This window comes from Lynx rufus, unplaced genomic scaffold (assembly GCF_022079265.1).
Source record: "Lynx rufus isolate CCGP_SWC_20201006 ecotype Redwood Valley unplaced genomic scaffold, mLynRuf1.p SCAF_1, whole genome shotgun sequence".
Classification (NCBI taxonomy): domain Eukaryota; kingdom Metazoa; phylum Chordata; class Mammalia; order Carnivora; family Felidae; genus Lynx; species Lynx rufus.
Genome location: NW_025814823.1, coordinates 109,855,472 through 109,906,351, shown reverse-complemented (window position 1 = coordinate 109,906,351; position 50,880 = coordinate 109,855,472). Strand labels below are relative to the sequence as shown.

Genomic DNA, 50,880 nt, shown 5'->3' with positions numbered 1-50,880 from the left:
CCATAGGCTGAAGTGATTTTCTACCTAAACTATCACTAGGTCTGGGTTATGGACTCTGTCTCTGACTTCCTTCCTGTGGGAGACCTCCCCGGGCTTTAACTAAACTGGCAAAAAAGTACTACATCCATAACTTTTTATGTTCCACCTTCATATCTATCTACCTTATTTGCCTTGGCCCTGCTTTCAGTTTAAAATACCATGGGCCCTATCTATCTTTTTAATGATTTGTCCTTCTCAAAATAAAACATAACATCAGTCACAGAGAGTACTCATCCTGCTATAAATAGTTTCCTGGATCATCTAACTTATAGTTCAAGAGGCTATTCTGGGATATTTAAGTAAATGAAGTCAGAAAAAAGGTATTTAAGAATTCCAAGCAATCTAAAATGACAAGTTTCCAAGAATCACAATTGTGAAGCAATGAAGTTGCCAAAACATTTCTTGTTGAAGGCATTGTGGTTGAAGCACAAGTTACTTTGATTCAGCAAAGCATCTTGAGAATTTTAAAAGAAGGAACTTGTTGCATTCTTTTCTTTGGTACGATGATCAAATTTGTTTCTAAGCAATCAAGAAGATGTTTGTTTTAAATATACAGTGTTCATTAACTGCCCACCATGAGACAAGAAGTTCTCAGTTGGGAATTCATCATCTCCCCTGCCAAGTGTCTAATGGAATCCTGTCCTACACTCTGGGGGAGCTTCTGGAATTCTTTCCTTCAGGAGGAACCTACAAGCTCTGATAATGGTATTTTCCAGCCCCCTTTATATCACAGTGAGTGGACCAGTGCCTTAACCAAACCAGTACTCCTTTCTTAAACTCTAAAATTCTAGTAACTCCCTAATAGTGGTAACTACATCATTTCTAGATCCTACACCATGTGCCAGACATTGTGCTGAGTGATTTGGATATCATAATTCAATTAATCTTCATAGTAGATGAATAGAGGCTATTCTGGGATATTAGGTAGATGTTACTTTCCTGTTTAATAGATGAGAAAACTGAGACCTGAGACCAGGTTAAGGAACTGGTGACACAGCTTTCAAAACTCCTGACATCAACATTGGTCTCCTACAACTATATCACTCTTTTCTTTCAGTACATGTTCTTTGTAAAGTCTTTTTAAAGTCAACATGGAAACACAAAAGAGTAAGAAAAAAAGAAAAAAGAGTAAGAGAAATGATTCAACAAGTATCATTCACTGTTTACACTTTAGAACACATTTCTTTCTTTCAGTATTTTTGTTACATATGATGGTTGAATTGGGTTGTGCCTTTTTAACATTAGGTTAACCAGCCTCTCCCAAACTGTGTTCCATGGGATAGTGTTCCATCAGATAATAATAGATTAATATTGATGGGGTTTTGGGGTGGTGGGGGTTCAGGGCTGATGGCCAAGAAAGAATTCTTGAAGAAGTCTTTGGTGCAAAAAGGTGATTTTATCATAGCACGGGGACAGGACTCATGGGCAGAAAGAGCTGCATTGGGATGACTGGTTATATACTATGGAGTTGGGGGAGGTAAAAGGCAAAGGGAAGGCCTCCAGAAGGACTTTGATATGCTAAAGAGGACTCCTTAGATACCTGAGGCCTTGCTATTTCCGAGCTAAGGTGGTTTTTCCTCTAGTAAGGCATTAACATTAGGACAGTAGGGGTTTCCTCGAGAAATGTTATACTCTGTATTTGCCTCAAGTATTTGTCAATGGACTGCAGGTTATAAAGAAATTCAGGGGCGCCTGGGTGGCTCAGTCGGTTGAGCATCCGACTTCGGCTCAGGTCATGATCTCGCAGTCTGTGAGTTCGAGCCCCGCATCGGGCTCTGTGCTGAGAGCTTGGACCCTGGATCCTGCTTCAGATTCTGTGTCTCCCTCTCTCTCTCTGCCCCTCCCCCGCTCATGCTCTGTCTCTCTCTCTGTCAAAAATAAATAATTTAAAAAAAAAAAGAAAGAAATTCAATGTTACCTGCCATTTCCTTCTTGCCTTTGTTCTCCATATCACTATGTGGGAGGGTGATGTTGGGGATCCAGGAAACTGAGTCTATAGGTTTCTGGAGATAAGGCTATTGATAAGATTGCCTTTTTCTTGTAATTTACAGATATTTGTAAACTGATGGAGACTCATGTCCTACATGACTGTGATCTCTATCAATTAACCATTTGTTTTCTTTCCTTTCTTTGTTCTTGGGGAGCCAGGAGTGCCTGAGGAATATCAGACACATCCCACCTGGTTATGGGGGGGTGGGGGGGGGGAGGTGGGTGAAAGTGCTAGCTTGTGCTTTGTTCTCAGCGTGCCTTATGCTCCCTCATCAAATATTACCATTTTAAAGACACTGAAAGTCCTATAGAAAATCTGTTTAACTTTGTTTAATCACAAATACAGTATAAATATAAGAAATACTATTTAAAAAATAGTAGAGCACAATTTAGTCTCCTTTTATCCTCAAGAATTTTCCCTTTTTAAAAAAATGTTTGTTATATTATATATAAATAAATTATATATAGTTATATTTTTTAGAGAAAGAAAGAGCAAGCCAGGGAGGGGCAGAGAAGGAGAGAGAAATCCCAAGCAGGCTCCATGCTGCCAGTGCAGAGCCCAACAAGGGGCTCGTGAACTGTAAATTCATGAACTCATAAACTCATGAGCTGTAAGACCATGACCTGAGCCAAAACCAAGAGTTGGACACTCAACTGACTGAGCCACCCAAGCAGCCCCTCAAGCATTTTTCTAATCTTAATGTGCTTTTGATATAAAAACTACCATTAAAATTCACTTGTAAGTCCAAATTGTCTGAAATTTTAGGGTCCTTCCTCACTCTATCAAACTGTCTGCTTATATAGTAGCACCATGATCTCATTCTGAAGTCCTTCCCCAAATCCCCACTTTTTTGCCCTTATTTGGTCTGGTTACAGTTATTATATGGCTTGCAGTGTCATTATCATTCCCAGTCCTTTCCCTCTGTATAAACTTAAAATGCTGGATGAACTTTGCACAGATTTCTGCAGGCTACACAAGCTGATATGATCATGAAAATTTAACTCCTTTATCTAGATCCCGTAATCAACAGTAATTTTTCTGGCTTGGCTCACAACTTCCTTATCCATTGACTCAAGCCTCTCCTCAACCAGTGCAGAGTCAGTCTTCTTCCACTTCTAGTAGCTGACATTCCAGCTCCACCCCAAAGTGCTCCCTCTTGAACTGGTCTGCTGAGAGCAGAAACATGACTCTGACCACACAGCCCAACTGTACGGGGCCTTCCTGTGCCTGAGCATAGAGGGACCCCCCACCCCCACCCCAGGGAGCTATCTTGCCATAGTAACAGCAACCATCTCATTTCTACAAATTACAAATCTTTCTTAACAAGATCTTTCATTTTAACAATCAAATTCATCAGGACACAGTGTATACTATGCTGGTGTCCCTTCAGCTGAATACAACCCATTTGTCAAGACAGATGCCCTTTGCTTCTTGCACTAAGACTCAGAGAAAATGATTTTTAAAGGCCCTGTGGCCTCTGATAATAATTCACTCTTCAGGTTTCCTGATTTAAGAGGAATCTGGAGCATAGAGTGTGAATACTTATAATTTGATTAAGAATCACTGTTACGGGGTGCCTGGGTGGCTCAGTCGGATAAGTGTCTGACTTGAGCTCAGGTCATAATGTCACGGTTCATGAGTTCGAGCCCCGTGTCAGGCTCTGTGCTGACAGCTGAGAGCCTGGAGCTTGCTTCAGATTCTGTGTCTCCCTCTCTCTGCCCTGCCCTCACTTGTGCTCTCTCTCTCTCTCTCTCAAAAGTAAAGAAATAAACATTCAGAAAATTGAAAACAACAACAAAAAAGGAATCACTGTTCCTATGAACACCATTAGTTACTAGGAACAAGCTCATGTGGCAGTATGCCCATACATTGCTTCATAACCAGAGGGGGACCATTTATTTTCTTGTTGACATGTAGTTAATGTTCCAATGCGATGTGAGTTCAAAATCTAAATATATCACAGGCGATTACAGTTTGACACTGAACGCCAGCAGCGCAAGCCCTAACTCAGAGGAGAATGACTAACATGTTTTCCTGGCGACAGCACAGACTTCCATCCTATGGTCAAAGGCAGCAGCAGCAGGCTAAAACAAGAGTGGAGACAATATGAGCTCACTAGAAGCATCAGAGTTTCCTTTCCAGACAAGACGAAGACAAGTCTGGGAAAGATGACCAGAAGAAGCTTCCATTATGGAGATATTATGAAATAAAAAGCATAATAAGGACAATTGTGTATTCTTGAAATACTTTGAAAGAATAAGGTACGCAGCAGAGAATAGAAATGTGATTAACCAGTCATTCTTCAAACTGGATGACCAGCCCTTTTAGAATACTATTTAGTCCTGAAATACAGCTATATTTTGTGCCATTTCCACTAAAGGCAGAAGTTTATTTTTAAAGAAAGAGCAGTGGCTTAGAGCTTCTTCTCTAAAAGTGAAATGCCCTTCCAAAGTCAAGGGAACACAGTGACAATCTGGCATCTCTACATAAATGAAGTATAACCATGCAAATGAGGGTAAGTTCATGAATGTCTTCACCACCCCCACCCTCCATCTTGGCAGGCAAGTGAGCCCATGCACATGCACCTGTGTACAGAAACACATGTGTACATGGACACACACACACACACACACACACACACACACACACAACATTCCACATTTACTCTGACTGCTTAGGTGAGAGTCTTGCCCTAGAATTTTCAATGGAATTTTCTAAAGCATGCAACACATTTTCACTGCAACATTTCAAAATGGCTGCTATGTGAGAAGCAGGGGTAGCCACATGCCCCTCATCTGTGAAGAGTAGCTCTCTTCACTAAAGGTGTGATTGCTGGATAGCAAATCCATCTTGTCAGAACTGGAATTAAAAGCAAGGACTCAAACAGATATTTGTAGAGCAACCTTTATAGCAAGAGGGAACACAATATAATGAAGCAGTAAAAACTCTGATATTTGTACCAGAAAAGACAAAGATAAACCGAAATAAAAGTCCAGAAACAAACCCATGTATGAAAATTTAGCACAAGACACATGGTATTTCAAATTAGTTGTGAGGAAGGTGATTTGCAGACATTAGCTAACCGTTTGGGACAAAATTTTATTTTATTTTATTTTTTTAAGTGTTTATTTTTGAGAGACAGAGACAGAGACAGAATGTGAGCTGGGAAGGGGCAGAGAGAGGAGGGAGACATAGAATATGAAGCAGGCTCCAGGCTCCGAACTGTCAGCACAGAGCTGGTCACGGGATCCGAACCCACAAACCGTGGGATCATGATCTGAGCCAAAGTCAGATGCTCAATTGACTGAGCCACCCATGTGCCCCCAAAATTTTAGATCCCTACCTCAAACCACATATAAGAACAAATTCCTGATAAGTCAAATATTTAAAGGTTTATAAGTTAAATTTCAAAATAAAAACATGTATTTACCAGAAAATAAAGGTGAATATATAACATATACACTTACGCAAACACAGGCGCATATAGTGAACTTTTGTAAGCAGAACACCAAAAGACAAAAACAGTGAAAGCAAAGATAGGAAACACAATGCAAAAAAGACCATAAACAAAAGTAAAGTGAATAAATACAAAATTAAGAAAGGTTACCCAGATTTAGAGATAAGGCAAAAAGATTACTGCTTGCACTTTCAGTAACATTTTAAAACAATGTTTACCGAGCCTACCTAAGGGATCTATGATTCTCTAGAGAAAATGTAACTTTGTTTGACTTGCCATTTTTTGTTGATTAGGGCCCAGACTGTAAAATGAGACATTAACTTAAAAGGAGATTGATAAAGTGCAAATGGTGTTGGGGGGGGGGAGGCAAATGATTTCTGTTTAGTGGAAAAGATATCTCCAAAGATAATGCTTTTATTTCCCTGTAGAATAATGACAAGCTTTGTATTTAATTTAGCAATGTGACCTCAGTATTTTTGCCTTCACTTCAGTCTCGTGAGTTCTTCAATGAATCAGCTTTCCGATCCTACTGGTCCCCTCATTTATGAGTTATATATCATGGACACATTTTTAAATTTTCAAAAACTATACTTTGTCCAGAAAAAGCTAAACATAAAACTGCCAAATGATCAAGCAATTCTATTCCTACTTATACACATAAAGGAATTAAAAGCAAGGATATCAAACAGATATTTGTAGAGCAATCTTTATAGCAGTATTATTTACAATAGCAAAATGTGGCAACAAGCCAAGTGTCCATCAACAGGTGAATAGATAAACAAAATATAGGCTATACATATAATGGAATATTATTCAGCCATAAACCAGGGATGAAATGCTGAGACATACTACATTATGAATAAACCTTGAAAGCTTTATGCTAAGGGAAATAACCCAGACACAAAAGAACAAATATTGTATGATTCCACATATATAGGGTACCTAAAAGAAGCAAATTCACAAAAGTAAAATAGGGACTACCATGGGCTGTGAGGAGAAGCAAATCCATAATTTTTTTAATGTTTATTTATTTTGAAAGAATGTGTGTGTATGAACAAGGGAGGGTCAGAGAGAGAAGGAGAGAGAGAATCCCAAGCAGGCTCCGTGCTGTCAGTGCAGAGCTCCCTTCAGATCCTCTCTCCCTCTCCCTCTGCCCCTCTCTGGCATGCTCTCTCTCTCAAAAATAAATAAACGTTTGTAAAGTAGAGGGAAAGAGAAGGAGTACAGTAGACTGTTTTAGATTCTGCAGCCCTACCACCTTGGCTTGAGTACCACTTACACCATAATCGCCTGAGTACATTTAGGCAAGTAGCTTAACAGTCTCTAAGCCTCAGTTTCCTCCCCTGAAAAATGGGGGAAATAATAGGCCCTACCTCATAGGGTTGATGTGATGATTAAACAAGACAGTTAATATAAAATGAGCATTTCTCGGGGCACCTGAGTGGCTCAGTTGGTTAAGAGTTCAACCCTTTTTTTTTTTTTAATGCTTTTTAAAAATTTATTTATTTTGAAAGAGGGAGAGGTAGAGAGAGTGAGTGGAGGAGGGGCAGAGAGAGAGGAAGACAGGATCCCAAGCAGGCTCTACACTGTCAGCACAGAGCCTGACACAGGGTTCAAACTCACGAACTGTGAGATCATCACCTGATCTGAAACCAAGAGAGAGATGCTGAACTGACTGAGCCACCCAGGCGCTCCAAGGGTCCAATTCTTGATTTCGACTCAGGTCATGATCTCACAGCTTCATGGGTTCAAGCCCTGCATCAGGCTACACACTGCCAAGGTGGAGCCTACTTAGGATTCTCTCTCTCTCCCTCTCTCTGCCCCTATCCCACTTGGAGCATGCGCTCACTCACTCTCTCTCAAAATAAATAAACTTTATAAATAAATAAATAAATAAATAAATAAATAAATAAATAAGTAAATAAAATGTGCATTACCTGACACATAGCAATTTATCAAGAAATGTTAGAGGGGTTCCTGGCTTGCTCAGTCCCTATAGCATGCAGCTCTTGATCTCAGAGTTGTAAGTTTGAGCCGCACATTGGGTGTAGAGATTACTTAAAAGTAAAATCTTTAAGGGGCACCTGGGTGGCCCTAGCCACCTAGCTGGAGCTAGGATCTCTCTCACTGGGGAACTTTGGAGTAGGAGGTGCCTCTGAGGTCACCCATACTGGACACCTGCCACCCACTGGGCATTAACACAGACACTTATCAACATATGCTAGAGAAGCAGAGACAATGAACAAAGAGCATGTAAGTTAAACATCGAGTCTTCATCTCAGGGTCTTGATGTCAGCAGGGTTGTGAGTTCAAGTCCCATGTTGGGCTCCACAGTGGGTGTGGAACCTCCTTTAAAAAAAATGTGGGGGGGGGGTTCCTGGGTGGCTCAGCTGGTTAAGCAACCAACTTTGGCTCAGGTCATGATCTCACAGTGTGTGGGTTTGAGCCCCATGTGGGGCTCTATGCTCACAGCTCAGAGCCTGGAGCCTGCTTGGGATTCTGTGTCTCCCTCTCTCTCTCTGACTCTCCCCCTACTTGAGCACTGTCTCTCTCTCTCTCTCAAAAATAAAGCATTAAAAAAATTAAAAAGAACACTAACTTTAACAAAAACTTTAAGAAATAAAAAAGAAATGTTAGGGATTGTTGTTATGATAGTTATTCTAACAGGATATTGCATGAGATTTTTCTCACTTGTCCCAGAAATGGTGATTAGGGCCCACAGATGAAAACCAAAGCACTCACTAATCCACACCCTTAAGAAAATTGCCAGCCAAGACATTGGAGCCAGTCAATTCCCCCAAGAGAGTAGGCAGAAACAGCCAGCCTGCTTCCCATTCCAACCACCCCAACCCTCCAGTCTCTGTAGGAGAAGTGGGGAGGAGTGAAAGGGAGATGAGGAATTTGCTTTGTGGAGAGTACAGAATCACTTCAAGGTGAGAAGAGATTTCCTGCCAATAGGAGAGAAGTGGAATGTGCTGTCTCTCAGGAAAAGACAAGTGAGACAGAGAAGTGCATGTGAAGAAGGGAGATCTCCATTCTATGCCTCTGTCGGCCATCTGCCAACACAGTGCACTAGCCAATTTCCTTCTGTGAACAAGGGAGGGACAAATAGAACAAAAGAGAAGAAAACTGGGGAGAGCTAGCTACCAGAAGGTACCAGGAGAGTAAAGCAGTGTGTCATGATAAGGGAATGTATATTTTCCCTGGATCCACTGCACAATGGAATAGGTGGCTGAACCTGACCTATCTCATTAGACCCCACCCAAGAAGACCGCTAGCTACAAGAGGGGACCCGTGAAGCAAGAGGCAACAGTTGAGAAGGAATGGTCAGGCTGGAGCTAGGATCTCTCTCACTGGGGAATTTTGGAGTTGGAGGTGCCTCTGAGGACACCCATACTGGACACCTGCCACCCACTGGGCATTAACACAGACACTTATCAGCATACGCTAGAGAAGCAGAGACAATGAACAAAGAGCATTACATACTCAGGCAAGTATGAAAGCTTTTGAGAAGAGACTTCTATGACTTTCAGCTAAACGTATCTTGATATACTTCTTCCTCTGCAGAGCATGTACTGGCTGCCCTCAACTTGCAACTTACATATTTCAAGCTCAGCCCTACACAAGGATGAAAACTGTAGACCTTCAATTCTTTTTTTTTTTTTAATGTTTATTTATTTATTTAATTTACTTATTTGAAAGACAGAGAGAGACAGACTGTGAGCAAAGGAGGGGCAGAGAAAGAGGAAAATACAGAATCCAAAGCTGGCTCCAGGCTATAAGCTGTCAGCACAGAGCCCGACGCAGGGCTCAAACCCACAATCTGTGAGATCATGACCTAAGCTGAAGATGAACGCGTAACCGACTGAGCCACGCCAGTGCCCCAGTTCTTTTTATTTTTGTTTTAAGTTTATTTATTTATTTTGAGAGAAAGCAAGTGGGGGAGGGGTAGAGAGCGAGGATGACTTAGGATCTGAAGCAGGCTCTGTGCTGACAGCAGAGAGCCCAATGAAGGGCTTGAACTCACAAACCATGAGATCGTGACCTGAGCTGAAGTCAGATGCTTAACTCGCTGAGCCACCCAGGCGCCTATTCTTTTTTTTTTTTAAAGATTTTATTTTTTTAAGTTCATTTATTTATTTTCAGAGAGAGAGAGAGAGAGAGAGAGCAGGGGAAGGGCAGAGAGAGGGAGAGGGAGAATCCCAAGCTGACAGCACAGAGCCTGACGAGGGGCTTGAACTCAGGAACCATGAGATCATGACCTGAGCCAAAATCAAGAGTTGGACACTTAACTGACTGACCCACCCAGGCACCCCTCCAAGATTTTATTTTTAAGTAATCTCCACACCCAAAGTGGGGCTTGAACTCACAACCCTGAAATCAAGAGTGGCACGCTCCACCGACTGAGCCAGCCAGGTGCCCTGTAGACCTTCAGTTCTAATATAAAATTCCCAGGTGAGAGATCCTAATTGCTTCAGCCTGGATCAGTCCAGCTAGTTCAGTCAAGTATAACTGAGAATACAGGGTCACTAACACCTAGTCTCAGAGGACCATCATCATGAGGTAAAAAGACACCCCAAAAGATGTCTCACAGTGTCGATGTAGCGAAAGAAAATGTTGTGCCCCAGAATACTAGAGAGCTGAGGAATCCAGACAGGCTTGAGTAGGCTTTGAAACCAACATTACATTGGTGGAGAGGGGAATGGGCATTTACTATTCATCAGTTTCTGGAGTTTCACAAGGTGATGTGTACGAACTGTGGGTTTTGGAAGGGGCAGAGGCGTCTTGATCTGAGATGAAGTCAGGGAGGTCAGTGATTGCCAGAGAGAGAGAGAGTGGGGTCACCTTCCATTGAAGCCCATAAATCAACCATAAATCACGAGATGCTTGGTGTGATGGGATTTCTGGTGGGCACCTGCAACGGGAAATGCAGCTTCACACATCCAAATATGACCTGGGGTAGGAACAGAGACAGAGACGCCTAAGAGGAATCAAACCATTAAATATAGAGGGTAATCTGTGAGTTACCCCAGAGCCAGGATACTGGAGCCAAGTTTACTAAACAATCTGAGGGCACTGAAGGTTACACTTTTACTGGCAAGTAAGTAAATAAATGAAACCATGAAGATTTCACTAACAGCAGCATGATTAAATCACTTGTGACTAAATTAAATCCAACTAACTACATGCTGGGATCATGATCCTTCACACGAGGGGGTTTTTCTCTGCTAGGTTTCCCTATCTGCAATTGGTCTGGTCAAATGGAAAGGTGAGGCATTTTAAAACCCTTTCGTGTAGTTTAGACTCTAAGATTTCCGGTCCATATTTGCTTCTTTGGGCAACAGCTGGTCCAAGGAGTCAAATTTCCCTGGGACCTTGTTAGAGTGAGCTGTTTTCTCCCCATGCTCATTCATAACCCTTGAGGCCTTACAGCTCCTCAATGGTAGAAACAGAGCATTCTGTGATTCCTAAATCACATTAAGCCCAATTTGGCCTTGAAGTAGAATAGGAAAGCGGCAAGTACCTTGAAAAAAATTGGCAAAAAACGAAAATAATAAGTAGAGGCGCCTGGCTGGTTCAGTCAGTGGACCATGCCGGTACTGCTGATCTCAGGGTTGTGGGTCCGAGCCCCAAATTGGGTGCAGAATTTACTTAAAAATAAAATCTTTAAAAGGAAACACAGAATGAGTAACTTGAAATCTTACTAAAGGCTCCTTACTATTTGTGGTTTCAGTTTTAAAGCATCGATTGAAAAGAGGGAAGGGTGATTTTTCTGAGGATGGAAACATAGGATATCATTTGAGACGCCACAAACTGTTTCCAGTTCTAGAAAAAGGATTCATGGTAATTTACCAATACTATTACTATAGCGCCACTATTTAATTTTGAACAAAGGTTTGTGTTTTCTTTGGCTTTGAGGAAAAATTCTCAAATTTAGTTCCACTGGAGTTAAACTGTCACCATTTGTCCACTGTGGAGCCATTTTTTTGCTCTGCCCAGTACCCCTTCTCTTTACCACTCTGACAACAGGGGTGGGCCTAACCCAAGATGAATCATTCACAGCACTTCCTCCCACGGGGCCACAAAGACTGAACCAGAGAGAGGCAGATGAGTGTGAGACTTGGTGGGGAACTTTGTTTCTCTCCTCTCCATCTTGATAATGTTGAACTTTACCTAAGCCCTGTGTTCCTAGAAAATAGAAACGGTTAAGAAATTCCCCTGATTCATGTTCCAACTTATGGCAAAGAACCACTCTTCCTCATGTGACTTAGATAAGCCCCCCAGGTGGTCCTCCTGTTTACCTACGATAAGGCCAGACTAAAACTCTCCAAATTCCTATTCACATTGTCTCATAAACGATTATGTGAATTGTCTGTTCCCCTGAAACTAACTAGACACAAACCTTTCCTGTTGAGCTCCCTGAGACCCCTTGATTACAAAAACAATTCCAACTGTAAAATCACCCCACTGGGAAGTTGCCTACTCCTCCCTAGAAAAGTCTCCAGACAAAACTACCCTGCTGAGGCACTGATTTTCAGACCTGGGATGCTCTCCCTATTGTAATAGCCTAAATAAATCCAGTTTTTTATTGTTCGGTATTTGTCTTTGACAGCCTGTGGAATTGTAAGGAAGTTCCCAAAGTTCCAGTGGCCACATTCCCACCCATAGAGAGGGGTCTGAGGGAATGAGGCTATTACTCAGATGAAAGCAGACACTAGCTTGGGCCACCTGGGTGGCTCAGCTGGTCAAGCATCTGACTTTGGCTCAGGACATGATCTCGTGGTTCGTGGGTTCGAGCCTCACATCGGGCTCTGTGCTGACAGCTCAGAGCCTGGAACCTGCTTCAGATTCTGTGTCTCCCTCTCACTCTGCCCCTTCCCCACTCACTCTGTGTCTCTCTTTTCAAAATAAATAAAACAAACAAACAAAAAAGGTAGACACTAGCTTGCCTCATAAAAGGCATCCCATCCCTGGTTCAAGGCCTAGCTGCCTAGAGCTTCCCTGCTTTGGCATCTACCAGTATTTATTCCTTAAGTCCTCTTTTTTACAATGTTCTTTTTTTTTATTCTTGTTTCTGTCACTTCCAACCTGAATAGCCCTGATAAATCCACCACATTCAAAATTACCTTGCAAGTGCAGTAAGTATATTCATATAAGAATACTGGAGATTAAAATTCATTTGAAGATTTATCAGTGATAAAAAGCCCTTCACATGAATGTTAACTAGACTTACTGTGGTCTTTTTGCAATACCTATCTTCGTCAACTTATCATAGCGTTACGTCCCATAAGACTACATTCCCAATAAACCCATTGTAAGTTAACAATATTGTAAGTCAAACATTTACTGAATACACCTAACCTACAGAACATCATACCTTGGCCTTGCAGACCTTAGATGTGTTCAGAACACTTACATTATCCTAGAGTTGGACAAGATCATCTAATATAAAGCCTATTTTTTTTTTACTTTTTTAATGTTTATTTTTCAGAGAGAGAGAGAGAGAGACAGAGCACGAGTGGGGGAGGGGCAGAGAGAGGGAGACACAGAACCCGAAGCATATAGAGCCAATTTAAAATAAAGTATTGAATGAATCACGGAATTTATCGAATACTGTACTGAAAGTGAAAAACAACAGTTCTATGGGTACGAAAGATTGTAAGCCTATCAGTCAGTTACCCACATGATCACATGGCTGACCAGAAGCTGTGGCTCACTGTCACTGCCCAGTATTAAGACAGAATATCATAATGTACATTGCTAAAGTGGGAAAAGATCAAAATTCAAAATCTGAAATATAGTTTCTATGGAATGCATACCTCTTGCACACCATCATTAATCTGAAAAATTGTAAGTCAAACCATAGTAAGTCAGAGACATTCTGTATATATAAATATGGAATCATTATGCTGTATACCTAAAAGAAATGTCATATGTCAATCATACCTCTCCACTAAAAAAAAGTCTTGCTTGACATCTATTTTAGTTTTATTGATTGATTGATTGATTGATTGATTGAGAGAGAGAGACAGCAAGCATGCATGTGGAGGAGCAGAAGGACAGGGAGAGAAAGAATCTCAAACAGCCTCCATACCCAGTGCAGAGCCCAACTAGAGGCTCAATCTCACAACCTCATTACCGAGAGATCATGACCTGAGCCGCAATCAACAGTTGGGTGCTTAACTGACTGAGCCACCCAGGTACCCCTGATATCCATTTTTATTCTTTATTTTTATTATTATTTTTTTAAGTTTATTCATTTCTTTTGAGAGAGAGAGAGAGAGTGAGTGGAGGAAGAGGAAAGACAGGGAGAGAGAATCCCAAGCATGTTCCAACTCTTAGTGCATAGCCCTATGTGGGGCTTGAACTCACAAACCAGGAGATCATAACCTGAGCCCAAATCAAGAGTTGGCTGCTTAACCAAGTGAGCCACCCAGGCGCACCTGACATCCATTTTTAAATGGCTTCATGAAACTTCACTGAAGGAATGGAAAAGAAACAGGTTAGTACTTTTTTAAAAATTTTTTTATGTTTATTCATTTTTGAAAGACAGAGAGAGACAGAGCACAAGCAGGGGTGAGGCAGAGAGAGAGGGGGACGCAGAAGCTGAAGCAGGCTCCAGGCTCTGAGCTGTCAGCACAGAGACAACGCAGGGCTCCAACTCACCACCGCTAGGATCATGACCTGAGCTGAAGCCGGACGCTCAACCAACTGAGCCATCCAGGCGCCCCAGTTAGTATTTTTTAAATGCAGAGATAGAGCATGAATGTTTTATCACAAAAATCATCCCGGTTTAACAATGAACAGAAAGATATCTTACCTAAAATGGGCAAGACTTACAAATGGTAATACTTGGAAATTTGAAGCAAATCTTAATCTCCAAAGATCATTCACAATTTACCAAAGTCTCAAAAGGCTGATAAAAACTAGATAGTGCAAAAAGAAAGTCTTTATAGCAAATTTACTGACAGCAAGTACAAGGGTCTGCTGACAACCCCAGACTCTGCACTCAATCTAAACTGACATTATACAAAACGCTTCTCAATATTAAAAAAGGACTTTTAGGTTGTATTTGCTTTTTGAGGAGAAAAGCTATCTTACAATTCTTATTCATAGCACAAAGTATAATTACTATTTTCTTTCTGCTTGACATGCCACATAAAATGAATCTTGATTTGATATTTTTCTGATTAGCATTGGAATGAAAAGTGAATTTGAGGCATTTATTTTCAAGTATTTTTGAGAGTTTGAGTTTTTTTACTAACACTGGTAACTTGAAAAAATAAAGCTTATTTCAGAAGTTTTATCTATCACACAGAAGAGCATTTAATACAATAAAATATTACTTGCTTCACATTTTTTAAAACTTAAGATATACATTCAAAAACATTAATAAATTTTTCAAATGTTCAATCCATATATGCCTAAGGACCTGTAGGTAAATTCTGTTTTCCTATCTGTTTTGCATTCACCAAAAGTAAGCTTTGTAAAGGTAAAAAACTTAAGAAATAATTTTGTCTAGGGGCACCTGGGTGGCTCAGTTGGTTAAGCATCTGACTTCAACTCAGGCCATAATCTCACAGTTGGTGAGTTCGAGCCCCACACGGGGCTTTCTCTCTGCTGTCAGCACAGAGCCCACTTGGGATCCTCTGTCCCCCTCTCTCTCTGCCCCTCCACACTCTGTCTCTCCCCCGAAAAATAAATAAATACATTTTTTTAATTAAAAAAAATAATTTTGTCTACACTGAATAGAGAAAGTAGGTCTAATGTGAAACCCAACTTTTCAAAAAGTAAATACATTCTTCAGGGAAAGTGACACTTTTTGGAGATGCTAATGCCTGGGTGGCACAGTGGGTTAAGCATCTGACTTCAGCTCAGGTCATGATCTCCAAGTTCCTGAGTTCCACCTCACAATGGTCTTGCTGCTAATAGGTCGGAGCCCACTTCACATCCTCTATCCTCCTCTTTCTGCCCCTCCCCTGCTCATGCTCTGCCTCTCTCTCTCAAAAATAAATGAACATTAAAAAAAATTGAAATTCCCCAAACATATATTGTCTGTGACAATTTAAAATGTGTTACAGGGGCGCCTGGGTGGCTCAGTCGGTTGAGCTTCCGACTTCGGCTCAGGTCATGATCTCGCGGTCTGTGAGTTCGAGCCCCGCGTCAGGGTCTGTGAGTTCAAGCCCCGCGTCGGGCTCTGTGCTGACAGCTCGGAGCCTGGAGCCTGCTTCGGATTCTGTGTCCCTCTCTCTCTGCCCCTCCCCCACTCATGCTCTGTCTCTCTGTCTCAGAAATAAATAAACATTAAAAAAATTAAAAAAAAAATAAAATAAAATGTGTTACAATTAGTTAAGGGTCAGTTATGGATATAGGAAATAGCTATGTTTCCCAAAAGAAAACTGCAAACATCTCTTTCTGTAGATAGTGGAAGGTAATACACATTATTTTTTTTAATCTCTCTGTCCAGGTTTTTCCATAATGACAATGGATTACTTGTGTTTAAAAAGGAGTGGTGTCTGGGTGGCTCAGTCATTTAAGCATCTGACTCTTGATTTCAGATCAGGTCATGATCTCACAGTTCCTGAGTTCGAGCCTCACACTGGGCTCTGCACTGACAAGCCCCACATCGGTCTCCGCATCCACGTTGAGCATGAAGCCTGCTTGGGATTTCCTCTCTCCCTCTCTCTCTGGACCTCTCCCCAGCTCACTCTCTCTCTCAAAATAAATAAATATATATATTTTTTAAAAAGAGTGGTTTCAAGACTAGTAAATTCAAACTAGAATAAAGTCATTTTAGTCTTAGGACCCACATTGTTGGGAAGGTGCAGTGGAGGGGGTGGGAAGCCAGAGAAGTTCAGTGAATAGGGATACGTCAAGAAGAAATATTAGAGTGTCATCATTCTGAATTTCATATGAACTTTAATAAAACATTCACCATATATTTGACTTGTCAATCAAAATGACTGGATTTAGAGTACAGAAGTTTATCATCATCACCAGAAAAGGGAGACAGAAAGAGAGCTGAGATGGAGAGTTTCATTTCAGCTAATTTCCTTTCGGTTTGCTATATGCCATTTCTAAATGTTAGGTCACTGTAGGTCTTCACAAAACACTGTGACCTCTCCCACTCTATCTAGCTGTGAACAATTTACAGAAAAGATCTTGTCGAAAGGTCCTATTACAGGATGGAAAGTACATCTTTTGTTTTTTTTCTGCTCAGGATTCATTCCTTAAGGTGTTCCTCTGATCTTCTTCCTTCTGGTGGGCTGCTAATTGTGGGACCCCACCCCTGACTAGAAGGATGGACACATGTCAGTAAGAAGCCAGGCAACCTCTTACAGGGAACTTTACTGGTGACCTAAGACAGGAGGCACACAGACACTGTAGGGGATTGAATCCAATCATCTGCTGGCAATGAGCTAAACAAGTAGCACACAAGTTTCCCTCTAGCAAGATCTGGACTTTCTTGGTTCAAGACCCTTTCAAGGCTGGGGGTGCAATTTCTCCTTCTATACTATGATCTAGCTAATACACTGTCAATAAATTATTTGTGTATTAAGCCAAAGTTTTGTTTTATTTCTCACAGTTGAATCCTCAATGATATAAGGGAATAAACCAAAATAAACCAAACCGGCTAGAGAGGCAGGAGAGGTATGTAATGGAAAAAGTGCAAGGCCAGGGGCTTTGGATAAATCACTTAACAAAAACATGTGAAGCTTAGCACAGTGGCAGTATTGAGTCAATGAGATTTAACAGGGGCATAATTATTTTTTTTTAATATTTATTTATTTTTGAGATAGAAAAACACAGCATGAGCAGGGAGGGGCAGAGAGAGGGAACTAGGGCCCGAACTCATGAACAGCAAGATCACCACCTGAAGTCAGGTGTTTAATCAAATGAGCCACCCAGGCACAATTGTTTCTAACTGAAAAATTTCCCTAATACCCTGCCTTCAGGACTTGAAATGAAGATGCCTGGGTCTCTCAGTCCCTTCATGTGTAAAGTGGGGATAAATCCAAACTCTGGTGATAAAGTCAAGTAACTCTATGGGGGAAAAAAACACAAAAACCCAACTTGAACAATCTTTTTTTTTTTTTTTTAAGTAGGCTCCACGCCCAACATGGGGATTAAATTCATGACCCTGAGATCAATGGTGCCTCTTAATCACAAAAGGGATTTACTAAAGAGAAGCCCTGATAACCCAAAGAGAAAACAATCAAGTCTGCGTAGTTATTCTTCTGTCTCTCATCTCTGCTCCTCTCAGCACATCACTCACCTTCCTATTCCCCTACAGCAGATAAACTTAAATTACAAGAGAAAGGGAGTGCCTGGGTGACTCAGTGGGTTGGGCATCAGATCATTATCTCAGGTCCCAGTGTTTCAGCTGAGCATCCGGCTCTATGCTGACACCTCAGAGCCTGGAGCTTGTGTCCGATATTGCGTCTCTCTCTGCCCCTCCCCCGCTCACGCTGTCTCTCTCTCTCTCTCTCTCTCTCAAAAATAAACATCAAAAAAAAAATTTTTTTTTAATAAATAAATAAATAAATAAATAAATTACAAGAGAAGGAACCAGCAAATCCTGGACTCACAATCACACAGCTTTAGGAGCACTCCATGAAGCCATGTCACAGCAGAGTATTATATCAAGGCCCAAAGACTGTGAGGAGCCCAAGCATCTCTGTCTGAAGATAAGAGAATGTGACACAACTTTTGAGTACTGTATTTAGTTTTCAAGCCATCTTGGAAACTGGGAATAACTGAGGAAGGCAGCTCTCACTGGATTCCAGGGAGCTACTGGCATGTTCTCACCCCCATGCCCAGAGGCGGATGGAAAAACCATCCTTTTTTCATTCAAGGAACCAGAGCAGAGCCTCATACCCACCGAATCCCAGAAGCCCTCCTACCAGTCCTCTCGCATGGCCACTCCTCTTTACAAAACCAATAGTCTCCCCGCTCTGGATCTCTCTCTCATTTAGCCAATTTAGTCAAATTCTCTCTCCCTCTCAAAAGGGCTACTTTTGTGGTATGCAAAAAAGCATATGAAGGGAGAGCCCGCATATGATTTTGCCCCAGGATCCAACTGTACAACACTGAGGTTTCTTGAATAGTTAGAATAACTAGTTGTAAAATATAATGAAAGGATTAAAAAAAAAAGTTTTTTTTTAAACAATAGCCACCAATCTTTAAGGAAAAGACCGATTCTAAATTCCAGGAAGGGTAGGGTCAGTTTTCTCCCCTCTTAAGATCCTGGTGGGACTAGTTTGCATTTCACTCAAAGTGAAAACACTTTGAGCAACTTCTGGTGCAGACCAGTTACATAATGTGCAGGGCCCAGTGCAAATTTAAAATGCGGGGCTCCCTGTTCAAAAGCTATTATGAATTTTAAGATGGCAGTAGCAGAGCATTAAACCAAATGTGGGATTTTTCTAAGCACGGGGCCCTGAAATGTGTACCATTTGCCCATGAAGCAGGCCGTATTCTGCTGGTCAGCTCTCCAATCACAGGTGCTCACTGACAGGTCAGGGTCAGAGCAGGGAACAACCATCCTACCCCAAAGCAACCCAGGCCAGAGAGATGCAACTTTCCCTCCAACACATCCCTTTTACATCCATCCCTCCCCCAGTTCTTTGAGACATCTTATGTAACTGGAAGACACTTGGGGAGGCTTTCCTAGAATAAAGGAATAGTCTGCCTCAAGAATAGTAAAATATTCATCCTTGCAGATAGAAATTACTTGCAGCTTTCACAAGTTTTTAATTCCTTCAGCTGGTATCCATTAAGGTTTACAAAGCTCAGCATCTGAATTGTAGCCTAAATTCTCTGAACAAAGATGAGGATCCCTCAAGCCCATGAGCCTCAATGGGAAACCACTACACTGGCTTTCTCTTGCCACTGAAAAAGCAAGTTATTATTGTATTTTGTGTGTGTGATGTATGTGACCCCTATGTTGAACTCTCAAGACGCCTTTTTTTCTTAAGTTTATTCTCATTTATTTTGAGAGAGAGAGCTAACAGGGTAGGTGCAGAGAGAGGGAGAGAGAGCGAATCCCGAGCATGCTCTGTACTGTTAGTGCAGAGCCCGACATGGGGCTGGAACCCACAAACTGTGAGATTATGACCTGAGCTGAAATCAAGAGTTGGACGCTTACCCGACTGAGCCACCCAGGCACCCCATCTAAAGAGGCTTGTAATTAATTCTTGGGCTTTCCCAATGTGCAACCAAATCATCACAAATAATGCCATTTGCAGCACACCTGGGTAACTCACTCAGTTAAGTGTCCTACTCTTGACTTTGGCTCAGGTCATGATCTCACAGTGGGAAGGAGCCTCGCATCAGGCTTATGTTCACAATGCTGAGCTTGCGCAGGATTCTCCCTCTCTCTCTCTCTCTTTCAAATAAATAACTGTTTTTAAAATAGTTCTCCTTTTGTTACATCTTATTCTGTCTCTTGTCTTTTCACATTTGCTATAATGAAGTTTCTTTTAAAATCAGCTGACAGATGAATCTTATTTGGTGGGAAACTTGAAAATTTGAGAATAAAACCTTTCTAGGGAAATAAGTCCCTAGGAACAATGAAGAAAAGTGGGGACAAAGAAAGATTAATTAGGAGGGACTACCTTATCAGATATCAAAATATCTTACTGAACCATGGAAATTAAAACAATGACACATCCTGGCACAGATAGATCTTGAGAAGAAAACAGAATGCTCAAACAAACTAAACTTATACCTATTTAGTATATGAGAAGTAGTTTTTCAAATCAATAAGGAAGTGATAGATTTAGTAAATGGTATCTCAAAAACTAAAAATGAGGATAAAAAAGTGTTTATTTGAGGGGCGCCTGGGTGACTCAGTCGGTTGAGCATCCGACATTGGTTCAGGGCGTGATCTCACAGGTCGTAGGTTCAAGCCCCGTGTCAGGCTCTGTGCTGATAGCTCAGAGCCTGGAGCCTGCTTTGGATTCTGTGTCTCCCCCTCTCTTTGCCCCTCCCATGCTTACAGTCTGTCTCTCTGTCTCTTTAAATAAAGATTAACAAAATTTATTTTTAATAAAAAAATTTTTTACTTGAGACAGAGAAAGAGAGGGGGGGAGCAGAGAGAGAGGAAGAGAGAGAATACCAAGCAGGCTCCACTCTCAGTACAGAGCCCCATACAGGGCTCCATCCCATGACAGTGAGACCATAACCTAAACCAAAATTGAGAGTTGGACACTTAACCGACTGAGACACCCAGGCACCCCACTATAAATGAGGAATAAGGATATAACCATAAACGTAATTAAAGAATTACAATAAAATATTTTATTTTTTATTCTTTTAAGCATTTTCTATACCCCAATGTGGGACTCTGACAACCCCTAGATCAAGACTCACATGCCCTACCAACTAAGCCAGCCAGGTGACTCACAGAACACATTTTAATAATTTTGGGACATATAAGGCCATTCTAAGTGTTAGTCAAACCCAGGAACCCATAAGGAAAAGATTGTTAAAAACGCCTATTTAACAATTTAATGTCTCAGTACATGGTAAAAGATCACAAAGTTTAAAGACTACAAACAAAATAATAAAAGTATTTGTAAAACATAAAATGAAGTGTCTTTACGTAAAATATTAAAAGTTTCTACAAATCCATATTAAAAAGATCAATATCCAATAGAAAAATAAGCAAAGAGGGGCACCTGGGTAGCTTAGTCAGTTAAGCGTTGACTCTTGGTTTCAGCTCAGGTCATGATCTCGTGTTTCATGGGGTCTAGCCCTGAATTGGGCTCTGCGCTGACAGGGCGGGACCTGCTTGGGATTCTCTCTCTTTCCCTTTCTCTCTGCCCCTTCCCTGCTTGTGTGCTTTGTTTCTCTTTCTCTCAAAACAAATAAACTTAAAAAAAAAAAAGAAAAGAAAAGAAAAAAGAAAAAATAGAAAATGAAAAACAAGCAAGGAATCTGATTGACAATTCATGAAAAATAAGTCTCCAATAATCATATGAAAGGTACTTAATCTCATCAATAATGATAGGCAGGAAAGAGTTTAAAAGTTTGACCATTCAGGGCTCCTGGGTGGCTCAGTCGGTTAAGCTTCCACCTTCGGAGTATGTCAGGATGTTGCTGTTGCCTAGTTTGAGCCCCGCATCAGGCTCTGTGCTGACAGCTCAGAGTCTGGAGCCTGTTTTAGATTCTGTCTCTCTGCCTCTCCCCCCCACTCACACTCACTCTCTCAAAAATAAATAAACATTTAACAACAACAAAAAAAAAAGTTTGATCATTCTCAGTTCTAGTGAGGAAATATGTTTGGGTAAAACCTATTTAAAAGACAATAGGTAATACCAATCAAAATTTAAAATACACATACTCTTTGAGCCAGTGATTCTAGAAGATCAGATTACAGAAATAGAAGAGTGCCTGAAAATCTGTTCATCCCATCTTTTTGACAAAAGATCTAATTGTATATCAACAGGGTACTGGTTGGATAAATTGCAGAATGTCCATGTAATCCATGTAACTTAACATAGAAAAAGAATAAATTAAATCTGTATGTACTGACATGGGAAAAGACATCCAGAAGTCTACTGAGAATTGAACAAAGCAAGCTGAAGAACAGAACAGATAGTAAGATTCCACTTTGTCAAGAACAAGATGTGCTCAAAGGTTAAGGGTATCTATCACCTTCTCTAACTCTCAGTGCTAAATCACTCTTTATCCCCTTACCCTGAATTCGTTAGAGTATTTATGCTCTTTGGACATTGCCTTGGCTTATTGTTTGTAGAAAGCTCCATGTGTGCAAAGACTTTACCTGTTTAAGGCTCTATCCTCAGTTTTGAAAACATTTTAGGTGCTTCATAAATATTAATTGAAAAAAATGAATGAACACCCAGAAACGTGCATATATACACAGCTCAAAAAGTTATATGTTTCAAAGAATGTAGATTTAAGGGAATAAAATTTCCATGATCTGACACTAAATGCTAAAATAATTAAATTTAGTATCTTTTTCTATGGCGCCTGGGTGGCTCAGTCGGTTAAGCATTGGACTTTGGCTCAGATCATGATCACACCGTTTGCGGGTTGGAGTGAGGCATTAGGTTAGTTCTGTGCTGACACCTCAGAGCCTTGGAGCTTGCTTCAGATTCTGTGTCTCCCTCTCTCTCTGCCCCTCCCTGGCTTGTGCTCAGTCTCTCTGTCTCTCTCTCAAAAATAAATAAGTGTTAAAAAAATTTTAAATATATTAGTATCTTTTTCCAGTGGACAAAGTAGCTTTAGTTACATAATCTCATTTGGTCCTAATAAAATCCCTGTGAAAGAGTAAAGATAGAATTAACATATATTTGCACTATAGTCGGTCTTTCAATTCATGGTTCCAATGTTGCTCAAGTCATTACTTTTTATTTTTTTAAGCCCATTCCTTTTATTTTGCTCTCCAGACTCGTTTCTGAACACTGCACACTTTTATTCATATATTTATGTGTGTGTGTGTGTATAATATATATTATAATATATATTTCCCTTATTTGAGAATGTTTCTCCCGGCCTCTCCACTCAATATACCTGTACTCATTCTTCAAGGGCCTGTTCATGCAAGACAACCGGCATCATCCTTCTTTCTTAAACTAGAGACCTACACAGGAAACAAGACACACACCTACCCACCCACTGCTTACCCCAAAGGCGGCCACAGAGGCCCGCGAGGCCGGACTGGCTCCGCCCACGCAGGCGGCCGCTGGGGGTTCGAAGGGCCCGCCCCTCCCGAGGAGCTTCCCAAAACCCAGCGCGGCAGTCCGCAGCCGCGCTAAGATGGCGACTCCCATGCATCGGCTCATAGCTCGGAGACAAGCGTAAGTGAGGGCCCGAGTAGGGCCGCGGGGCGGGCTGGGGGCGGGGAGAAACGCGTCAGCCGGTGAGTGAGCAGGGGCCGGGATGGCGGGCAGGTATCGGATCCTCAGTGTGGACAGGCGGAGAGTGGTCGTCTCTCTCACTTGTTGCTGCTCCGCGGGGGCTCGGCCCAGGCGATAAGTTTGGTGTCCACGGGCTAGTGATTGCGTGGAAGACGGCTGCGTAAGGTCCCCGGGGCGGGACCTAGGCTGCGAGGTGGGATAGGTGCTGTGCTGAAGAGAGCCTAGCGGTTTGGTTTCCGCAAAGGGAATGCCCAGGAGTTGGGCACTAAGTGGTACGTGCCCCTTTGCCCACCCAGCCGCCCACCCCACGCGTGATCCGGGAAGCCTGAAGCCTTGATCCGACACCCTCCAGTCTCACCGACGTAAACCTTCAACTCCCTGTGAAGTCTCCAACCCACCTGGCTTTTCCTGCCCTCTTCCTATCGCCTTCCCCAGGAACCCTGACTACAACGCCGATTTTTCTCCCCAAGTTATCTTCTCACTTTCTGCCATTCATTCTCTTCAGTAAATATTAATTTATTTTAATTAATACTTATTAAAATATTATGCCGCTCTCTGCCAGAATTTGGGTCTAAAGAAATGGAGGTGTTCAAGACCGGAAATATTGCTTTCAGGAAACTTATATTCCTTTGGTGAAAAGAGTGGAACAACTAAACATTTTAAGTAAATATAGTTGATGATAAGAGCTTTGAAGGAAATAAGAGGTGATGGAAAGAAAGGTCCAGTTTAGGTTGGTTGGACTGAAAAGGAATGCCTGCAGAGGTAGCATTTGAACAGAGATCAAAAGTGTGAGAAAAGAGGTGCTCATGGGGTGGCTCAGTCCTTTGAGCATCTTGACTCACGATTTCAGCTCAGGTGGTGATCGAGGGTCAGACTGAGCCCTCCTTGGGCTTCCCTCTAAAAGTGGAGCCTGCTTAAGATTCTCTCTCTCATCCCCTTCCTCTCTGTGTCTTAAAAAAAAAAAAAATTAGAAAAGAGCCAGTCATGAGAGGATTTGGGGAAAGACCATCCAGAAAGTGACAATTGCTTTGAGACAGGAAAGAACTTAAAGAACTTTAATTTTTAAGAACTAAAAGCTGGCCACTGTGGTCATTGAGCGAGTCAGTGGCAAAAGAGGTTTGCTGTGAATGCATAGTGCAGGAATCATCCCAACACCCCTCTCTGGTAAAGCCTTTTTTCTCTTCTACCAACATGTACACCTGAACTGCCATTTTTTCATTCTCTTGGCATTTCATGTTGTTACCATTTGCAAGTCCATAATTTATCACTCATAGTTAGCTTGCATATTTATCTGTTTCTCTTTACACTTCTGTTTTTTATTATTTTTTGTTGTTCTTCATGAATTCCACCTGTCACACCTGAGGAAGAGTTCCTTGAGCTTACACCTAGGGAGTCAAGGTAATATGCCTCCTGGAGAAGGCTTTGAAGTCAAACAATTCTGAAGTCAAGAATAGAGTGACTATAACTAGGGTCCTTTATATCTGTCCAACTTGAAGTTGATGGCATCTCATTGTCTAGATTGAATCATGTCTATGGGATTGCCTTGCTTTGATTAGCAGATCTCATTCTTTTACCAGCACAATTGGATGGATCTTTATAAATCAATGATGAGCTAGATAGGTAGGTTAGGTAGTGAATGCTAGATTGGTAAAACCAACCAATATCCACTTATATGAAGTGAAAGACTTAGTATCTAAAGAATATTGTTATTTCTTATTTAAGAAGTGTCAGAAAGTTTAGTAAATGTTGTTTTTCTGTGGAACGCCTGTATTTGGTAAATGAGCTATACAGAAGTAAAAGACTTATCTTTAGAAGCAAAAGACTTATCTTTAGGAGTTTCTAATCTTTTGGGGGAAGAAAATAAATGGTGTATGATAAAAAGCGGTCATGGTATAAAGACTAAGTCCTCAGGGAGTTGGAGAAGGAGACCTTTAGAAGTTAGGGAAGTCCAGTAGAGTTTAGGGAGTATTTGGGGGCAGAAAGCAGAAGAGTAACCATTATTTTTCATTTTATCTTCATCAAAAAGTTTTAATTTTGTTTATAAAGACCATATATTCCATAATAACAAATTTTAAAGTATTTTTAGTATTTATTTAGTTAGGTGAAGTGAGAAAGTACTCTTGTCATTCTTTTTAAGAGTCTTTGGACTAATAGAGGAAAAATAATTCTTGTGGATGCTGAAGAGATGGTACTGAAATTCAGTGGAAAGTTTAACAGAAAAAATGACCCCAGATAGTGCCCTGTTGATCCCAATTGAGAGGATATTAGTTGGACTAATAAAAAAAAAAAAAGCCTACATTTGAACTTCCCATTCAGCAGAGTTAACTTTAAATCAATTGAAATGAAATCATTTTCACTTTGTAAATTGTAATTACATCTACTTATATGTAAGTAGATTTGTAGAATCTTGCACTATCTCGGATCATTTCTTCTGCTAAACCTTCCACTGAATTCCAGTACCATTTATTCAGCATCTGTGAGAATTATGTAACTTTGGCTTGGGTAGGAAGGACATACTTACCTCCTGAATCAGCCTGTTACATACAGTTTATGTTGAGCTGAAAGGAAAATAATATTGATGAAGCTAAACCCTGCTCCCTTCTAACTTTCTAGCTTTGGACCTAAACTGTGATTTTAGTCATGTAAAAACCCTAGATGTTATCCACTTGAATTGCTATCATGTCAAGCTTCCCTGTCTCGTACTTGTATTGATTTTCTGGACTTAAGTGTCAGACTTACTTTTACCCTTGTTAAATTTCATCTTGTTAAATTTGACATTCAGTTCTAGCCTGTCAAGACCTTTTTAGATCCTGATTTGGTCATTCTTTGTATTATCTATCCCTCTTAGCTTTGTGTCAGCTATAGGTTTGATAAACATGCACATCTGTATTCTGTTCTCATCCAAGTCATTTATAAAATGTTGAACACATCAGGGGCACCTGGGTGGCTCAGTCAGCTAAGCGTCCGACTTCGGCTCAGGTCATGATCTCACTGCTTGTGAGTTCCAGCCCTGCTGTCAGGCTCTGCTCTGACAGCTCAGAGCCTGGAGCCTGCTTCAGATTCTGTGTCTTCCTCTCTGCCCTTCCCCTGCTTGTGCTCGCTCTCTATCTCAAAAATAAACAGTTAAAAAAACGTGTTTTTTTAATGTTGAACAAATTCAAACTAAAGACCAAGCCCTCAGGCCATTGCTAGATACTCTGCTATACATTTACTTCAACCTATTAAACAGTACTCTTTTGTCCATAATGCTCAACTGATCTATTTCCTAGATGCCTTATTGAAATACATATACCCAGAAGCCAATAAGAGTATTAGTCTGTAATGATTTGATACTTCGTGATCGAACTTCTCTTTTTGAATGGATTTAATAAATCCAGCCAGAATTTTGCCTGGAATAGATGTCAAGTTCACTGGCATAGTTTGTGGAATCTACCTTTCTCTCCACTTTGAAAGTCAAAACAGCATTTGCCTACTCTCAGACTTTCAGCACCATTCATGTATGCCAGGGTTTCTCACATTACCAGCAGCAGTACAGTCATGTCACCTGGAAAATCTCTGGTATGTTGGGGAGCAGTCACTTGGGCCATGTGACTTAAACACATTCAGATGGATAGAAGGGCCCTGTTACCCACCCCTCACTATCTTGGGATTCAGTTCTACTCTTTTCATTCTACATATAATTGTGTTTGAGTTAAGAATGAAGAAAAATAAAAATAATCCTTCTTGTTCTCTTAGCCTATAACATGACATTGGTGACCAATTTGCCTAGCACCCAAAATAATGAGTCTATCCCTTCTTTTGGTTTTGTGTGCTTTATTCCACACCCTCCACGGCCCCCCCACCCACCCTCCCCCCAGTTCTTTGTGCTTTAGATGTAACTGAAACACAAAACAATTTTGATGTTCTTGACATTTTTCACTACTCTCAGCTTTTTTCGGTAGGATATTTATTTATTTGTATTAGGTTTAGATATTTCTCTTAGGCCTTTAGCACTCTTATGTACTCATTAGTTATATGTTACTTGGAAAAATATCTTGATTTTTTTTTATGATTTCACAAGCATTCCATGTTCATTGTAGGAAAGTTAGAGAATACAGATAAAGAAAAAATGTATTATAACCCTACCCCAAAGATAATAATTTTTTACACTTTTTTTTTTAAGTTTATTTATTTTGAGAGAGACAAAGATAGTGTGAGTCAGGGAGGGGCAGAGAGAGAATGCCAAGTGGGCTTCGGGCTACCAGCTGCAGGGCCAGGCACAGGGCTTGAACTCACAAAACTGAAATCATTACCTGAGTGAAACCAAGAGTTGGATGCTTAACCAACTGAGCCACCCAAGCACCCCAACCATTTTTTACATTTTAATGTATAACCTTTTAGGTCATTTTTTAACATTATAAATGGCCTTGTAGTGTTCTTTATGGATAAACAATAACTTTTTGGCCATTTCCATTGCTGTTGGATAGTTTACTCTTTTTTTTTTCTTGAGAATATTTGACACACAATGCTACTTTAGTTTCAGGGGTACAACATAGTGATTATAGTGATTCCACAAGTTTATACATTATGCTGTGCTCGCCTCAAATGTAACTACCATCTGTCAAGTTTATCTTATAAACCATATTATACTTCCCATAATAAATATACAACTAAATTTTTGCATATATGTATCCATTATTCTGGATTAACTGGTAAGAACATTTTTTTAAGTGTATTTATTTATTTGGAGGGGGACCAGAGAGAGGAGAGAGAGAATCCCAAGCAGGCTCTGTACTATCAGCACATGGGGCTCAGTCTCACAAATTGTGAGAATATGACCTGAACCAAAGTCAAGAGTTGGAATGCTAACCGCTGAGCCACCCAGGTGTCCCAGTATGGGTATTTTTTTTTAAAAGTCAGGTTTACTCAAAATACATGAACATATGGGAAGGTGGGGGGAAGAGAAGAGAGGGAAACAAACCACAAGAGACTCCTAATGACAAGAGAACAAACTGAGGGTTGATGGAGTCACATGCTCTACCAATTCAGCCAGCCAGGAGCCCCCAAAATTCATCCTTCTTAATGTACAGTTCTGTGAGTTCTGACAGATAACTATAGTCTTGGAAGCACCACCAAAATCAAGATATAGAAGAATTTCATCATGAAAAATTTCTTGATGACCCCTTGTAAGTAAGCGCTTATCAGCCTCTGGAAACCACTGATATTGCTGTAATTTTATCTTCTCCATAATGTTGTGTGCAAATAGAATCAGTCTGTAGCCTTTGAGTCCATCATCTTTCACTTGGTTAATTCCTTTGAGATCCACTAAAGTTCTTGCACATATTAATATTGCATTCTTTTTTTTTTCATTTTTATTTATTTTTGAAAGAGAGAAGGAGAAACAAGGGTAGGGGGAGAACAAGTGCGTTAGGGGTTGGGGGGGTGCAGGGAGCAGTGGCAGGGGCAGAGAACCCAAAGTGGGCTCTGTGCTGATAGCAGAGAGCCCAATGTGGGGCTCGAACCCACGAATCATGAGATCGGGACCTGAGCCAAAGTAATATGCTTAACCAACTGAGTCACCCAGGTGCCCCTCTTTTTTTAATTATTGCCAGTATATCCCATTGTATGGATATACAAGTTTGTTTATCCATTTGCCAGTTTAAGGACATTTTGATTGTTTCCAGTTTGGTGTTCCTTTTGAATACAACTGCTATTAAAGGTTCATGTAGTCTTTTGTGTAAACTTAAGTTTTCCTTTTTCTTTAATAAATAGCCTAAGAGTGGATTGCTTGACCATATAGTAACTAGTAATTTTATGGGAAATCTTATTAGAAATTGGCAAACTTTTCAAAAGTTCATATTTTTGCACATTGCATTCCAATTGTTCTGTACCAATTGTTGAAAAGACATTTTTCTCTACTTGATTTTTTTTTTAAGTTTTTAAAATTTATTTATTTTGAGAGAGACAAAGACAGTGTGACTGGGGGAAGGGCAGAAAAAGAGGGAGAGAGAACCCCAAACCAGCTCTACGCTGCCGATGCAGATCCCAGTGTGGGGCTTAATTCTACAAAACTGTGAGATCATGACCTGAGCCAAAACCAAGACTTGGACATTTCAACCAACTGAGCCACCCAGGTACCCCCTCCACTGAATTTTGTTTATACCTTTGTCAAAAAAACCACTGCCCATGTATGTGTATGGATTGTATTCTCTTTCATTGATGTATTTGATTTTGTAAACACCACCCTGTGGTGATAACTGTAGCTTTATAATAAGTCTTGAAATCAGGTAGTGTTAGTCCTCTAATTTTGTTCTTTTTCAGTCATTGCAACTATTGTAGATTCTTTGTATTTTTGTATGCATTTTAGGATCAGGTTATCAATTTACATAAAAGAAACTGCTGAGATTTCAGTTGGAATTGTACTGAATCTATAGATCAGCTTTTGAAGAATGGATACCTTAACTGTTTTGAGTTTTCTTATGCATTAATCTGTGTGTGTATGTGTGTGTATTCATCTTTTTTTGGCCTTTAACTTTGCTCACCGATGTTTTATAGTTCACTGTAGAGGTGTTGGACTTTTCATCAGATTTATCTCTATGTATTGTAATAATATTAATTTAATTTCAATTTTACAATTGTTTCTTGCTAGTATATAGAAATACAGTTGACTTTTAGGGGCACCTGGGTGGCTGAGTCAGTTAAGTGTCCGACACTTGGTTTCTGCTCTGGTCATGATCTCATGGTTTGTGGGTTTGGGCCCTCAGTTGGGCTCTGCACTGACAGTGCAGAGCCTGCTTGGGATGCTCTCTCTCTCCATTTCTCTCTGCCCCTCCTATACCCTCTCTCTCTCAAAATAAATAAATAAACAAAAAAGAAAAGAAAAGAAAAGAAATACAATTGACTTTTGTATATTGACCTTGTATCCTGTGACCTTGCTAAACTCATATATTCTTGTAGCTCTGTTTTAGATTCTTAGGGATTTTTTTAGGTAGATAATGACCATTTATTCTATCTTTTTTGTTTTTTTTTGGTATGTACATTTTTAAGATTTTCTTGTAGTTACCAAATGGCCCTTCAGAAAGTCTGTGCAACTTAGATTCTTACCAGCAGTTAAGAATGTATATCTTGGGGGTACCAGGGTGGCTTAGTTGGTTAAGTGTCTGTTGATTTCAGCTCAGGTTATTTCAGCTCAGGTTATGATCTCACAGTTCTCTGAATTTGAGCCCTGCATTGGGCTCTACACTGACAGTGCAGAGCTTGTTTAGAATTGTCTCCTCCCTTTCTCTCTGCCCTTCCCCTACTTGTACTCTCTCTGTCCTTCTCAAAATAAATAAATAAACTTAAAAAAATGAACATATATCTTACCATATGTGGAGTGCCCATTCTCTACCTCTGCCAACAATAGGTCAATATAGCAGTCATGTCCTACTATTTTAGGTATCAAAGAAGGTCATTTCATAAAAAAAACAAAACAAAACAAAACAAAAAAAAACCTTTATAATTAGAACACTTCTTTGGGCTTTAGCTTAGGGTATAGAAATGGAATATTTTTTGAATAGAGTATTCACATGGGTAGAAATAAATGCTAATCTTGTTTACTTTAAAATTAAAGGTCTGCCTCATTCAGCATTCTGTGGAGATCAGTATTTTTAGAGGTGGTTAAATAATGGTTAGAACATGTCAATCATAGATGGGCCTTAGATATTTGTGAATGTTCTATTTATGACAACAGAAAACTACACATTGCTGGTGGATAATATTTTTAATAGCTGAGATCTTAAGTTATAAGTTTATTAATTTGGGGAAAATAAACTCTGAGTTGGAGAATACTTTATTTTCTTGATTCTGAGAGGTTTCCTCACACTATCAATCATATTTTCATTGTTAGGAAATACTGTGAAAGGCTCTGAAATGGATTTCAAAAAAAGATTACTAGATGTCGTGTCTAATCCACTCTTACTGGTTGTGTGACTCTGTGAGAGCCTATCCATCACTGTCTTTGAGCTATTTTATAACTTTGTAAGTTGTAGAAAACTGATAGGAAAGATTCTTACCCATACATATACGTTATGATTGATTCTTGCAATGTGACTGTTGACTAGTTTTTAACTGTAAATTCATTTCAGCATTTTTTTTTTTCTAATGTTTATTTATTTTTGAGAGAGGGCACATGCACTTGAGAGCTGGGGAGGGGCAGAGAGAGGGAGACAGGATCTGAAGCCAGGTTTTGTGCTGGCAGCAGAGGGCTTGATATGAAGCTCAAACCCAGCAACGGTGAGATCTCAACCTGAGCCTAAGTCAGACTCTTCACCAACTGAGCCACCTATGCACCCCCATTTCAGCATTCATGATCGAATTCTCTTTTGAACCAGTTACACCATCTTACTAGTTCCTTTATTTTTTTTTAATATATGCATTTTTAATGTTTATTTTTGAGAGAGAGAGACGGAGACGTTGCGAGCGGGGAAGGGGGAGAGAGGGAGACATAAAATCCCAAAGCAGGCTTCAGGATCCGAACGGTTAGGCCAGAGCCCAACGTGGGGCTCCAACCCACAAAGTGGGAGATGATGATGACCTGAGCCGACGTCAGATGCTCAACCGATTGAGCTGCCCAGGCTCAATCCTTTATTGATCATTAGTTACTTTTTGTTACTGTTACTGTTACTAGTTCCTTTGTTTATCATTAAACCTTTGACGTGTGTTTGTTTTGTATGTATTTGTTTTTTTGCTTGTTTTCAAGAGTTTATTCACAGGCTGTTTTGTATGTATTTGTAGGAGAGTCATGATTATACACTTAAAAAAAATTTTTTTAATGTTTATTTTTGAGAGAGAGAGAGAGAGAGTGAGTAGGGGAGGAGCAGAGCGAGAGGGAGACAGAATCTGAAGCAGGCTCCAGGCTCTGTCAGCACAGAGCCCGATGCAGGGCTCAAAGTCACAAACCATGAGATCATGACCTGAGCCAAAGTTGGGTGTTTAACAGACTGAGCCACCCAGGCACCTGATACACTTTTGTTTTCTTAATGTTTATGTTTGAGAAAGAGTGCATGAGAGCTGGGGAGGCGCAGAGATGGGGGAGGACAGAGGATCTGAAGTGGTTTCTGTGCTGATAGCAGGGAGCCTGATAGGGGCTTGAACCCAAGAACCATGAGATCATGACCTGAGCCAAAGTCAGACACTCAACGTACTGATCTAGGTGTGCCCACAATTTTACGCTATTTACAAATTGTCTTTAATGTTTCTGAATATATTATTATTGGGGTGCACTTTACAATTATTTATGTTATGTGTTAAATGTTCTTTTTGCCTCAAAAGCTAATATTAAGTCCATAGAATGTTTTATGGTTGATGATTTTAAAAGTTTGCTATGACATTACATGTTCAGATAAAGTCTGAAATTGTCATCATGGCTCTGGAGGTTGCTTGCTGAAATTTAAGAACTATTACTAATCAAAAAGCTGGGTCTTTTTTATTATCTTTTAATACTATATCTACTGAAATAGTCTTAGTTCTTTAATTGTAACATTAGTCTTCAGATTAGGATTAAGTTTTGGACAGATGCTAAAACTAAATTATCACCAAGATTACAGAACCTGGTCCACAATGCAGGAATTAAGTAATGAAAAGCCCACTATAAGCAATATATGTCCTCTTAAACACTTACCTATTTCAGTAATCGTTTTACAAACATCTACTGAGCACCAATTATGTGTTCTCCAGGGATAAAAAAAGGTGACTGCTCTAGGTCAAAATTAAGAACCCAGCATCTCATCATGCAACCATGTTATGAGAAAATTTAAAGTGCCATGTATCATTAATCCAGATACAGTATATAGATTGGCAATAATAACTCCCAATTAATTGTGTGTTACTTTATACTAGATGCCTTACTGCTTGCTATGTATACATCCTAGTCTATAGAGTGGGGATAGTTCTTTCAAACTCACTGAGTTGTTATGGAGAATAGATGTGATTATTCATAACTGATACTTAGCTAAATTCCTGGCACATGATAAATATAAGCCCTGGTTATGGTGTCATCTAATTCTCACAATAACATAGTAAAAGTGGGTATTATTGCATTTTTTAGAAGAGGAATCTAAGATTCCAAAATCAGTTTGCTAAAGAGCATACAGCTATGTAGTGAAAGAGCCAAGATTAAAAAAAAATGTTTTAATGTTTATTTTTAAGAGAGAGACAGAGTGCAAGTGAGGGAGGGACAGAGGAGGGGGAGACACTGAATCCGAAACAGGCTCCAGGCTCTAAAGCTGTTAGCACAGAGCCTGACATGGAGCTCTAACCCACAAACCATGAGATCATGCCGTGAGCTGAAGTTGGACATTTAACTGACCAAGCCACCCAGGCACCCCAAAAGCCAAGATTTTCTAAAACCTTTGTTGTGAAATAAAGCACATGTACAAAAAAGGTCAAACGACATAACTATGCCACTTAATAAATTATTATAAAGGAACATTCTACTTGATTACCGATGTGGAAATGTTTGGGTTTGGAGTGAACGACCAAGAAAGAATTCTTGAGGGGTGCCTGGGTGGCTCAGTTGGTTAAGCGTCTGACTTTGGCTCAGGTCATGAGCTCATGGTTCATGAGTTCAAGCCCTGCTTAGGGCTCTGTACTGACAGCTTGGAGCCTGGACCCTGCTTTGGATTCTGTGTCTCCTGCTCTCTCTGTTCCTCCCCCGCTCTCACTCTCTCTCTCAAAAATAAATAAAGATTTTAAAAATTCTTTTTTTAAAAATAAAAAAAATAAAGTAAAATTAATTGAAATTAAATAAAAATTAAAAAAAAAGAATTCTTGGGGCGCCTGGGTGGCGCAGTCGGTTAAGCGTCCGACTTCAGCCAGGTCACGATCTCGCGGTCCGTGAGTTTGAGCCCCGCGTCGGGCTCTGGGCTGATGGCTCAGAGCCTGGAGCCTGTTTCCGATTCTGTGTCTCCCTCTCTCTCTGCCCCTCCCCCGTTCATGCTCTGTCTCTCTCTGTCCCAAAAAAATAAATAAACGTTGAAAAAAAAATTAAAAAAAAAAAAAAAGAATTCTTGAGACATCTTCACTGCAAAAAGGTGGTTTTATTAAAGAACCTGTGGGCAGAAAGAGCTACACTGGGCTTGTGACAGGTGACTGCTTTTAAACTTTCAAGTTGCAAGTGTTAGGGACAGCATAAGTCTCCAAGGAATTTTGAAAACAAGGTTTCCAGGACCCTGAGGGTGCTAGCTGTTATTAGGAAGAGGTCATATATTACTGTTTAGTAAACCCTCAGTCATGAGACCCTTCAGAAGATGTGTATCAGTAGGCCGTATGCTTGAAGGGTAATTGCTGACATATATCTTGGTGAGTAGAGATAAAGGAATTTCCTAAGGAATTTCTTACATGTTTAAAGTAGAATCACAGGATCCTGAGGGATTGGAATAATGTTAAGCTAAGATTGCCTTTTGCCCTTAGTAAAGTGTCAACATCAAGGCAGCTGAGCTACCTCAGGAAGGTCACTGTTCCTGCTTGAAGGACTTGTCAATGGGTTGTAAGTAGTAAGGAAATTTAATTTTTTTCTTTTGCCTTTGTTTCCCATATCAGTTACCACCCAGATCAGGTAATAAAATTGCCAGTCTACCAAAAGCCATTAAGGCCTTCCCATTCATGACCTTCCTCCTTCCCAAAGGTAATCCGTCACCTAACATTTATGGTAATATTTTCCTTGCTTCTCTTTGTGTTTTTACCATCTAACTATGCACCGGAGTTTAATTTTGCCTGTGTCTGAACTTTGTACAGAATCAGACAATTTGGATTCTTTTGAATAATGTGGCTTCTTAAATCTGTGAAGTTTGTTCATTTTTTTTGTTCTTATTTTTTTATGTTTTTATTTTATTTTTGAGAGAGAAACACAGTGAGAGTGTGGGAGGAGCAGAGAGAGACAGAGACAGAATCTGAAGTAGGCTCCAGGCTCTGAGCCATCATCGCAGAGCCTGACACAGGGCCTGAACTCACAGACCACGAAACCATGACCTGAGCTGAAGTCGGATGCCCAACCGACTGAGCCACCCAGTTGCCCCTGTTCATTTTTAATATTATGAAGTATTTCACTGTATTCTGTACCATAAATTATCCATTCTACTTGGATGTTATCTCCAGGGTTTTTTTTTTTACATTTATTCATTTTTGAGAGACAGAGACAGAGCAAAGCAGGGGAGGGGTAGAGAGAGAGGGAGACACAGATTCTGAAGCAGGCTTCAGGCTCCCAGCTATCAGCACAGAGCCCTACATGGGGCTTGAACTCACAAACCGGGAGATCATGACCTGACCCAAAGTCGGATGCACAACCGACTGAGCCACCCAGGCACCCCTCCAGTTTTGAGGAAATTACAAGTCATGCTGTTATATTCTTTAGTTCTTCCTCTTCCCTTCTTGAACAAGTCACCCCTAAAGCCATTAAGTAGTGTAGAGCAAGATAGGCCTCCATGCACAGGGTTGACTTGGTATTGGAGTATTGGAGCTGAAGTGGGTAAGGAGGGCATCTACATAGATGTGTGAAGTGATCTGTAGCATCAGCAGGGTGTGGAGGGCATCCAGTGGGGGGAAGGGCCACTGCAGGGTGTCAGATCCCTAAAGTGGGGGGAAGGTCCAGTGTAGGGTATCAGATCCCAAGCAAGGTAAGGAAGGTGTCCACACAGAGGAGCAATTTAGCATAAGTTATCACCCTAATGGAGAAAATATCTACACAGGGAAGGGGAAGTGTAATTTGGTATGAGGTGTCAGAGCCTAAGTGGAAAGAGAAATGTGACTCTAAATATCATCATGGCTCCATCAGTCTGATTGCAGGCTGGGACAAGGAAAGTAGATGTGCCTAAAATTTTTTGTTGTACCAGAGAGCAAGGAAGTATCCCCAAAATGAAGAAGTCATGTCAAAAGGACACAGAACCCAGCTTGAAAGGATTCCTTTCCACTGACCACATCTAGGACAATCTGAGTATCAACATAAATCATGTAACAAATTATACCTTATTGAATAAGATAGAAAAATATGAGTTCATACTGATAGATGAATAAATGAACTAAAAACTTAGTGGGCAAGATATTTATGTACTTTGAAATACCAACCCACAAAATACTTATTGTTATATCAGTTTTCACTCACAGTTGTGTGACAAATCATCCCAGAACTTAGTGGCTTCTTTTTATTTATTTATTTATTATTTTATTTTAATGTTTGTTTATTTTTGAGAGAGACAGAGTGCAAGCTGGGGAGAGGCAGAGAGAGGGAGACACAGAATGTGAAGCAGGCTCCAGGCTCTCAGCTATCAGCACAGACCCTGGTGTGGGACTCAAACTCACGAACTGTGAAATCATGACCTGAGCCAAAGTTGGATTCCTAACCAACTGAGCCACGCAGGCGCCCCCTAATTTTTATTTATTCATTTTGAGAGAGAGTGAGAGAGTGCACATGCATGAGCAGAGGAGGGGCAGAGAGAGAGAGGGGAAGAGAGAGAATTCTAAGCAGGCTGTGCACCATCATCACAGAGCCCACCATGGGGCTCGATCCCACAAACAGTAAAATCATGACCTGAGCCAAAATCAAGAGTTAGACGCTTAGCCAACTGAACCACCCAGGAGCCCCAGAACTTAGTGGCTGCGGTTATCTGAAGGCTTGATCAGGACTGGCAGATCTGTCTCCCAAGATGGCTCATTCACAGGGCTATTGGCAGGAGGCCTCAGTTCTTCACCACGTGGGCCTCCCTAGAGGCTGCTTCAGTGTCTGCATGACATGTCAGCTAAGTGACTTAATCTTCAAAGTCACACCATCCTGATTTATTCTGTTAGAAGCAAGATGCTAAATCTAAGCCACCCTTAAAGGTAGGGAATTAGGGCTTCCCTTTTTGCAGTGAAAAGTATGAAAGAATTTGTGGACATCATTTACAACCACCATAATTACAAAAGTACAAAAAGTAACTTTAGAATTTAAACTCTGGTCAACCCTCCTTAATCAAGGAATCAGAGTGCATATCATCAGTAATAAGACAAATTGCCATCTTGTGTCACCTGGTAGGAATATGGTGAGAAGGATACAGCCCATTTCTGTTACATTCCTGCCAAGAGGCATGGCTTGAATCTAATCATGTAGAGATCTCAGATGTGGTAGTTGACCTCCAAGATAACCCCCAATGATCCCTGCCTTTTGGCATTCACACTCTTGTGCAGTCTCCTTTCAAGTTATTCTAGGGTTGGTCTGTGTGACCAACAGAGTACAGCAAAGGTGACGGTATGTCATTTTCAAGATTAGGTTATAAAAAATTATGACTTCTTTCTTAAGTTGCCTTGGTCACTCCCTCTGGGGAAAACCGTGTTGTAGGCAGCCCTATCTGTGGAGAGGTCAACAGGCAGGGAACTGAAGCTTCCTACTGATAATCGCATGAGTGAGCTTGAAAGCAACTCAAATTGAAGCACATTCTACAAAATAACTGGCCTGTAATCTTCAAAATTGTTAAGGTCATAATAAGCAGGATACGACTAAGGAACTCATTAGACAGAAGGAAATCAAATAGACTTTACAAAGGCAACGTAGATGCTGAATTGGGTTTTGCTATATAGAACATTATTGGGACGTTTGATGTCCCTTAAATGTAAGGGTCTGAAGATTAAATGGTAGGAATGTATCTATTTTAATTTTTAATTTCTTGACTTTGATGGTTACTTTGTTACCTAGAAGAATATCCTAGTTTATAGAAAAATGCAATGAAATATTCTGAGTTGATGAGTCATCAGTTTGGCAGTTTACAAATGATACAGGAAAAATAGTTCTTTGAACTGTACTTAGAAGTTTTCTATAAGGGTATGATTGTTTGAAAAGTTTTAAGAGCTACATAAAGGAAAGCAATATTTTTATACATGTTATCTGGTATAGCTGTGCATTGAATTCTGTTGTATAAATACTTATGAGTGGAACTACTGGATCATAGAGTGTACATCTCTTTATAGTATATTTTTTTTCAAAATGGTTGTACTGGTTTGCATTCATACACACAATGGATATGTGTTCCTCTTGCTATGTATCTTTGCTAACATTTGTTATTCTCAGTTTTTAATTTTATTCTTTCTGGTACGTACGTATGCCTTGGTATCTTTGAGCATTTAATATGCTTTTCTTTGATTAGTAAAGAGCAACTTTTTTTAAGTTTATTTTAATTAATTTTGAGAAAGAGCAAGCGGGGGAGGGGCAGAGAGGGAGAGGGAGAGGGAGACAGAATCCTAAGCAGGTTCCATGCTGTCGGTGCATAGCCTGATGCAGGGCTTGAACTAACAAACGGTGAGATCATGACCTGAGCCAAAATGAAGAATCAGACACTTAACCGACTGAGCCACCCAGGCACCCCTAAAGAGCAACTTTTTATATGTTTATTATTGATTTGTGTTTCCCAGGCCCATTTTTGTGCAGTCTTCCCATTTTCCACTTCATCTTATTTTTCTATGATGTGTCATTTTCTTGGTGATTTGTAACATCTTCTCCAACTTCTTGGCTTCCCTTTTTTTTATTTATTATTTTTAAAATTTTTATTTTAAAGGCTTTTTAAGTTTATTTATTTATCTTGAGAGAGACAGGGACAGCACAAGTTGGGGAGGGGCAGAGAGAAGGAGAAAGAGAATCCCAAGCAGGCTTCGCACTGCCAGTGCCGAGCCCGATGTGGGACTCAGTCCCTTGAACCGTGAGATGATGACCTGAGCCGAAACTAAGAGTTGGATGCTTAACATCCCGAGCCACCTAGACGGCCCTTCCCCTTTTTTTCTCTCTAAATTGTTTTTTAAGTTTATTTATTTATTTTGAAAGAGAGAGTGCAAGTGCATGAGAGAGTGGGGGAGGGGCAGAGAGAGAGGGAGAAAGAATCCCAAGTAGTCTCTGCACTGTTAGTGCTTGGCTTCCCTTTTTACTCTCTTTATGTTATATTATATGTATACATACATATGTGTGTGTGTGTGTGTGTGTGTGTGTGTGTGTGTGTGTGTGTATAATTTATTTATTTTTATAGAGAAAGAGAACCAGCAGGGAAGGGGCAGAGAGGAGGAGAGGCAAAGGATCAGATGCAAGCTCCTTACTGACAGCAGAGAGCCCGACTTGCGGCTCGAATTCATGAACCATGAGGGCTCGAAGTCACAGACCACGAGACCATGACCTGAGCCAAAGTGCGACACTTAACCGACTGAGCCAGCCAGACGCCCTTTTCACTTTTTGTTCATTTGTTTGTTTATTTTTAATCTCCTCACCCAACATGCGGTTCAAACTCACGACCTCAAGATGATGCTCTTCCAAATGAGTCAGCCAGGTGCCCCTCCAAGTCACCTTTTTTATACCATCTTGTAAAACATGTATTCTTTGACCAGTCTGTAATCAATGTTTGTATATGGTAGAGAGTAAAGTCTCATTTTTTCCATATGTATAACCAATTGTCCCTGTACACTTAATAACCTATCTTTTCTCCCACTGCTGTCTAGTGCCATGGTTGTCATAAAATAAGTATTCTTACATACATTAGTCTATTTTTGGGCAGTCTGTTTTGTTCCATGGGCTTGTGTATCTTTGCTCCAGTTTCATATTTTAATTGGTATAGCTGTATCATTAAGTCAATGACTTTTAATCTAAGTCTTCTCCCACTTATTCCTTTACAAGAGCATTTTGGCTATTCTTGGCCTTTTCCATATACATTTTAGAATAAGTTGGTTAACAAAACAAACAACCTGTTTTGATTTTCATTGGCATTGCTTTGAATCTATTGATCAGTTTGTGGAGAACGGACATTTTGAAATTATCAAGTTTTCTTGTGAACATGGTATATTTTTCCATATAGCCACTTACTTAGATGTTTAATTTCTCTCATAATGTTTATATTGTGCAAAGAACTCTTGTGCATATTTTCTTTGTATCTCTACGTATTTGATATTTTTCAGGAAATTATAAATATCACCTTTTAAAATGTCATCTTAACTGTTTTTGTTATAGAATCCTGCTGAATCCTACTTGCTGCTTGTTTTGGTGGGCTCTCAAGAATGTTAATTACAGGGCGCCAGGGTGGCTCAGTCAGTTAAACATCTGACTTTGGCTCAGGTCATGATCTCATGGTTCATGAGTTTGAGTCCGGCATCTGGGGAGCTTGTGCCCACTTTGGGTGAGCAGGAGCCCCACTTCAGATGAATACAACCCTGCTTCAGATGAACATGAGCCGCACTCCTCTCTTTCTTTCTCTCTCTGCCCCTCACTCACTTGCACCCTCTTTCAACTAAAAAAAAAAAAAAGAATGTTAATTACATGTATATATGTATGGTCAGTTGGATAGTAGGAAACACTAACTTTCAACCTCAAATGAGTGAAATGTTATCTTCTAGAAAAGAATTCCATTCTTCTCCCTAGTAAACCTCCTTTATGTGGAATATTTTTATTAATAACGTATTTGTGGAATTGGGTTTTCTCTCATGTTAGGTAAGTACCTACGTAATACCCTCAATTTTACCTCCTGATTGGCAAAGCCTAAAATTTTTGCTATCTGACTCTTTACAAAGTTTGCTGACCACAATCTGAAATCTTGCTGATCTTGTGAATTCTAATTATTTCAAAATACTTTATCTGTAGATTCTTTGGATTTGCCATGTACATAATATGTCATCAGTGAGGAATGAACATTTTATTTTTTCCTTTCCAATTCTTTTCATCTATTTGACTTTACTTGCTGCATCTTAATCCAATTTCAGGGATTATAGGATTGGGATTTTTCTTTTTCTCCTAGATGAGTAGAAGCTGAGCTGTATTCTATATACAGTTGGTTTATTCTCAGAGTATAAATCTTCAGAGACCTAACCCTGGATACATAGTTTATCTCCGTGGCTTGTTATAATGAGGTTTACCCCGCTGAGCAAACACTTCCAGCTCAAGTTGACTTAAATACAGAGCTGACTGCTGTGGATTTCCATTTTCTTCCATATTTTGGCTTGGTTAGATTCTTCACCCCGTCGTTAGTTCTCTGATGCCTCAAGCAGATTGTTAAAAATGTTTTGACTGTCTTTTCTATTTTTGAGCTGAGGAGTTGGTCTGAGTTACCTAGTCTGCCATTACTGGAATGGAATTGAGGAATGAAGATTTGAATGGAGTTCTAACTCCCAAGGTCCATGTTCTTGACTACTTAGTATCCTGCCTTCTAATTAAATCTGACATAATAAACAAAGTATAAAATTATGTTTATATTTGACCTTAAAAATATTTACATTATGTGTACTTTTAAGGATAGAAAATGTCAAGTCAAAATCTTAAGTCCTGTATTCTATTTTCTTTCTGTTCTTTTGCTCTGCAGTGAAGCAAATAAGCAACATGTAAGATGTCAGAAATGCTTAGAATTTGGACATTGGACTTATGAATGCACAGGAAAAAGAAAATACCTACATAGGCCTTCAAGAACAGCAGAACTAAAGAAAGCTTTAAAAGAAAAAGAAAACAGATTATTATTATTACAACAAAGGTAAGTGTACATGTGGGAGTTTTTTTCTTTTTTCTTTCTTTCTTTTTTTTTTTTTTTAAGTAGGCTTCAGACCCAATGCAGAGCCCAGTGCAGGATCTGAACCCACAACCACAAGACCTGAGCTGAGATTAAGAGGTACACACGCAACCAACTGAGCCACCCAGGCACTCTCCAAAGGAGTATTTTTATTTATAGAATTTATTAAACAACTAAATGTCTCATGGTGGTTATCCAGATTTAGATTATAGTATAGGCTAACATTTAATGCGTGCTTACTATGTCCTAGGTGCTATATAAGCTCTTGACACCTATTAGCTTATTCGAGCATCACATCTGTACAATTAATGTACGTACTATTATCCCCATTTTACATGTGAAGAAACTGGAGCCTGGAAAAGTTCAGTTACTTGTCAGTGTCACACAGTCAGTAAGTGGAAAGATTAAGTGTTAAACCAGCCAGGCCTTGTTCTTAATCATTGTACTTTATTGACTTAACTGCCAGTGAAATGACAGCAGACTATGAGGTAGGTTATATGAGCCATCAACCTGAAAGATAAAATGGCCAGTTGTTATTTTACCAGCAAAATGAGTTTATTCGGGAATAGTAAAGGCATTGCAATCCGGGACAAACAAACCATGGCAAACCATAGGCAGGTCCAGGGAACAAAGGAGAAGGGCTTGCTTTTATTGGGGAAAAGAGGAAATTGGGAAGGGCTATTTGTGTTTTAAGTTCATTTATTTATTTTGAGAGAGACAGAAACAGTGCAAGTGGAAGAGGGGCAGAGAGAGTGGGAGAGAGAATCCCAGACAGGCTCCTCACTGCCAGCCCAGAGCCCGAAGTTGGGCTTGAACTCACGAAACAGTGACATCATAACCTGAGTCAAAAGCAAGAGGCAGATGCTTAACCGACTGAGCCACCCAGGTGAACCAAGAAGGGCTGTTTTAAACAAAAGTCCATTGGAAGAGAATAAGAGATCAAGATTCTCATTGGACAACTGTGGCAGTTTCTCCTGGCTGTTGTATTGCTAGACAAGAAGAAAACTGTCCTTCCTCCTGCTGGAATGGTAAAAGTAAGCTACTTCCTACTGAAGAATGCAAGGTACTATTCTTCATGTTGGGGTCTGCTGTTAATGACAAGTGGTAGTGTGTGAGAACCCCCCTTTAGAGCTTCCCAACTCCATTTTTTATCCAGTTCCCTTTATTGTTATAGAGTCGATATGGAAAGACATCCAAGATACTTAAACTAAGTATATAAATAGGATAGAAAACAGTATATATAATATGCTATCATTTATGTTAAAAAAGGAGAGAAGGAATAATGAAATTTTTTTGGAAATATAAAAGAGTCATAATAGTGGCTCCATTCTAAAAAAAAATTTTTTACGTTTGTTTATTTTTGAGAGATAGATAGAGACATCACAAGTGGGGGAGAGGCAGAGAGAGAGGAAGACACAGAATCCAAAGCAGGCTCCAGGCTCTGAGCTGTCAGCACAGAGCCCGACACAGGGCTCGAACCCACGGACCAGGAGATCATGACCTGAGCTGAAGTTGGACACTCAACCAACTGAGCCACCCATGCGCCCCATAGTGGCTCCATTATAGAAGGAGAACTGGGTAGGAGGGACCTGGAAATGTGTTACTTACCCTTTTGTGTCCTTTGAATAAAGCTTTTAAAATTGCTTTGAAATAAGTAAGTAAACATGTTTTAGAAACTGAAATGGGAAGGTGTCAGGTGTACTCAGTGCTACAGATGAGAAGCAGCATCTTCATAAGGACTGTTAGCCATATAATAGTGTCTTAAACACATGGACTTTCAAGTAGCAGTCTCCCAATTTGTGGAAATGAATGCTCCTCAAGGGTTATGCAGGAATAGATAGGTAATCAATTTCTAGGTCATCAACATTCATACATACTTTTTCAAAACTAAATTTGTATAAGAACTTGCCTGCCAGTTCTTCTTTTCCATTCTCTTTCTTCATGTGTGAAAACATTTTTCAAAATAGTGGTATGTGTACAAAGAAAGTGAATAGCTCTAATTATTAGGAGCAAATTCTTTTGTAATTTTTTTTTTCCCAGGAAACCTGAAGGAAGACCTAATTGAGCTGCCAATTTAAAAGTATATTTTAATTTATTATTTTTTTGAATGTTTATTTATTTATTTTGAGAGAGAGCACAGCAAGCACAAGCAGGGGAGGAGCAGAGAGAGAGAGAGAGAGAGAGAGAGAATCCCAAACAGGCTCCGTGCTGCCAGCAAGAGCCCAACACATAGCTCAAACTCACAAAACATGACGTCATGACCCAAGCTAAAATCAGGAGTCAGCCACTTAACCAACCCAGGTGCCCATAAAAGTGTTTTTTAATCATACATTTTTGTGACTCATGGAATACAACATTGGAGGAATTCAAACAGTGACATTGCTACAACAAAACTCTATTCCCAACTGTTGAGGTTAAGAAGGTTTCTTAGGGTCAAATCTATACAAATTAAATATAGGAATTGAATTAATGCTGAACCTTGTTGGAATTTAGCAATAAGATCCATGGATACATTAAGTGGAAAAACACTCGATGTCATTAAGAGATGCATTTCCAATAAATTTACTTTGATGTGTAATAATTATTATAATTTGTAATGTATTGGGGCACTTGGGTGATTCAGTCAGTTAAATGTCCAACTTTTGATCCTGGCTCAGGTCATGATCTTATGGTTTCATGGGTTCAAGCCCCGTGTCAGGTTCTGCACTGGTGGCCTGGAGCCTGCTTGGTATTCTTTCTCTTCCTTTCTCCTTCTCTCTCTCTCAAAATAAATAAACTTTAAAATTTATAATGTATTTCTACATTGTTTTAATCAATTGTATTATCAGTAATGGTTGCTCAATTCAGAATTTTTAAACACTTTTAAAGTCTTAGGATCATATGCAATTAAAAAATACAATTTTAAGTTAGGTCTCTGTTTTTATTGCCGAGAAATACCATAAGTGATCACTAAAAATCTTTGCCATAAAAATATATTAGGATACTTTCTATAGGGAAACGAGAATAAAAGTACAAGTTCAGGGGTACCTGGCTGGCTCAGTCAGTGGAGCATTTGACTCCTGATCTCAGAGTTGTGGGTTTGAACCTCATGTTGAGTGTGGAGCCTACTTTAAGAAAAAGAAAACAAAAAGAAAAAAAAGTACAAGTTCAGTGAGGAAAAAAGACAGTGTAAAAGTACCAACTGTTAAAGATAAGCTTGTTCATAATTTTTGAGTGAATTACAGTAGGTATCAAATTATTGTGGCATTTACTTTCCATTGGATACAATTACCAAATGATATAATAATTTTCTTTTAAAATTATATATATGATGGGGCGCCTGGGTGGCGCAGTCGGTTAAGCGTCCGACTTCAGCCAGGTCACGATCTCGCGGTCCGGGAGTTCGAGCCCCGCGTCAGGCTCTGGGCTGATGGCTCAGAGCCTGGAGCCTGTTTCCGATTCTGTGTCTCCCTCTCTCTCTGCTCCTCCCCCGTTCATGCTCTGTCTCTCTCTGTCCCAAAAATAAGTAAACGTTGAAAAAAAAAATATTAAAACCTGGATTTAAAAAAGGAAGAGGCAAAAAAAGTTTTTCAAATTCTTTATTAAGAATGTAAGAGGGCTGCGCCTGGTGGCTCAGTTGGTTAAGTGTCCAACTCTTGATTTTGGCTCAGGGCATGATCTCAGTTCATGAGATTAAGCCCTGTGTCTTTCAGCTCAGAGCCTGCTTGGGATTTTCTCTGTCCCTCTCTCTCTCTCTCTTCCTCTCCCCTGCTGGCATATGTGCTCTCTTTCACACACACAAAATAAATAAACATTTTTTAAGAAAAGAATGTAAGCAAAAGGGAGGCACCTGGGTAGCTCATCAGTTGAGCATCCGGCTCTTGTTTTCAGCTCAGGTCATGATCCCAGGGTCATGGGATTGAGCCCTGCGTCAGGCTCTGTACTGAATATGGAGCCTGCTTGGGATTCTTTCTCTCCCTCTCTCTCTGCCCCTCTCCCCTGCTTGTGCTCTGTCATTCTCTCTCTTAAAAAAAAAAAAAAGAATATAAGCAAAAAATGTTTGAAGAGCCCTGTCCTAAAAAAATATAGGGTGCCTGGGTGACTCAGTCAGTTGAGCCTCCGACTTCAGCTCAGGTCATGATCTCAGGGTTTGTGGGTTCAAGCCCTGCATCAGGCATGCTGCTATCAATGCAGAGTCCACTTCTGATCCTCTATCCCCTTCTCTCTCTGCCCTTCCCCTGCTTGTGCTCTCTCTCTCCAAAACAAACATTAAAAATTTTTTTTAATAAAATAAAGTATAATAGTTATGAATAATTTCAACATTTACTTTGTTTTTCTAGTTGTATGGTATGAATATCTTGTTCTTAAAAATACATAAAACTAGGGGCGCCTGGGTGGCGCAGTCGGTTAGGCGTCCGACTTCAGCCAGGTCACGATCTCGCGGTCCGTGAGTTCGAGCCCCGCGTCGGGCTCTGGGCTGATGGCTCAGAGCCTGGAGCCTGTTTCCGATTCTGTGTCTCCCTCTCTCTGCCCCTCCCCCATTCATGCTGTCTCTCTCTGTCCCAAAAACAAATAAACGTTGAAAAAAAAAAAATTAAAAAAAAAAATACATAAAACTAGGGACACCTGGATGGCTCAACCAGTTAAGTGTCTGACTCTCGATTTCGGCTCAGGTTATGATCTCATGGTTGGTAAGAGCCAGCCCTGCATCGGGCTCTGTGCTGACAGTGTGGAGTCTGCTTGGGATTCTCCCTCTCTCCCTCTGCCCCTCTGCCCCTCTCAAAATAAATAAATGTTTAAAAAATATATATACAAAACTACATGAATTTTAGATATGGCTCTATTAGATAAAAACTGCTGATTGTTGGTTCACTGATAAAATGATGAAAGTGTATGAATCTCAGTGATCATGAATTTTTCTGGTGTGATTGATAAATGTACTCCTACCACTTATTTTACCATGAAAATAACAATTGTAGTAATTCCATTATGTGAGACAACTTTACATAAATATATATTTATATTCAAAGACTCAGAAAATAAGGATACAAACATTATCTAGGAAATACAGAGAAGTCAAGAATATAAAAATGTTAAATTTACAGGACAGTGCTATAGTAATAGAAGTAATTATGTAATTTGAGAACCCGGTATAGCATGTATATTTGGCAGAAATATAGCAGCAAACCATTTGTATATTTCATTCAAAAATCATCAGACTTTGTTCTTTATAAATAATGTGAGTAGGGGCGCGTCGGTGGCTCAGTTGGTTAAGTGTCTGACTTCAGCTCAGATCATGGTCTCATAGCTCGTGAGTTTGAGCCCTGCATCGGGCTCTGTGCTGACAGTTCGGAGCCTGGAGCCTGTTTCAGATTCTGTCTCTCTCTCTCTCTCTCTCTCTCTCTCTCTCTCTCTTTCTCTGCCCCTCCCCCTCTCGTGTTCTGTCTCTTTCAAAAATAAACGTTAAAAAAAAATAATGTGAGGGAACACAGTCTTGAAGTATTAAGTGTCTGCTTTTAATAATAGTAAATAACAATAACTGGAGGTGCCTGGGTGACTCACTTGGTTAAGTGTCAGAGTCTTGATCTCAGCTCAGGTCTTGATCTCGGGGTCATTAGTTCAAGTCCTACATTGGACTCCACGCTGGTTGTGGAGTGTACTTAAAAAAAAAAAAAAAACTAACTAAATAAATCAAATAGTAAATAACTGAACATTTAGGGGACATGCAGAAAAAGAAATGGGTATTTTATTTCATTTTATTTTTTTTTATTTTTTTATTAGAGACAGAGTGAGTAGAGCAGGCTCTATACCTAGTGCAGAGTCCAACACAGGGCTCCATCCCATGACCCTTGGATCATGGCCGAAATTAAGAGTCACACACTCAACTGACTAAGCCACCCAGATGCCCTAGAAATGGTTATTTTGTTTTATTTTTAATTTTTTTTAATGTTTATTTATTTTTAAGAGAGAGAGAGAGACAGAGACAGAGCATGAGGAGGGGAGGGGCAGAGAGAGAGGGAGAGAGAGAATCCGAAGCAGGCTCCAGGCTCTAAAGTGTCAGCACAGAGCCCCATGTAGGACTTGAACCCGTGAACCATGAGATCATGTCCTGAGCTGAAGTTGGAGGCTCAACAGACTGAGCTACCCAGGTGCCCCCAGGAATGGTTATTTTATAGACACGTTTTTATTACTTATTTTTGAGAGAGAGTGAGAGACAGTATCAGCAGGGAAGGGGCAGAGACAGAGGGAGACACAGAATCCGAAGGAGGCTCCAGGCTCTGAGCTGTCAGCACAGAACCCAAGGCCAGGCTAAGCTCATGAACCATGAGATCATGGCCTGAGCTGAAGTCAGAGGCTCAACCGACAGAGCCACCCAGGCACCCCCAGAAATGGTTATTTTAAATTAAAGGTTGCTTTCCTTTTTTTTTTTTTAATGAAATAGTCATTTATAAGATAATTCTGAAAACTCAAATTATAGTTGGTGTTTTACTGTTGTTTTGTTATTCCATAAGTAGTTGGTTTAGCCATGTCAACCTTAGCTCAAAACTAAAAAGAATCAAATTGGTGCACTCAGTCCTCTTAACCACCAACTTACCTGGCTTCTAAGATACAGTTGATAATATCTGTCTTACCCTTTAAGTACTGATTAAGTTGACTGCATGTATCATATGCAGCCTATAGTAGGAAACTAACTTATTGCTTATAACAAGAAAATACTGGAGTCAGTACTTGTCATGAAAGACAAAGTGTTTCTCCAATGTAAAACAGTTTTGGGGATAGGTGAAGGGTTTGCCTGAGCTGTGTGTAATCACTATTAACAGGAGCTTTTTCCCCCCTCATGTTTATCAGCATCGGAGAAACTAATGTAGAAAGAAAGACGAAGAAAAAAAGGTAAGTGTGGCTTTAGGAATATTATGTAGATAATAAAGAATACTCATTGGAGGGATGAAAAGAGTGATTTTAAAACACTTGTGATAAAATTTGGATCTGAAATCTCTTGTCTGTAATTCGTGATTAAGTATCATCCCTTTTTCCTCTCTTTACCTGACTGGAATTTATTGGCTTCATTTCTCCTTTTTCTCCAACTTTCCAGAGTATACCTGGAAGTAGTAAATAATTTCTCTTAGAAATCTCTCTTATTCTATTAGAATAGGAAATATTATTAGACTGGTAAAAAAAAAAATTGTTGACCAGCTATATATCTGGTGAGAGTAAAGATTATGAAACATTTACCATGCTCTCCAAGGCTTAAATAAACCCAACAATTACACTGCAACTTTATTCTTTTTTTTTTTTTTTTTCAACGTTTATTTATTTTTGGGACAGAGAGAGACAGAGCATGAACGGGGGAGGGGCAGAGAGAGAGGGAGACACAGAATCGGAAACAGGCTCCAGGCTCTGAGCCATCAGCCCAGAGCCCGACGCGGGGCTCGAACTCACGGACCGTGAGATCGTGACCTGGCTGAAGTTGGACGCTTAACCGACTGCGCCACCCAGGCGCCCCTGCAACTTTATTCTAACGTGATTCATTCTGGAGTATATTCAGAGTAGGAACACTGCTCTTGAACTCCATCCAGGAGAGTTACGTTATTAAAGTAAAACCTGCGGTTGCTGCGGGATTACTAGTCACACAGTCCCCAGCGCATCACATCTAGGGATCCCGTGGTAGCCAGGCTTCAGTGTATCAATATACCTCATTCGCCCATGAAATTGCTTTTTAAACATTCTGTGAAGGGTCAGCTTCCCCTGCATGTAACTGTTCACTGTCTAACAGGTCTAAGAGTGTCACCAGTTCCAGTAGCAATAGCAGTGACAGTTCAGCCAGTGATTCTTCATCTGAGAGTGAAGAAACATCTACCTCATCCTCCTCAGAGGACAGTGACACCGATGAAAGTTCCTCCAGTTCATCGTCTTCATCCTCCTCCACGAGCTCTTCCTCGTCCTCTGATTCAGACTCAGATTCTAGCTCTTCCAGTAGCAGCAGCACCAGCACAGAGAGCAGCTCCGAGGATGAACCACCAAAGAAGAAGAAAAAGAAATAGAATCGCTCCGTCCCTATTGGACTGCCGGACTGAACACATCAGTGTGATTCTCGAAAGGGAATTTAGATTGTGTTAAGGCCAAACAGGTTAACCAGTCAACATTTCTAGAGTTTGGAAGTTTCTAAATGTTTTACACATCATAAGAGCATAAAGAGTATTAATAATGGATTATATATGTGTGTGTGTGTGTGTATATATATATATATATACATATACATATATATATATACGTATATAATATACATATATATATATATATACGTATATATATATAAAAGACTTTTTTTATTTTAAGGGTAAATCTTGTTTTTCTTTTTTATCTTTAATATATATCTCTAAAACTTAAAGCTGAATCCAGTAAATCTGTTATTGTGATGAAACTTTTCTTTTCTCCCTGTGAAATGAATGCCACACTTTGTTACATGTTAGTGCTACGTATCAGACATGTTTTCAGGATAATGAACCACAATGTCTGGCAGTGAATTTCTCATGCTTTTGGCTGTGTTATTATGGAAGATTTACTACCTTGTTACTATAAACTTAGAGGAGTTTTCCTCTTAATAAATGTGCTCGATTTTTATGTTTATGTTCAGAAGGTTATTGTGACTTCTTAAATGAAAAGCTCAAGGAACCTGTTAATATATTTATGCCTTTTCAGTCGTACAAGTGTCCACTTACTGTGTTATGTCATTCGTTTTCTTCTGGTTCTTAGAGTTACTCTTGTCTGAGGAAAATCAATCTAGAGGAACCTAAAAAGGAACCAAAATTCTGAAAGTACTTAGGAGTCCAATCTTGGTGCCTTTTGATAAGTTGTGTGTATCAGAAAAGAGTCACTTAAAAGTTTAATTTAAGTAAAGTGATATAAATATCTTTGTGTGTTAATATGCTGTAAAAGGTAGGAGAGGAAAAGGAAGAGGAAGAAAGGTAATTTTTACCAAAACTTAGGGCGATGTTGGTTGCCTTTTATTAAGTT

The 50,880-nt window shown here is 40.0% G+C and overlaps 1 protein-coding gene across 1 annotated transcript; it reads left to right on the top strand.

The window, feature by feature from the left end:
* Window positions 1–23,267: 23,267 nt before the first annotated feature.
* On the top strand, window positions 23,268–50,093 carry ZCCHC10 (zinc finger CCHC-type containing 10). Its single transcript, XM_047084559.1, has 4 exons — window positions 23,268–23,314; window positions 41,686–41,850; window positions 48,715–48,756; window positions 49,640–50,093. Exons 1-4 carry the CDS (start codon window positions 23,274–23,276, stop codon window positions 49,905–49,907), a joined length of 516 nt encoding a protein of 171 aa, XP_046940515.1. The 5' UTR covers window positions 23,268–23,273; the 3' UTR covers window positions 49,908–50,093.
* Window positions 50,094–50,880: the final 787 nt, after the last annotated feature.

Coding starts and splice junctions, on each gene's coding strand:
- ZCCHC10 (XM_047084559.1), top strand. CDS start 23,274: ATGGCGACTCCCATGCATCGGCTCATAGCTCGGAGACAAGC. Junction 23,315..41,685: donor CTCATAGCTCGGAGACAAGC/GTAAGTGAGGGC, acceptor TTTGCTCTGCAG/TGAAGCAAATAAGCAACATG. Junction 48,757..49,639: donor AGAAAGACGAAGAAAAAAAG/GTAAGTGTGGCT, acceptor ACTGTCTAACAG/GTCTAAGAGTGTCACCAGTT.